Source organism: Ursus maritimus, unplaced genomic scaffold, assembly GCF_017311325.1.
Source record: "Ursus maritimus isolate PB19 unplaced genomic scaffold, ASM1731132v1 scaffold_6, whole genome shotgun sequence".
Lineage (NCBI taxonomy): Eukaryota > Metazoa > Chordata > Mammalia > Carnivora > Ursidae > Ursus > Ursus maritimus.
Window position 1 is genome coordinate 15378103 of NW_024426774.1, and position 71080 is coordinate 15449182.

A 71080-nucleotide genomic window follows, 5' to 3' on the forward strand; every position below is an offset into this window, starting at 1 on the left:
AGGGTGCCAGAGCTCTTACAGAGTGAGGAGGCAGGTTTGGGGTGAGCACAGGAGAATGGGTTCCGGGCTCTGAGACGAGGGCATTTGAGAGCTCTTCTTCAAGGAATGGCCAGGGTTTCCTCTTTTGGGGAGACCTCCTGCCTCTTCTTATACACGGTCCTTCTGCCTTTAAGAGCCAAAGCCCATCTTGATCCAGCTCTTCCTCCTAAGCCTGTGCTGCTCGGGGTGCAGACCTGCTGGGCGGAGGAAGACAGGAAGGCATACTCTCTTCACTGCTTCCCAGAGTGAGTCTCCCGTGCCTACCCCATCTCCCCCCGTCTCTCACCTTACCCTGGTTCACCAACCTTTCCTGGCAAAGCTGGCTGGAAAGCTTCACCACGCTTGGGAAATCACCGAAAGGCTGTCTGGTCTATTCCACACACGTGGCTTACACACCTACTGTGTGTCAGGCCTGCGTGAGCAGGTGCCAGGGGACAGGAGAGCACCCAGCTAGACTCCCTGTCCCTAGGAGCTCTCTGTCATCATGTTCCTTTCTACCTCTGGGTATTTCACTGAACAGGGGCAGGGCTGCTACAATTAGAATCCTCTAGTATTTGTTTCTGGAGAATAAACATGGAATTTGAAAGGCAATAGTCTTTCCCTTTCTTGTGAGGAGTGGCTGTTTCTCTGGGCCTTTGGGGCCTAGCCGGGTGTGGTATGGCCAGGCCTCGGAGTAAGTATCATTTCCTATGGGGAGCCTCCTCTTGACCTTTCAAGACTGGGTAAGAGAGCTCCAGCACCTTGCGTTATCCTTATCTCTGCACTTATCCACTGTATTCCAGAAACCACCCACCAGCCCGTGAGTTCCTGGGGGCTAAGACGTTGCCAGCACGCTGGCCGGGACAGAGAAGGTGTTCGGTGTGCTTCCGGGGAGCGAATCAGTTATTGGTCAGGTCTGTGTGGGGCCTCGAGGGCAGAACCAACAGAAGTTCAAGAGGCAGATTTGGGCTCAAAAGAAGAAAGGAGACTAGAGCAGTCAGAACAGTCTAAAAGGTCATCAGGCAAAGGTCATGAGCTCCCTGTCATTGAACATGCTCACGCCACAGCTGGATGCCTCTGGTCCAAAACGTTGTGGGGGATTTCACGTACCAGATGGGTGGAGCTCTCAAGAAGCAAGAGCTGCCGAAGGCGTTCCCAGGTGCTGGGGAAGACTAGGACGAGGGAAGGGGATCTGGACTTAGCTGGGGGTGCTCCTCACAGAGGTCCCCATGAAGGGACAGCCTGAGTTTTGTTCCCATACAGTCTTCCAAGCAGAGCTCAAATGTCATCTGGCTTTCTTGACTTCCTCAATCTCCCTCTTCTGCTCAAGACACATTGTTCCTGCCTTTCTTACCATCCCCATCCCTCTCTAGTGGAGTCTCTAATTACTTACATGGCTCCCATCTAAAAGGTGATCTCTTGGAGTCTAAGGACTCATCCTACAATTATTTGTACCCAGGGCATCTAGACCTGGGCCTGGCCCAAGCACTGAGTAAACTTTCATTGAATGACGGACTAAATGAGGACCTTCCATGTGACACCAAGAGCTGCTGGCCCTGCCGTGGAGACAACAATCAGAGTATGAAGAACCTTCAAGGAACGATTTCGTATTGAGTGGTGTGACTTTCAGGGACAGTTGTTTCATGAAGGAGCTACTGCGAAGTCTCCTGCTTGCGAGCCATCTCTGGCAGGTTTGGGGAGGACGGAAGCAACATGCTTCGTAAGTGCCACGAAGGCACAGGTCGGTGCTCAGTCGATGCCTGTAGAATGGAAGCATTGTAGCTGCGGGAGTTCGTTTTCTTCAAGCAGATAGAAATGGTGCTGGTGATTAACTTGTCCTCAAACTGTGAGGGTGAACTCCAACGGGAAGGACTTGCGCAGAATCAGAAGATCCCCACAGCCAGAGCCGGCTTCACGGGCACGCAATGCCACGGCCATCTTGAGATTTTCAATTTTTGTACAGGGAGCCCATGCTTTTTTTATGCTGAGTCCACAAGATACGTAGCTGATTCCGCCCACTGAAGTGGACACTGTCAATCCATGGCAGGGACCAGCAGAAGCAAGGAAGAATCTTTGGCTCTGGAAACTCACCTGGCAAACTGACTTGCCCTGTGGCCTCTGGGCTCTTTCTGGGGGGCTCCTGGGCAGCCATTTGCGTGCTGTCTCCCGTTTCCTGCCTGCTCTGAATTGCAGCTGTTTCTGCTGCTTAGCTCCATCTGACCTGAAGTGACTTCAGGCCATAGCCAGTGACCTCACACTTCTTGTCACTGCCAGCACGCTGTCACTGGCATGGGGAGGGCTCTCTCCCTACCGGCTGGACACCTGCGTGGTGGCATACTTTGTAAACAGTGGTCTCACCAACATGGTTCTCACATGACCCCCCCACCCCAACCCTTTCAAGGAATTTAGGGTATTTTGCTGGCTTGGCTGGAAGACATTAAGTGGTACCCCTAGAGTACCCTCTGCTGATGCCAATCACTTCCCAGTTCTTTAGGGCTGAATTCAAGGAATCTTCTAGCTAAGAATGATTTTACAAAGAACTTCTCAGGGTGGGGGTGATTTTTCTTTCCTTCTGGTTCAAGGAGTTTGATCTTGGCGGGCTGGAACCCAAAGCCATGTTTGTTTCTCTTAGCAAAGCCACCAAGTTTTCTGGCCTATAGGGTAGTGGGTGGCAGAGTCTCATAGGGAGAGCAACTTTCCATTCCATCCCAGGGATCTGAACCCACTGTGTGCCTGGCAGCATGGACCAGTCACTGGTAGAGTCACATCTGATCCTAAGAAAAGCCACCTTCCTGTCCCCTGGAACACAAGATAGGGAGGGTGGCCGGGCTTTGGAAAAGGGATTCCAGCCTTATCCACACTGCCCAGTTTCTGATGTTCACTGTTTCTTGCTACTCTGGGATGGAGGCCAGGATGGACCCAGCAGGGCTCATGATCTCCTTGAAAGGTGGTTTCTCTGAGTTTCCAGGTTTATTCAGGGTGTCCAGGGAGCAGTCATGATGAGTCCCTGGCATCGTTCTTCCTGGCTCAGGTAGGTCTCGTTGACAGGACAGGTGCCTATCAGGCTTTTAAAGGTGGCCCAGAGCAGTTCTTAACCTTTGCTACCACTTTTTGGAAAACGAAAAATGGGAATTCAAGTTAAGGAATAGAAAAAAGAAGGGGCGCCTGGGTGGCACAGCGGTTAAGCGTCTGCGTTCGGCTCAGGGCGTGATCCTGGCGTTATGGGATCGAGCCCCACATCAGGCTCCTCCGCTATGAGCCTGCTTCTTCCTCTCCCACTCCCCCTGCTTGTGTTCCCTCTCTCACTGGCTGTCTCTATCTCTATCGGATAAATTAAAAAAAATAAAAGAAAAAAAAGAAAAAAGAGGACTGCAAAGGTAGATTTTTACAACATCAAAGTTGATGTCATTAGAATTACTATTGTTTTCTGTAAAATAGTGTTATTTTTAATTCCATATACTACTGGATGTGGGAGGAAGACCAGAGGTCATTCAACCTGACCCCATCATTTTAAAGATGGAAAACTGAGGTCCATGGGGCTGGAGGGCTGCCCAAGGTCACACAGCTCATTTGGAGCAGAAATAAGAACCCAGACTGCTCCTGGCCCTGCTCTCTCTCCAACATCAAGTTCTTAAGCTACTTTAGCAATTAACTGAACATTCACAGTTAAAGATCTGAGGAGTAACTGGAAGGGCATACGTGTGCAACCGCCTTGTGCCAGGCCCTGTGCTCCGTACTGGGGATACCAAGTAGAATCAAATAGGGTTCGCATCCTCAAAGGCAACTTGTACTAGGAGTCCCTGTGTGTGTGTGTGTGTGTGTGTGTGTGTGTGTGTGGACGTGCGCGCGCGAGCAGGCGTGCCCCTGTGTGCACACGTGCCTCCAGCCAGAAGCTCCCTCTGTAGTATCCTTCACAAGAGAGCACTTTTCCTTAGGATCAACACCTCCAGGGAGGAACTCTGTGTTGAGGGATCTGGTTCAGAGACTTTGGAAGTCCGAGGACTTAGCAGTCCCAGAGACCCATCAGGTGGAGGTGTCTTTCTCAGCTTTATTTTAAGCCAAAGCAGGAGGCGGATCACTGCACCTGAGCACGCTGTCCAATTGGCTGATGGAGGCATCTATGCAAATGACTAGGCACGAACGTCTGTAAAATCACACCACACACACTCCCCATGCAGTGTCAGATGAGAAAATGGAGACCCAGCTCAGTTTAACCACTTGCCTAACTAGCTCAATTAGTTAATCCAGATAGCTAGTGGATTCCTCCAATGTTTAGTTTATCCGGGAACTGAAAAATGGGAAGGGGTTTCCCTTAGAAATGATGGCATCTGAAATGTCACGGCTTCTAAGATGACACCTCGCAGAGGCACCGAGATGGCATGGTCTCCTGCAGTCCCTCATAGAATCCCAGGAAGTCACGGCTCTTGTGGAGGATTTGAAGTGACTGGAGTCGAATCAGACTGTCCCAGATGCCAGCAGCTCCCCAGACAAAGGCTTGAGACGCCCCTGGTGCAGGTGTGGGGCAAGCCAGCCCGCCTCCCCCCACCTTCTAGCCCAAGCAGTCCCTGGGAGCTTGCAGGGTGGGGGGGCAGGAGCAAGGGTGTGTTCAAAGCCTGTGGCCACAGCACAAGATGTTTTGGTTTAAGCGCTGGATTATTGTTCTCCCTTCAAAGCCCAGCGATGAAAGCTGCTCAGGACGGCCCTGCAGGGGCCGGAGGCTTTGATGCTGCAGGAAGGCCAGGACCCTCCCTCCCTCTGTCAGCAGCTCAGCCCATCCGCAGACTCAGAACACAGGGCTTCTCGAGTGGGAGAGACCTCAAGTTCAGAGAGTCCCAACTTCCCATGGACGGGTTATTTTCCAAAATATTCTGTCCCCGTTTGCATTCCTCCGGAGACAGGACATGTGCTCCTTTACAAAAGCACCGTTTCTGGCTTTGGACGGGGCTCTTGTAGGGGAAAGGCCGACTTCCCGTAATGCCTGCTGCCCCGTGGAGGCTTGAGTCTGGTGTCCCTGTGCTGCAGGCCAGTCACCCGCAGGTCAGGGCTTGGCCCTTCTTCCCAGACACGGCTGCAAAGCTCTCACCCTTCTCTGCGCAGGGGGCTCCTGAAAGGGTGAGCTGCAGAACTCCTGGAAAACCAAAAGCCAAAAACTCCAGTTCGAGACTGACCACAGCAGAGCTGAGTGCGGCTGTTTTCTCTGGTGTCTCAGACACTTCTCAGCAACAAGGAGCATGGAAACCACAAAGTATTTGGGATTTCCTACCTACTGCCTTGAAAACTGCGCCTTGCGGACATCTGCCTTCTTCCCTCGGGGGTTCAGTTAGCCGCCCCAAAGCTGGGCCCTGTTCCTCTCTGAGTCCTAAATTCTAGCTGGAGGCAGAGAATTTTCTCAGTATTTTGGAAACAGTTGGATACAGACCACCTCAGCTGTGGGCCCCAGCGTGGGGACTCAGGCCCCCAGGCTCCCTCAGTGCTATGTGCTGGTCGCAGGACCCTGTGGGTGGCTGAGCAGTGGGAGTAGACATAGATCTGTGGGTGGGGTAGGGTCCCCGGGTCGTGACACGTCAGGCTTGACCGTTAACCGTGGGCCATCTGACTTGCTTCTGGAGAAGACGCCCAGGCCGAGGCTGCACTGGGTTGCAGGGCCGCTGGGGGAGCTCTGGGGACAGAGTGTGACCCCGATGCTCTAGAGGCGACCCTGCAGGGCTGTTCCTTAATGAGCTCTCGCAGGCACATGGCTCTGGCCTTTCAGCTCTTGGGCAGCATTCATACTCAGCACAGTAAGCCTGGCGAAAACGATTCTTCCACTGCCCGCATAACTGGACCAGCAGAGCCCCTGGGAGTTATTTGGACGAGAGTATAAATGATCTCAGGAATGTGACCTGACCTAGTAAGTGCAGGGGAAAATAAAGCAAAGCGTCGTCGAGGTCTCTGGGGGATTAAGTGGTGGGCATGACGGGTGGATGCACAGGGGAACCCTGGAATGGGTCCTGTTTCTTATGCACCAATAGGGGCACTGTCTTAAAGGAGGAAGAACAATAGGGCGCTCGCTGGCTCTGCTGGGGAATTGGGCGGGCCGGGCCCACTTCGGAAAACTCTGTTTACACTTCCCTTCAACACACGGTAATGACTGAGAATTAATGTTTGTGCTTGGGGGATGTGCTTGGGGTGTGTGTGGGCGAGAGAGAGAGAGAGAGAGAGAGCGAGAGAGAGCGAGAGAGAGCGAGCAGGCGCTGATCATGACCCATCTGGTGACCTGAGAGAATGAGGAGGCTGTCTGCCCCGTACACCTGCGGAGAGGCCTAGAAAAGCCCCAAATGTTGTGCCCCTGAGCCCAAGCGCCACCTGAGTGATCCTGCTGACGTGCCGCCCAGCTGGAATTGTCCTGTCAGGCCGACAATGGCGCGGGGCGGGAGCTACACGAAATAATTCAGGCTGGGAAACAGACTGCCAAGGATCGTGGCTTCTCCCAGATTCCATAACAGAGAAGAAACTGGAAGGGGCAGAGGGTCCTGGGGTCAGAGCCCTTTGTCTCTGCTCAGGGAGAGCGCTGGGGGTCTTCCTCAAGTAGGGAGGGAGATTCTCTCTGCAGACGTTGAACTGCAGAGTTGCTCTCAGGGAAAGTCGCAGATCTGAGCACAGCGCTGTGCAGCCCTGGGTCTGTGTGAAGAGGAAAAACCCCCCGAACTCTGCCTCTGCCCGAGATTAGAGTGGGGATCCTCCCGCAAACCGGGGACCTTGGTGGCAAGTGCTCTGTCTGGATCCCAGCCACTGTCAGCCCAAGGCCACAATCACCGGTCTGCCGAGACGCGGAGAGGTTGACTCCTGGCGGATGGGCCCCGCCGGAGCACTGGGTGTCTGCAGGCCTCCCACCGGCCACCGAGGGTCAGGGCCAGAGCAGAGCAAATTGAGTCACTGTGCAGCCAGAAGAAGAATTGGTTCCAGGGCTCGTTGATGGCTTTATTTCCCAACTTGTCTCCCCAGCTCCTCGAGCTGTGGCTGGTGCAGAGCTGACCCTCTGTGTATCTTTGCCCAATGGATTGATCCAACAGTACATAGTAAGTCAACTTCTTTACCTCCGTAAGCAGAGCTCAGACATCATAGACTCCCTTCCACGACTTCTAAAATTGCAGGGTCCGGGGATAACGCTCAGGAGGAAATAATGTGGAAAAGCGTTAGTTCTACCAGCGCGGAGCACTAGTTACAGCGTGACCTTTACATTTCTGCCTCTACTCTGTTTTATTTGCTGGTAAACAGAAATCATTATACAGGAACGATTTTTAAGATTTATTTATTTATTTTAGTGGCGGGAAGGGCAGAGGGAGAGAGAGAATCCTCCCTGGCGGAGAAGCAGGGGCTCCATCCTATGACCCCGAGATCACGACCTGAGCCAAAACCAAGAGTCTGGCGCCCAACTCCCTGAGCCACCCAGGTGCCCCAGAACCATTTTTATATTTTCCTGTATAATTCTTTTTTAGAGCTCTGTATGTGCTCACATGTGAATATGGCATTCGATCTTTGCAACAGTCTTGGGCGATAGGAAGGATGGTGCGGATTTGTTATTCCCATTTTCCTGCTCAGCATGTTGAGGCCGAATGTATCCCATTTCATATAGGTGAGAAGGAACTGCCCTGAGATTCCACACCTGATGCTTTTCTACTGCCCTCAACGGGAAAGCCGGGCCATCAGAGTGTGTAATTTTCCTTTTGTTCCACCAGATGAGAGGCGGCCTCCATCTGGTCCTCGTGGGAATGCCGTTAGAAGCCAGATGCAGGCCCCGAGCAACCCTGCAATTACCAGGGAGAGGGTATAATTTGGGGAACTCAGCCTGGGTGGGCTTTATTCTGGAAATCTCACTTGTGATTAACTCTACTATTATCAGACAGGATTATATGTGGGAAACAGAAGCGGTTGGTTCTGACTTTGTCCCTGGCTCAGAGTCAGGCTGCACTCCATGCCCCCTGGGGGGACACCCCGGGCTCGGTGTCTGAGGCCTCTCACCTTGAGCTCAGCAGGCAAGCTGTCCAGTGAAACGCAGGGATGATGGTCCCCATAGTGAGCCCTGCACCTGCTGGTCCCGGAGGGACCCCAGGTCCTGGTGGTGGCCACTCCCCCTCCTCCCCAGGTCCTTGGTGGTGCTCCAGGCCCGCGTAGAGCCTGGCCTGAACCCGCCAGTCTGTTTTGATCACCAGCAGTTAGTTGCTGTTGAAAGATATTCAGAAAGTGCCAGCCCTGATGGGCAGAGCTGCGACTCCGAGTGGGAATCTGAGTTTCAGCCTCGGTGGATGGCTGTTTCACCTCTGATTTTCACTAGAAAATGTCCTTCTCTGTCCCTGTTTCTAACCTGTAAAAGGGGTGTTTGAGCCTCTGCCATGTGATAATCTCGTGGGGGCCGCGTGGAGCCTGACCTGCAGGGAGCTCCTGCTCTGTGCTCCATATTTATCTTCTTTATTCTTCAAAAGCACCCTCTGGGTAGATATTCATGCCCCCATTTTACAGTTGGAGGCATTTGTGCACGGGGAGAAAACAGAGCAACCCCTGACATCTGGAAGCGGGCCTTCTATTCATAGCTAGCCTGTGTTCACGAGTACTTTCACAGGATAGCAGCCGCACAAAAGGACACCCTGTGCCAGGGTAAGATGGGACCAAGCAAGGCCACTTCATTTTGTCTAAGCACAGGGACAAAGTCGCTATGCCACCCACCAGATACGACAGCCCTCAAATGAGTGCCTGCAACTTCTTTACGGCCGGATCTTCGCCATGGCCCTCCTTATAGACCGATGTACTGAGACACCCACTTGTAGACTTGTCCCCACTTTCTAACAACATCCAATCCAAAGCAAACTCCCTCTTTCTTAGACCCCCCCAAACCCACCCAACCAAACTCAGATCCTGTGATGGGTCCTTTCTAACTCCCTCTCACTGAGACATCCCTAGTGTGCGTTCCTCTTCACAGCAGTGAATAATGAGCCCAACTTATTTTATTATTATTTTTTAAAGATTTATGTATTTGACAGAAAGAGAGAGAGAGGGAGCAGGGAGAGCAGGAGAGGGAGAAGCAGCCTCCCCACAGAGCAGGGAACCCGATTGGGACTCGATCCCAGCACCCTGGATTCATGACCTGAGCCGAAGGCAGACGCTTAACCCACTGAGCCACCCAGGCACCCCTAGCCCAACTTATTTAACTATAGGTGTGATCTTGGTGGTCTTCCTGGAGGATGTGGACACTTGGCCAGGGTTCACAGGTGATGAAAGATGACGACAGGATTCAAACTGAGGAAGCCGGCTTTTCCAGTTTCAGAGCCTGTGTTTTACCACGGGGGACCTCCTGTCTGGGAGGGCAGCGAAAACCAGTCATCTCAGCACAGGACAGTGCTCTAAGCTCCCAAGGGAGGCTCCCAGTCAGGCGAAGGCTCAGAGGCCTGGCAACCACTCATGGTGGCCTTGACCGTGGTATTACACTCTAAACTTCCCATATGCTCAGAAATCATGCCAGCTAGATGGCTTTCTACTTGCTGACTGTTTGAAAGAGGGAAGAGTGAACTCAGACACCCTAATCAGTCATGTGGTCACACCTGTCAGCCAGGCCAGCAGCATGAGGATGCCCATAGCCTGCAGAGTGACTGCCCCCTGCCCCCGGCCCAGCCTCTTGGTGCCTGGCACATGGAGCCTTCCATGTGTTCTGTTGGCAAGAACCGCTGAAACCCCTTTCCCAGTATTGTTCTTTGTTCTGCCGATGTCTCTATAGCGTAGTCCTTGGACCCAGCAGGGCACTGGCTTGAGATTTAAGGACCAGCCATTGTCACAGACCTTCTGGGGCCTGGTGGTCCATGAACCCGGTGGCTCATGACCCAGGCTTTGGCATAGCTCCCACCTGAGAGCATCTGGCACCAATACCAGGGTAGCACCCCTGTTGCCACAGCTGCTAAAATAATGACAACGACTGTGGCCATCCATTACCAGCACCGTTTGTAGTGATTGTGCTGTGCCAGGACATTGCTTATGCTTCTGTGTTCTTCCTAAAAACCCTCCAAGGTGGTTTCTTCCCATTTGACAGATGAAGAAACTGAGACTCAGAAAGCTTGATAATAATCTAAGCTGACAGATTATAAGTGGCAGAACCAAGATGTGGATCCAGATCTGTCTCCGAACCACTCTACTTCTTCCCTGTCTCTGGTCTCTGAGCACCTGGCTACACGCACCCAAGTGCCTGCACAGACCCGTCAAGACGATGGTGGATGCTGTCCTCTGGCGAGACACCCGCTCAGGACAGGAGGACTTATCTCCCAGTTGCTGGGGCTGCTGCGGCTGCTGAGCTCTCTGGGAACTGCCGTCCACTGAAGACAGCTGCCTTGCTCAAGATTACACCCCTTCTAGGGGATGGTCCACATCCAGCCACTGGTCAATGGGGGCAGGTATAAAAGTGTGACACTTGTCCCATGTGGGGACAACTCGGAAGGGTCATCCCAACTTCAAAGCTCCCTGTGGGGTCAGCTGAGACCCTGTGATTACAGCACTACCCACGTTCTCCTTCTGCCCAGTCCTGCTTCCTTCCTTCTCTCATAGGTGGTCATCCCAAAGGCGCTCCTTATGAAACTCCCTGCATACTGTCCTCTGTCACTGTCTGCTTTCTGGGGAGGGCAACAGGGATGTTTTGCAAGATTATCTGGGGCTTGCAGATTTAAACACTGGCTTCTGTCAGCAGGTGCAATATCTGGGGGAGGGTGGTGTCCCCAGCAGGAAGGACGAGCATTCCTGTGCCCTTGGCATCAGTCAGCATGGGCTGAAGGTGGAGTACCTATTCAGTGGGATCTAGGCTCTTACCTATTTCATACAAGTTCTCTGCCACAAAGCTCTGCTGAATAAATGTGTAGCAAGAAAAACTAGAGTTAACCCTTTTAAAAAAAATCCAGATCATAGGGCCCGACAGTCTTTTTTTTTAAGTAAATGAAAGATATCCATTTTTATAATTTAGCCTCTAAAACACAATAGGTCATTTACAGGGCATTGACTAGGGCAAGCAGTGTGGTAACAAAAATAGCACTACACGATTCTACAAACTCATCATCTATTTAGCTCCTTTTTTTTTTTTAAAGATTTTATTTATTTATTCGACAGAGATAGAGACAGCCAGCGAGAGAGGGAACACAAGCAGGGGGAGTGGGAGAGGAAGAAGCAGGCTTATAGCGGAGGAGCCTGATGTGGAGCTCGATCCCATAACGCCGGGATCACGCCCTGAGCCGAAGGCAGACGCTCAACCGCTGTGCCACCCAGGCGCCCCTCCTTTTTTTTTTTTTTTAAAGATTTATTTATGAGAGAGACGGTGAGCAGGGGGGAGGAGAAGAGGGAGAGGGAGAGAGAGAATCTCAAGCTGATTCTGTGCTGAGCGTGGAGCACGATGAGGGGCTGGATCCCAAGACCCCGAGATCATGACCCGAGCTGAAGGCAGATGCTCAAACATCTGAGCCCCCCAGGTGTCCCCAGCAGCCTCTGTGCTAGTTGGGTTAGGGAGACAGAGATAAAGAAAACCCAGTCTGCGTCTTGAGCTTACCATCTAGTAGACGAGGTTGACATCCAACCAGTCATAATAAAAAATATAACGATGTGGGTGGGGGACTGGGATAGACCGGTGATGGGTAGTAAGGAGGGCACGTGTTGCATGGTGCACTGGGTGTTATACGCAACTAATGAATCATGGAACATTGCATCAAAAACTGGGGATGTACTGTATGGTGACTAACATAACAAGATAAAAATTATTTTAAAAAAATATATAATGATGATAGTTTTGAGGGTCCAGACTCTGGTTTAAAATGTTAAATGAAAAAAAAAAGTAAACAATATATTTCTATACTTAATTCAATGAAAATTGTGAATGGGCAAATAAGAAACTTCGTCATCCAGAGCGATTCCAAAGAGGAGGACGACTTAGTGATTGGCTCGTCTTTCTCTCTAGCTTCGGGCAGACCTCACCCAGCTGAACCTCCAGGGGCTGGGCTGCCCAGGACCTTTATGGAATAGCTTCCTGAGCATAACTTGCATATAATTTGTGCCCCCACCCCCGCCAATGTCCTAAGAAGTATTGCACTAAAATATTGGTTGAGCGTCTCTCCTTCCTACTCAAAAATCATAGCACCTCCCCTTCCACCCTCTTGCCTCCTAGATAAAGTTCAACCTCTCTTTTTCCACTATGCCCTAGAAAACTTTCCTTTGTGGTTGTAGAGAGCAAATGGAGTCTCTCATGTCAAGCAGGGGTCTGTGGCAAGAGATGACGCAAGTGGTTAAGGCACCAGACCTAGGAGACGTCGCTAGGACCCACGTCAGCAGACACCCCAGAACCGATAACAAGCAGAACCAGAGGTCTGCAGAGAACCAAAACTGATTAAATCCCTTTAAAAAGGGGAGGATTTGGGCAGCAAACTGTCAGACTCTTCAGACCTGCCCCCTCTCTGTCTGACCATTTTAAAAAGGCAGCTGCCACCCAACGCTCTGCCGGATGGATGTCCGGTCAGAGCCGAGAGCCTTCCCCACTTGAACCTAAGGAGCAGTCAGTGCCGAGAGCCGAGGGCCAGACTGAGGCCTTATCTCATATCAGCCACACGCCCACAGACCATTCGCGTTTGGTGCGTCCACTTCCTGCACCCTTCTGTTATCTTGTTTGTTGTGGCTTGTCTTCTGTCCTGCTCTGTGTGCCGTGTAGGAAGCCAAGTTTCGTCACATAGTGACTTGTCATTGCGTTTGGAATCTCAAACCTGCTTTATAAACTGCGATTTAACTTTGCTTTATGATCGAATAAAGCTGACATTGTGGAAAGACACAACTCGTGTGTGCGCCTTCGTGGCGTGCTCGGGACAGTGGTCCGGTCACTGGACCCCAAACTCGGGGAAGCTTTCCGATCGGTCTGGTCCCCTTGCGTTTGCTCATGCTCACGCCCTTTCTTGGAATGCCTTCCACGCTTCTTGACCAGCCTACCTAGTGCACATCTCACAGGCCACCACCATTTTACTTCCTCTCTAAAGTCTTCCCTGGACGCTCCAACTGAAGTGACCTCTAACCTCTGAGAGGGCTTGTATTGTCCCTTTGTAGGACAATGAAGTCCTATGACCCTGCGGTGGCCCTTCACTGTGATCTTGACCTGTCATTTTAATGTGTTCTGGCACTCAGTGTTCCACGAGTCTATAAGGTCACCAGCAAGACCGTGACCTAACATGGCAGGGTCAGGCTTGGGGTCCCAAGAAGTGTCCTGGAGGACCCTTTGGGAGTGGCATTGCTTGTCCTCTGGGACGTGACTTATAGGACCAAGCTAGAAATGAGAAGCTGCTCCCTTTATCTCTTTATGAAGATCTGGTACATTTCGTGCTCCAAATATTGAACAGAACCAAGGCAGCTACTTTGGGGGAAAAAGTAGTATTTTTCACTGTTGAGAATGAGTTAGTCCAACTTTCTTTTCTTATTGAGAAAAACCATAAATCAAAAAGGAAAAAAAAAAAAGCCTCTGCGTGACCCTGTCTTGGTTCTCCGGGAACAGCGTAAAATGGCCTCAATCCCAAAAAGGGGAGAAATATGTTTTTCAAGATGCTGATGAACCTACAGATTTGAGTTCTATTCAGTTCAGTTTTTTAACAAAATGACTCGTGATCCATGTGTACACTTGTGTGTGTCTGCGTGCAGGTGTGTGAGCGTGTCAGAGTGCCTATGTAGCCCATGTCCTGATGCGTGTCCAAATTCGGATCACGCGGCTCCTGACCTTATTATACGTTGGAAACAGACCCGGATTGGTGCAGCTGGAGCTCCGAGCAGCCCTCCGGAAGCCAGGAGGAGGCTGTCCCCAGAATCCGACCCGCAGGCGCCCTGATCGTGGACGTTCAGCCTGAGAACTCTGAGAAGTACCTTCTGTTCGAGCCACCCGGTCTGTTATGGCGGCCGGAGCTGACAGGGCATGGCCTTCCGACCTGAGTTCTGGGAAGGGTGCCGGGGCTATGAGTCCCAGCCGTGGGGAGGCGGAAGCACGGGGGAAGGTGGCTACGCTGCAGACGGGGCTGCTGGTGGGATCAGAATGCATCTGCCAGCCTGCCCCCCTCCTCCTGCCCGGGCTGGCCGAGACAGGTAACTTCCTCAGACTACCTGCTTTGGAGGAAGCAGTGATTCTGGGTCCAGACGTGCACTTTAGCTCCCACTGTGTAATTAAAGGATGAACAGCGATGGGCAGCTGGGCCCGTGGCGGGCTGGCACTCAGCTCTCTGTCTGGGGTAATGCTCGGCCTGTGTCTGGCCACGTAGCAGCTCAGCGGATCTCGAGTTCCTTCCTTCCCCTTAGGAGGGGATGCGTGCTCTCAGTCTTACTCCTAGGGAGCCTGGGTTGTGGGGAGAAATGGACTGAGTCTCCTGGGTATGTGTCAGACCTGCCTCAGGGCCTTTGTCTGGGAGCCTTCCCTGTATTCTCCAGTCGCCCCAGCCCATGATTCTTGCACAGCCGAATTTCTGGCTGATGAGTCCATTGAGGCTGAAGGGCCCGGCACCAGGGCCTCCAGGCTGTGGCATGTTTGGTCCCTCGTGGCTTCTGAGGATCAAGTTGGTCTCCAACAAAGGGTCATGGAAAGAAGCCATTTGGGCAGGGCCACCAATAAGGAGCATGGGCAGCACTGAGCCTGGGGGAGCCCCACAGGCTGGAGGGGAGGCCGCAGCAGGATTTCTGACCTGAGCGAATATGGAGATCCATCCCCTCGGCACCGCTGGGAGCCCCTGTGCTCTGCAGAACTGACTGCCATCTCCCCTTTGTCTGTCTGCTCCCCGAAGACACTTTCTGTGGCTCTGCAGGTGTGAGCAGCCTGTTTCAAGCTGCCTTTGAACAGCTGAATGGGGGTGGAGTACTGAGAAGAGGGAGAGGAGAGTAACGCAGGGAGATTCTAGAAGCTTAGATGGTGACATTTGAGAAGGACCTGGCCCAAGACTGGGGCTGTGGACACCTGGGCAGCCCCAGTTTTATGTTTTTGAGGTGGCAGCTTGGATGCCCCATATTTTTGTACCTTTTGGGAAATGGAGGGCACTCAGTCATTGGGCAAGGGGCTGAGGCTGCAGACGGGGACCTCTGTGCTGTCCCTCTGCTCAGCCCTGCAGCCCACCCGGCCTTCCTCACAAATACCCATTTCCTGTTCCCTGTTTGGTTTCTGTCAAGGGGCCACACCCAGAGGGACTGGCAGCCCAGCAGAATGCTTCCACGGGCAGGCAGGAGCTGAATCAGGTCTGAGAATCTGCTTCTCCACGCTGCCCAGCAAGTGTTGACAGATTTGGCCACACCTCAAAATGCTTGCTGCAGGGGGCACCTGGCTGGCTGGGTTGGAAGAGCACGCGCTTCATCTCAGGGTCGTCAGTTTGAGTCCCACGTTAGGGGTACAGTTTGCTTAAAAAAAAAAAAAAAAAAGAATGCATGGTGCAACTTCTGATGTCAGGTGAGGGGGCCCCAACAGGCCTCTCCAGACTGCCTCCCACCCTGTGTTTTGTGCAGCTAAGGAGACCAAGGCTGAGAGAGGACAAGTATTCTGCCCAGGACCATGCGTCAGGGTAGCAGCTCCCCGGCCCTGGGATCCCTGGGCTGGATGCTGGGCTTGTTGCTGCTGAAGAGGGATGTTTTGCTAGGATGGGCCTATCTCCAGGCCTGCAGGCCACCTCTAGGGTGTGGGGCTGGCCCAGCTATCTGGCCTGTGGGGCGGCCCGAGAGCCATGGATTCAGCCTTCACAACAGCTCCAGGCATACGGGGTGGCAAGGATTCTGAGTGTGAGTTGTGGGACCCTGGGACCTGGGGGCACAGGCAGCCTGCAGAATACTTCTGAGATTCGAAAGGGGCAGTACAATTGGGGGTGCAGCCCAGGGCAGCACGGGGCAACAGGGCCCTGCTTTGTCTCCATGAGTCAGCCTGCCTCTTCTCCCCCACTGCAGCCCAAGTTTCCTGTTGGCTTGGCTTAGGGGTTGAGTGGATGCCCGAGGGCCTCACACTGGGCTGTAGGACTGTGCTCTCTGTCTCTTTCTTTGTCTCTCTCTCTCTTGTCATTTTAAAACTTCTAGGCAACAGTTTGAGCAAACCAAGGAGAGCCCTAGCCCTAGTCCTTTTTATTACTTCTCTGAGGACAAAATTTGTAGGCCAAGGGGAAACCCAATTACTGTGCCCTTTTGTCTTTCTTGAATTACTCCCTAATCTATCTATTAAAAAACAACCTCGAGCAGGATCCTAAATAAATGGGCTTTAAGCAAGGGAATTATCGATGTGATTCATTCTCCCTGGGGGCAGATATGCAATTTATCTTTCAGCAAAGCACACAGTGACTTAACATATCGAGCCTAAGAACAATGGCCATCAGTCCCATCTGTCCCCAGGAGAAAGAAGCCACATTCTGAGTCAGTGCTGGGGCCCTGACCCCATTAGGGTCTTCTCTGGGGGAGCTCCCATAATGCTGACATCTTAACTAAAATGGGCTGGTAAGGGGGCACACAGTGCAGCCAGGGGCTGAGCAGAGCTGGGCGAGGGGTGACCCCCTCCTTCTCATGAGATGGTGGGAGGAGAGGAGCTTACAGACTGGCTCAACCTTGCCCTTCTTCCTCACTTGCTCCCTGCCTCCCCAGCCTCCTTCCAGATTGCTGCAAGGAGGACCCCTGCCCCACCCCCACCCCGTGCCCCAGGGTGCTTCCCTCCCTGAGTTTGCTGTGCCCTTGGTGCAGTTGAGGGTGCTGCCCTGAAGGGATGGGGGGCAGGGGTGGGGGTGGGGTTGAGGGGTAGTATTCTAATGGTTGGCATGATGTTGGCACTATGCACTTGGCCCCGTGGCAGCTGCTGCCCCGCTCCACAACCCCTGAATCATGGGCTGGAACAGGGCCAGGGACGTGGGATTGACCCCATTCTTCTTTTCTGTTTCCAGAGATGGCTGTGATTTGTTCTTCCTCAGCCGGACCTGGGAGAAGGCTGATTCCTGCTCTGGACATGTCTGCATGCTCGTAGCCCTAGCCCCAGACCCCGGCCAGGCCTGGTCAGGTGTGCCGGACCCTGTGCGCTTTCCTTTCGGGCCCAGGGCCTCACTCACTGCACCCTGCCCTGCCTGGAGGCGCCCTGCGTTCCCTACGCCCAGCCTCCAGGGCCCTGTGATATGGTGTTGGTGTTACCAGCTGAATGATGAGTAAACTTTCCCGGAATCCTAGAACCTCTTGGAAATAGAACGCCTTGGCAATTTAAAGCATTCTCAGAATTGAAGAATTAGAGATAAATAGAACCTCAAGTTCGGAAAAGATTTTTAAAGAAATCTACCTTCTTTCCAGCACAGCGGCCCTGTCTGCCTGCTTTCCTCTCCTGCTATCTCCTCAGGAGGAAGCTTTTCCTTGTGGTAGATGTTCCCAGCGCTTCTCCTTTCCTCCCTGGATCCGTGGGTGGCCCCCCTTTGCAGTCCCTTTGCAGTGAGGACGGGCAGAGTGGCATTTCTCACCTGTGACATATGAGCAAAAGCCACACGTGTCGGATTCTGCTGGGAGGCATCTCTCCCTCTCTGTGTTTCCCTCTCAGCTTTGATGCAGGCAGGTTTGTGAGGAGATAACAGAGCCTCTGGGTCATCCAGACCATCACAGAGGTCAGGGCCTGAAGAGGCCCGAGCTACACAGCAGCCTTTGCGTAAGCGCGAAAGAAACTTGACTGAGACTGGGGGGCGTGTGTTACCGTCATATACTGTCGCCTGTCCTGGCTGTGATGTTGTGATTTCTAATAAGAAATGCATGTATTTGGTCTTCGTTCCATTTCTGACACAGAGCTCCTAAATTCCGTGGAATTTCCTAAGTGATGTGAACCCGAAAGATGTTCTGTCAATGAGGCGACTTTTGGGCCACACCTAGGGGTGGGGGCTGGTTGCCAGGGGAGCCAACCCGACTACAGGCCTGGGACTTTCAGTCCTGCTCCCCAGCCTCCTGGGTGGAGGGAAGGGCTTCAGATGGAGGTCAGTCGCCAATTTAATCCGTCATGCCCATGTAACAAGGCCTCCAAGAAACCCTGAAAGAATGGGGTGCAGACAGCTTCTGCGCTGGTGAACGTGGAGGTTCAGGGAGAGCGGTGCTCCGGGACAGCATGGAGCCTCTGTACCCTTTCCCCACCCCTTGCGCAATGCATCTTTTCCATGGCTGTTCCCCAGTTACATCCTTTTGTGATAAACCGGTTATCTAGGAAGTAAAATGTTTTTCTGAGTTCTGTGAGTCACTCTACCAAATTAATTGAACCCAAAGAGGGGGTCACTAAAGCCTCCGATCTATAGGTGGTCAGTCGGAAGCACAGGTGACAGGCTGGGGCTGCAGCTGGTGTCTGAAGGCGGGACTGTCCTGTAGGACTGAGCCCTACAAGTGGACCCGATGCTGTTTTCAGGTAGATAGAATCAGAACTGAGCGGACTTGTAGGACACCCAGCTAGTGTCTGGAGATTTGCTTGTTCGTGGTAGGGGAGACCCACCCACCTTGGAATTGGTACCAGAACCCCAAATATTGGCTAATAAACCCAGCCTGTGTTCCAAACTTCCAGAAAGAGGAATTCACCATGACCATGGCTTTTGGGTTCACTGCTGAGCAGCTGTCAGATGGAGAATTCCTTTTCCCCTCAAACGGAAATCTGTCTCCTCAAAACTCCCTGGTTGCCCACCCCAGGAAGGTGAAACTCATCTCTGCCGTTTCCTTGCAGGGCCCTGGGTCTCTCCTCTCTCTCTGTGCCAACAGTTCTCACACTTTAACATGCATCAGAATCCATTGGAGGGCTTGTTAAGATAAGTTTGCTGGGCTCCATCCTCAGTTTCTGATTCAGTAGGTTTGGGGCAGGACCCGGGAATTTGCATTTTTAATAAGTTCCCGGGGACTGCTGCTGCTGGTGGTCTGGGGACCACACCCTGAGAATAACTGCTCTGTGCTGTTAGCTCTCCCCAGGGGCCTGCCAGCCCATGTTGGTCACGTGCGGAGGTACCCTGCTCTGCCACACCCTGCAGAACAGAGCCCTGGGCTTTGATTCTCCTATACTGGGCTGGAATGGTCTGAGCCTGGCTCTGTCCTTTCCTTGGGCTGTGGGACACTCTGGGCAGGGCCCCCATGATCTATTCATCTCTATGACCCTCAGCCTGAGGGTCACAGCAGTAAGTAGGCGCTCAGTGAATGTTTTTTTGAGTGGATGGAACTCATTATCCTCACCTCTGAAATCTCTCACTAATCTCCAGGCTCTTTGTACAGAGACCCCTGTGGAACTCGAACTGTCCACCCTGTAGACATCGAGGCCCAGGCCAGCTTACGGGAGTGTTGGAGAGGGACTGGTGGGCCGGAGTGTGCGCCAAGACGTCTTCCAGTAGGAGAATGGGTACATAAACTGTGGTTCATCCAGACAACGGAACACTGTTCAACACTAAAAAGAAATGAGCTCTCAAGCCATGAAAACACATGGAGGAACCCTGAGTGAGTATTACCAAGTGAAGAAAAGCCCCCCTGAAAAGGCTATACACTATATGATTTCAACCCTATGACATTCTGGAAAGGCAAAACTATGAAGACAGTAAAAAGATCAGTGGTTGCCAGGGTTTGGGTTGGGGGTGCAATGAACAGGCAGAACAGAGAGGATTTTTAGGGCTGCAAACTTACCGTGTATGATACTGTAGTGACGGATACATGTCATTCTACATCTGTGAAAACCCACAGAACGTGCACCACCAAGAATGACCCCAAGTAAACCCCGGGATTTGCGTGATACTGACGTGTCATCAACTGTAACCGGCGGATCACGCTGATCATGTTGACGGGTGGGGGGGAGGCTGGGTCTGTGTGGGGACCAGGGATCCATGAGATCTCTGTACCTTCCTCTCATTTTTGCTGCTCTAAAAAAGTAGTCTATGAAAAAAAGGTGGGCGAAGTATGTCTCATCCTCTTTCCGGGAGGCTCTAAGCCTGGGGCCTGGTGGGTGGGGGGGGGACCCCAGCTTTTCCTGTAAAGACTCAGCTTGGCAAGCCTGCTTCTGTGGTGGGATCTGCAGATGACTTCCCCTGTGCTCACACGGGCCAATTCTGACCTCTGAGAAGTGTCGGGTTGTCTCAGCTTTTGCGAACACAGACAGGCTAGCTCATGCTTGGCTGCATTGCACATGGTGTAGGCTCTGCCTTCCTGGGGGGCCTGCTGGGCCAGGTCCTCCATTTCTCTGCCCCATATCGATGCCGGACAGGTGAAGGCGCCACCTCCTGTATCACGTGCCTGGCTGGGGCTGCTGGAAACAAGCAGTCGAATGGGACTGTGCTCCCATTCCTGCCGGCTGTCAGCTCTCAGACAGCCGTGGCAGGCCACTGCCAGGCGGGCCAAACGGGGAACAGCCTGTCAATACGATGACCTCGGATCCTCAGGATGGGTGACTCTGAGGCCGACTTTGGGGTGTCCCCCTGTCTCCCCGGGAGAGTTCTGACTCTGCTGTAAGTCAGTGAGACCCTATCCCAGCTCTGCAGTCCTGGAAACTAGGTCCGTCTTGGAAGGACACTTCCAAATTCCAAGTGCTTACTCACGACATGGAGAGGAATAGGCAACCCTATCCAGAGGCTTCTTTTGATCAGCGCTGCTGTCTGAGGTTCCTGGGTGGGTTCTCACTGTGCTCAGTGACAGATGCGACCCCAGGCTCTGTGTGTGCAGCTCCAGGCTCATTCTTTCCCCTCCCACTCCCCTTTCTCTTCTTTCGATTTTCAAATTTTTATTCTGAAAACAGTTACACATACGGCAAAATCGAGAGGATGCTGTAAAAGACCCCTTGTACCTGTTCCCTAGATCACCAGTGATTAAACAGTCTGGTCTATTTGTTCCTTCTACATTTCGCTTACGTATTTCTTTCTTTCTTTTTTTTTTTTAAAGATTTTATTTATTTATTCGACAGAGATAGAGACAGCCAGCGAGAGAGGGAACACAAGCAGGGGGAGTGGGAGAGGACGAAGCAGGCTCATAGCAGAAGAGCCTGATGTGGGGCTCGATCCCAGATCGCCGGGATCACGCCCTGAGCCGAAGGCAGGCGCCCAACCACTGTGCCACCCAGGCGCCCCCGCTTACGTATTTCAAAGCAAACTACTGACATATATTTCACCCTGAATACTTCACTCTGCATCTCTAAAAAATAAGAGTTTTGTACATAACCAAAATATCACTGTTGCACCCAAAGAAATGAACAACTCTGTGCGATTGCCTGACAGTCTGTATTCTAACTTCTGCAGTGGTCATAACAATGTCTGCTGTGGTTGGTTTACTTAAACGAGAACTCAAGCAGGTCCACAAGTCATTGTATCTCTTAGGTCTCTTCTAAACTAGGACTATACGGTCCTTCCTGCAGTACAGACAGGTTGAAGAAACCAGGTCAGTGGTGCTGATCACATCCAGGCTCCAAACCCGCGGCTCCCCCGGGGCAGGGGTGTCAGGAGACAGGCCCTGGGAGCCCCCGCAGGCATCCTATGGAAGAGGTGCAGGGTTACTCAATGCTCGAAATGTTTCTGTTTTGAAGCCCGGAAGCCTGGAGAAGCTGCCCCTCCTCTGGGAGCCGCTGTGACAAACAGAGGGGTCAAGGAGGATGGCCCGGAATGAGAATAAAGGCTTTGAGAGACTCGTGGTCACACCAGCCCCTCAGGGAGGGGAGAATCAGAGTCTCCGGTAAGGACCCTTTGAAGATGAAGGTCAATGACTCAGAGCTCGTTGGGGCTGGGCACTCTGGTCCCTCTGATTCCTCTGTGAGGGTGGGGCCTGACCGGGGCCAGGCTGCCTCCTGCCCACATGCGGTCCCCTTTGATGGGGGGCCGGTCCTGCCCTTCAGCTCCCTCGGGGTCCTCTCTGGAGGGCCCGGGGCAGCTTTTCCTCTGCCTCGAGTTGCGGACCAGCTGTGGTCATTCACCCACAGCTGCTGTGGCGGTGACCGTGACGTTGTCCAGAGCCCTCCCCACTGCCCTGTCCCCTGCTCCCGCGTACCCCAGCACTCTGCATGCCTCAGTCTGCGGCTCTCTGCACGTTTACTGCAAACAAACAGCTTCTCCAAGCAGTCTGGCTCCGTCACCATGAGAGGCCAGGCATGACTCAGGAGGCATCGATAGAACAGTGGTGTGAATGAGGAGATAACATTTTCCCCCTAGTAGATGGGAATAGTTACTTGAAAAGTTGATAATGTTCACTGTTGCTAAGGGTGTGGGGAACAGTCTCTTCCTCTCTTGGTAGAGTATGAATTATTTTGGAAAATAACTTGGCAACACCCATCAACATTGAAAATGTACATGTCTTTTCATCCATTCCTTCCTTCAACAAATATTTATCGAGTCCTCACTCCGAGCTGGGCACTATTCTAGGTGTTGGGGATACAGCAGTAAGTCAGAAAGATAAGGTCTCTGCTCCCGTGAAGTTTTTATTTTCGTGGGAAAAGCAGAGAATACACAAATAAGTCTATCCTGGAATTAGTAGTAAATGCTATGAATGAAAATAAAGGAGGGAAAGGAGATTGAGCGTGGGGTAAGTGTGGCTCTTTCAATCCTTTGGCCTAGGAATTCCATTCCTGGGAAGCACTCACCAAAATGCTTACGCCCGTGCACAGAGACACAAACGCAAATGTTCATAAAAGTAAGACTTTGGAAACATCTAGATGCTTAACAACAGAGGAGACGCAGCACAAATTGTCCATCCACACAAATGGATAATCTGCAGCCATTAAAAGCAGGAGAAGCTCCGTGTGGACTGAAGACAGCTTGTTAGGCACAAGTGGGATGTCCGAGAATCGTCTAGAGAGTAGGCCCCATTGCAGGAAAGTAATGCATATTTGCAAATGCATAGAAGAAAGGTCTGTAATAAAAGAGGTCTAAAATAAAATTCCTTGGGGTAAGGGAAAACAGCAGGGTATCAGAAATAGAGCCTCCCCATCACAGCATAAATGCCGTTCCTTGGGATTCTGAGATACCAGTCAAGGAAGTTAAATGGCTCTTCAGGTTTGTCTGATTGACTCTGGCTTGCGGCTTTTGATCCTGAGGGAGAAAGGGAAGTGAAATGAGTGTTCGCCCCCCAAATTCAAAACTCCTAGCGGCCTCCGCAGGCCCCAAATGACAGAGTTAAGAGGTCGGGAAAGTGGCAGGAAGAGAAGGCCCTGCTTCTGCCGAACAGGGGGTGGGGCCAGGAGTTTCCCTGGCTCCATAGGGAAGGAGTTCCTGCCTCCACTGGGAGATGGGGAAACAGGGTCAGGAAGTTCAGCAGCTCAGCCAGGGTCACAGGGCTGCTGCCAAGTGAGAGGTGCGGTTTGAAGCTACATCTACCGAGGTCCAGAGTCTGGTGTCGTTGGTGATGGTCTGGGCCACCCTTCTCGGTGACACCTACCCAGCGAGGAGGACAGACCAGTGGGCAGGTCCCTCATCTGCTCTCCTGGGAAACGAGGACCCTAGAGTCAAGCGGATGTGGCCCGTCCCTAAGACCAGGGCCAAAGCAGGCCATCGTCTTCTGGGCCCCGAAATCCTGGCTCTGGCGAAACTGGGGATCTCTACTTGTCACAACCTGCAGCCCCTGTCAGTAATCCCAGCTGAGAAATGATAATGATAGCAATAATAATGACAATAACGGGACTGTAAAAATAGCTCATAGAATACCAGGCATTGCTCTGAGCGCTTTGCAAGCATGAGCTCATCTAACCCTTTTTTAGTTAGGGTCATCCCCCTTTTACAGATGAGAAAACTGAGGCACAAAGCCTTTAATAACTGGCCCAAAGTCACGCAGCTCAAAGGGGACAGAGCCAAGATCAAAATTCTGGTAATCAGAGCCCGTGTCTTCTCTTACACTGACCCCCACCCCATGCTAGTTAACACATTGTATCTTAACTGTGTGCTGGGCATTCTAAGTACATTAAGTACTAACATGTTAATTGTTCTGAGACAACCTTAAGCGGTAGGTACTCTTAGCGTTCCCATTTTACAGATAAGGAAACTAAGCACAGAGAAGTTAAGTCACTTGCCCAACGTCACACAGCATGTGAATGTAAAATGAACCCCACATTCTGACTACTGAGTTTGTGCTCTTAAACATTACCCTGCGTTAATGGATAGGCCCTGAGACTCTAACACTCTCAACACCCACTTTCTATTTCTAGAGAGGAGTACTGAAAATCCCCACGGGGCCTTTTGGCATCTTCAGGAGCAAGAACAGCTGGTAATTCCTGATCCCTGGTCTCCTTCTGCGGTGGAGGAGCTAGTTGTCGCCCAGTGACCCGCGGTGCTGGGAATGACAGACTAATCCCTTTTGTGTCCGGCAAAGGCCGCAGTGACATGCCAGCAGGCTGCAGGCTCGGGGAGGGGCTGCTGCTCCAGGGTGAGAGGGCACATTCTAGATTTGGAGCAGCATGGCGGTAGGGGGCATTCGGGAGGCGGATACACAGAGCTCCTCTCTCCCTCACTTCCCATTCTCTTTCCACCTCATTAGGATGGCAAGACGAATGCAGTTCCAAGGGAAGATAGCAGAAGTGTCCCTCCAGCTCTGCTCATGTCCTGGCAAAAGGAGCTGATCAGGCCAGCATGTTCCAGGGCGGGACCCCCGCCAGGAGACCGAGCAGGGCCAGGGCGCCACGCACTGCTCTGGGGTCGGCAGGAAACTCGAGGGGGTCGCACGTGGGATCTGGTAGAGAAGCCAGCTGCTCCCAGGCAGCTTTGTGCATTTGGTGGCTTCCGTGGAAACTCGTCAAACAGTTGGCACAAATGCTTCCCTCCTCCAGCGACAGAGCTCACACTTCGGGAAGCACTGAACTGCTCTGAAATGTGATAACATCGTCTGTCAATTTCCGCACACAGAATGCTGTTTTCTACAGCGAGAATATTTGTCTTGGCCTTCTGGAAATTTATGGGCTTCTGGACCAATGCTCTCCACTCCCTGGCTCCCGGGAGCAAGGCTTGGTGGGTCGATAGGGTATGAGAGGGCAGGGCAATGTGGGCCGAGGCGGTGGAGAGCTCAGAGGAGCTGCTCCCTCTCCGGGCTCAACTTGTGGCCGGGCGGGGGGGTGGGGGTGGTGGTGGTTCTGGGCACATTCCTGAGCCCGGCAGTAGGCACAGCTGCTAGGCAGCAGCTGCAGAGCCCCAGAATGGGGAGAGCAGGGCCTCTCCCTCCTCGGGCCAGGCAGACTACCACCAGCCCCCCAGCTGCACTGTGGGCTATAGTTGGCGGGGGCAGGCACTCAGCCCTCCCCCTGCAGTGAGTTTTGAGCAGGTGCGGTGGGGGCGGGGGTCTGAAGAGGGGAAGGACAAGAGGAACAAAAGTGCCGAGGTGGCACTGGGCCTGGCATCTGTGGGCTCTGAGAGGAGGACCCGGTCACAGTTCTGGTGCATTTGTAATTCAAGCCCGACTTCTTCCCGCAGAAGGCATTGCTGGAATAGGGTGTGCGAGCAGGGGGCTGTGGAAGCTGAGTGCCGAGGAGACATTGAGAGGTTTTTTTTTTTTTTTTTAAAGATTTTATTTATTTATTCGACAGGATAGAGACAGCCAGCGAGAGAGGGAACACAAGCAGGGGGAGTGGGAGAGGAAGAAGCAGGCTCATAGCAGAGGAGCCTGATGTGGGGCTCGATCCCATAACGCCGGGATCACACCCTGAGCCGAAGGCAGACGCTTAACGACTGCGCCACCCAGGCGCCCCCATTGAGAGGTTCTGACCAGGGTGAGGGTAAGATCAGGAGGCAAGTCTACCTGGAGGGTCTCGGGAAGCTGGGTGGAGCACACACACTACAAGCTGTGTGGTGACCCAGGTGGGAGACCACACGGACAAGTCCAGGAAGGAGGTGGTAGAAAGGGCATGAGGGCAGCAATGGACGATTCAGTCTTCCATCGGCTCCCCTCTGTCCTCAGCCCTGGTGCAACAATATGCTCAAGGCTGTCCCCTCCCCTAGGAGTTGACTCCTAAGGGTCCTGGAGAACACCTGGGTTATGTGAAAAGAAGTCTAATGGAAATACCTCTCAGGATGGGAGTCTTCCTGCCCGATGCCCTGAGGCTCTGGGATGATGGAGTGCTTGAGCAAGTCATTCCTAGGCCAAAGTGCTGGGTGGGTCCCTGCCCTCAGTCTCTGTTCCTGCTGTCCCAAGACTTCCACAGCTGTCCTTTATCAGCGCTGCCAGCCATGGGTTTAGCACCTTTGGTGTGCTTTAATCTATTGTGGGTTTCCCCCCCCCATTTATGCTCAAATTATCTCATTTTCAGCTGGTGGGAGCTTGTTCAAGTTAGCTCTCGAGTCCTTCTGAAACAGTCCCAGTGATTTCGGCTTTGGTATGACAAGAAGCTTTAAGCTCTTGTGCATTTCCTTCCTCAGATCTGCAATCAGCCATTTCTCCAAGTGGCCCTCGTTCCTTTCAGTGGGAAACGGTATTCAGAGAATTCAGAAATCACAGTCGAGGTATGTTTGTAGCCTTCCTTCCTTAGATAAGCAATAGCATAATATAAACCCAGCAGTGCACCTTGCGTTTTCACTTAATCTTATGACTGACATATTACTCAATAGCAGTGGTTGGAGATACAGTCTTCATTCCTTGTTCCAGCTGCCTAATACTGCACTGGGGGGACGTACATTCAGCTAGCCCCTTGCCAAAGAATACCTGAGTCGGTTCCAGTCTCTCACTATTATGTATTGTTTTGCAAAGGAGAGCTTCATGCCCGTGTCTTTTTGTATCTTTGGAATAGGTCCCTAAGTGGGATTGCTGGAACAACGGATAAATGCACATGGAATTTTCCTAGATCTTGCCTCCATGGGGTTGTAACATTTTTCATTCCTCTAAGTCTGAAAATGCCGCAGCTTCTCCCAAATGGTGTGATGTCAAACTTACAGATTTGTGCTAATAGGTAAGAAATGGTATGTCGGGTAGTTTAAATGTGCATCTCTGATGGGTACGTTTGAGTAGTGTTTAAAAATATATATATTTAACAGCCATTCTGCCCATTTTAAAATAGGATTGTTCGTTGCTTTCTCCTTTAGTTTTAGAAGCTCCTTACTTATTAGGAGAGTAACCCCCTCTTTTAAAGAAGTTGCAAGTATTTTTTGTACTTTTGCATTTGCCTTTGTACTTTGTTTATGGTGGGTGTTGTCACTCAAAAGTTTCCGTTTTGTTTTGTAAAGATCATGACTTTGTAGCTAAGATCACAAAGATGGACTTCAAGGAGTCTGACTCCCTTGTCATTTATGCAAATTTTGGAGTGTATGAGCACATACACATTTTTCCGAGGAAGGAGTCTGTTCTCTTAGAGCCCCTTATTTAAGTGCTTGCCTCTACATTCTCAAAATCTGTCTCCTTGCCTTTAAGCTTTGGCAAATGCCTTGCCTCTGTCATCTCGGACCTCAGGTTCTCCACTGAACAGTGAGGGGACTGGGCAAATGGCCCTTTACAGCCCTCCCCACCCTGGCTTGGGCCCCAGAGTCTGGACCTGCCCAGGCTCCCCCTGCAGCACCCTCCAATCCTGACTCTTCCTGGCCCTTTGGTGGGAGGTGCCACCCCCACTTGCTACACACAGAGCCGATCCTCACCAGTTCCCTCGCCCCCCCCCCCCAGGAGATGCAGGGCTGGGATGAGTCGCCTTCCGACGGGGAAAGATCGCCCCGGTTAGCCACATCGCTGCCAGAAGCTCCAGGTGAACCAAGGGTCTATAAGCGAGGTCATACCCACACTCCTGGCCCAGAATGGAGAGGATTTGGCGCCCAGGAATAAAATAGCCAGCAGGGGTTAATGAATAATTAGACACTAATTCTTTGTGAATGGGAATGAATAATGCTTCACTTGGGTGGAGAAGGAGGTGAGCTGTCAGTGGAATGAGCTGTTCTTGCCTCCCGGGGCTTAACCATCCGCTGGTGCTGGGGGGTGGGGAGCAGGATGACTGAAGTCTTTTAATAGTCTCTACAATGTAGCAAAAGCTCCCAAACCTGAGGTCCCTTCGGAAAGAACAATCCATAGATCTTTGAATTGTTCTCCTGTTTACTCTTCGCTGAGGGCCTGCTGGAGGCTGTCCGGGGAGAAGACGTCGGCTATCCCAGGAGTCACGGTGATCCCCCGCGGACAAGGGAGCAGGCCCGTTCAGACGTTGGCCATCACCGAGAGTCCCCAAACCCAAGAGGCCACTTGTCCTTCCTTGCAGACACACAAAGCTGGGAGCTCGGGTGACAGCAGCTCTTCTCTGGGCGCTGGGCCTCAGGCACAGAGCTGCTAGTGGGTTTGAGGTCTGGCTTGGGGCTGTGCTGGGCAGAACTGGCCACCCAGCCTGGCTTCCTGGCATTCACTGGGCACAGGCCGGGAGTTAGAGAGGAAACAGCAGGGGCCAGGGCGCGGGCTGACCACTCAGCAGAGGTGTGTGGATGAATGAGAGCGTAGGGGTGTGCGGGATGCCCCGTGAGCGCCCCAGAACTTCCGGTTACACAGGGCGGTGGACAGCGTGGTCCAGTGTTCCCTCTGCTACACAGAAAGCACTCAACTTCTAGAGCCACTGCATTTTCCAGAGTGATTGCGGTACTCCTCACCCCCCAAATCTATGAAAGCTCGTTTCCCTCCCTGATTAATTCCTTTACCCACTCACTCCCCTGTCTCACCAGCCCCTGGCCATTTTCAAAAGGGGCATCAACCTGGCCATGAGAGTTCATGGCCCTGAGAGACACTGGTCAGGCCTCCTGGTTTCTAGCCCTGACCTCTGCCTGGCAGACACCTCTCTGCTTCCCTTGTTCTACACCTCGTGGCACCTTAACATTCAGTCACCCAGCACCTCCACCAGCAGGAGCTATGTGTTGGGCCATGGGGGCTAGTCCGGGGCCTGGGCGCTGCTGCTCTCACCAGGCCTCTCTGGAAACGCTTTCTGCTGCCACAGCCATCATCCACACAGTGAGAGGCTCCGGGGCTCCCTGAGCATGCTGCCTGCTCTCTCCGCCCTCTGTGGCCTCCCAGGCCTGCTCAGGAGCAGAAAGGGCTCCCAGGCAGGTTTCTGCAGGGCCCACTTTCTAGCTGCCCTCAGGGCTCCTCATACTCTTGGCTGTCCCTGGTTTTGGGCCGCCTCCTCCTGCAGGGGTCACGGAAGCAAAGGCCTAAGAGCAGACTTGTGCCCGCAGGGACAGGGCAGGGTGGACGCTGGGTCTCTGCACCTAGAAGACCTGCCTGTATGCCAAAGCTGCCTTTGCCCAGTGCCGCGAACTTGGCTGGTCAAGAGAGAGGGCAAGGCACAGTCTGGCAGCCCTCTGTCGATTTCCCTGTGACGTGCGGCCTCAGCTGTAGAACGGGGATATCAATGCCTTCCTCACTGAGTTTTAGTAGAGTAGATAGAAAAATTAATTATAGGAAACCCACTTCAGGGCAAGTGGCTGATGAAAATCCGGATGATTCCAGTTGTCTGGACTCTGGTCTCAGCCATCATTTAACTTCTGAGCTTTTACTATGATTTTTGGCATCTGCCTTCCCTCATTTGGGTTCTTTCTCCCTGCGGAAAACAGGGACCCTCTTTTGTGACACTGACTCCCACTGAGGTTCCCGCACCTAGGCCACCGGCTGGAGGGTGAGCTGGTGGTCAGTTTGCTCTCATACCTCCTAGAGGGTATCCCCTGTTCTGGTTCATCCTACTTCCCCCTTCCCACTCAGATAGGGAAGGGAGAGTCTACCCAGGGCGAAACAGGTGGAATCTGCAGTATTAGGCCCAGTCCTCTTACTCGGCAGGCTCTGGCCAAATCCAAACCCTGAGGACTGGCCACTCTGGGTCAGGGCTAGTATCTCAGGACCTAGGCTTACTCTGGCAGGGAATGTCTTGCTGGCAACCAACTCAAACACCAGTGGCCCAAACACGTGGCCCTGGAGGAGAGAGGGGCACCTAGATCCAGCCCGGCCTGGCGGGGAGGCTCACCGGAGGACAAGGCTCTGATGAAGCTAAATCAAGTTTCTGTTTCATCTTTCACACCAGGCCTTCTAAACATCAGCCAGGGGTGTTCGTGTCTCTGTCCCGCCCATTCTCTCAGGGGATGGCAAGAGATCAGTAAAGATGAAAAAGGTCAGCAAGGCCCCGTGTTGAGAAGTCTTGGGAAAGCGACTCACTGAAAATAGAAATCAGCTCAAGCCAAGAGGAAGGCAGTTTAGCAATAGACAGCAAAATTTAAAATGTGCACACCCTTTTACACGGTGGCTCCGATTCCAGGAATAGACTCACAATGACGTGAATATAAAGAAATCCTCTCAACGTTATCCTTGTGCACAGTTTCAAACAACCTAAATGGCAGTAGGGAAATAGCCAAGAATGTCAGTAATAGCGGGCTGATGACGTAACGGCTAAAAAGGACACTGTAGAGCTATATTCCACAACGCAGAAAAAGTCTAAGAAAGGTGGAAAAAAGGTACAAAATAATATGTATAGAATGTACAAAATAAAATGTGTAGTATATTCTATTTTTAAAAATTTTTTATTTATTTATTTAAGATTTTATTTATTTATTTGACAGGGAGAGAGACAGCCAGCGAGAGAGGGAACACAAGCAGGGGGAGTGGGAGAGGAAGAAGCAGGCTTCCAGCGGAGCAGGGAGCCCGATGCGGGGCTCGACCCCAGGACCCTGGGATCACGCCCTGAGCCGAAGGCAGATGCTTAACGACTGAGCCACCCAGGTACCCCTTATTTATTAGAGAGAGAAAAAGAGAACATGAGAGGGGGAGGGGCAGAGTGAGAAGCAGACTCCCCGCTGAGCAGGGAGCCTGACACGGGGTTCCATCCCAGGACCCCGGATCATGACCCGAGCCAAAGGCAGATGCTTCACCGACTGAGCCACCCAGGTGCCCTATTCTAATATATACGTATAGATGTTAAAAAGTACACAAATAACGGGGACACACATACTGTGCTTACAAAGACATCTAGTCGCATGTAAACCACAATGTTACCGTATACAGCACATAACAATAAGAGCACAGAACCCTGTATAATAGTACAGAGCGGACAACAGTATCCAGTCCACGGATATACAGTGTATAACATCGTACGGTACGTAATACAGTGCGCACGTCATACGGTACACCGCACCTAATAGTGTATTCAGAGTGTATAGTGTGTCCCAGTGTGTCATGCATCACAGTGCACGCTACGTAACGGCAGACGGCCTACAGCAGCACGGGTGTGTAACAGCGTCCGGGGTACAGCCGGCCGCAGTAGACGGCCTGTGACGGTACGCAGTCTATAATACACCACAGTGTATACACATTGTTAATAGTCCTTACCCCTTAGTGAGTTTTTCAGTGATTTAAACAACTTTCTTTCGTGTCAATTTAGTTATTTGAAAGGCAGTGGAGTGCCCTGGTTTAGTCCGAGGCTGTGGGACCGGCTTGCCAGACTTCACATCCCAGCTCTCTGGACTACACGCTGTTCCCTCACTGAGCCTCGCCTCCCTCACCTATAAAATAGCGGAAATAATTGTGCCTACCTCATAGGCCTGTGGTGAGGACACACGAGTAGGTTCTGACACATGTGAAGGGTCCAATAAATGTTAGTTACTAGACTTCATCCAGCAACACTTAGCGTGCACCTACGGTATACAAGGTGCTGTTTGATTATTTTTTCACCTACGCGATTGGGAGAAGAACCCAATACAGCTATTTTCTTTTTTTTTTTTAAAGATTTTATTTGTTTATTTGAGAGAGGGGGTGGGGGGAGGAGCAGAGGGAGAGGGACAAGCAGACTCTCTGCCAAACACAGAGCCCAATGTGGGGCTTGATCCCAAGACCCTGAGATCGTGACCTGAGCAGAAATCAAGAGTCAGATGCTAAATGGACTGAGCCCCCCAGGAGCCCCCTTTTTTCTTTTTCTTTCTGTTCTTTTCTTTTTTTTTAAGGCAGCAGAACCTAAAGAAATGGAGAAACATACTGTGCCCATGGATTGAACAACTTAAGCATAATAAGGGTGTCATTTTCCCTTGCACCTACTGACCTAGCGGTTAAATGCAATGTCTATGAAATTTCCAGAAAGGTTTCTTGCAGACATAGACAAATTTATTCTAAATTTTATATGGAAATGCACAAGATCCAGAATTGCTAAAATAATCTTGAAAAAGAAGAATAAAGTAGGAGGGATGACTCTACTCAATATGGAGGCTTATTACACGGCGACAGTGATCCAGAGGGTGCGGTATTGGCCAGGGATGTATCCCCAAATCAATCGAGGACCCAGATATGGACACGTCCGTCTGGCCAGCTGCTGTTTGGCAAAGGTAGAAAGGCAATCGAAGGGATGCAGGAGAGCCTCTCCGACAAATGGGGCTGGAGCAGTCTGCCCAGGTGGAATTCAACCTCAAACTCACACTTTATCTACAGTATTAACTCAAAATGGATTGTGGACTTCGAAGTAACATGTAAATCTAGACGACTTTCAGGAAAAATAAAATGGAGAAGATGTTTGCGATCTCGGGCAAGGCAAAGAGTTCTTAGACTTGGCAACAAAAGAGTGACCCATAAAAGGAAAGATAGGTAGAGTGGACCTCACCAAAATTAAAACTCTTGCTCTACCAAAAAAAAAAAAAAAAAAACTCTATTGAGAGGGTGAGAAAAAAAACCCTGCAAACTGGGATAAAATATTGGCAAACTACGTGTACAACCAAAGAGTAATATTTAGGCTTAAGGAACTCTTAAATGTCAATAGTTTAAAAAAAAAAAGCAAGCCCCATACCCAACCCCATTAGAAATGGATGAAAGATGCGAAGAGACGAAGAGATGATTCAGAGAAGAGGATGCAGAGGTGGGAAGTGAGCAGGGAAAGAGGCGCATCACCATTAGCCTTCTGGGAAATGCAAATTAAAATGCAATGAGCCATCATGGCGCATCTAGCAGAATGGCTGGAATGACCAAGGGTGACAGCTGGTCACGTGGCCAGCAAGGGGCCTCCTGGTGTCCAGCCGGCGCTGTTCGGAAGCCAACACCGGGAAGATTCAGTCCAGAGAGTGGGCACCTCTCTGTCTGCAAGAGCCCGCCCTGTGGCCTCCGTCGGCGCCACCACACGGGCGAGGAGCCAGCCAGGGTCACGCCGCCCTCCATCCAGCTTGAAGCCAGGCTCCCTGCTCTGCCTCTCTGGACCACTCAGAACAAACTGTTTTGTTTTTTTTTTAAAGATTTTATTTATTTATTCAACAGAGACAGAGACAGCCAGCGAGAGAGGGAACACAAGCAGGGGGAGTGGGAGAGGAAGAAGCAGGCCCACAGCAGAAGAGCCTGATGTGGGGCTTGATCCCATAACACTGGGATCACGCCCTGAGCCGAAGGCAGACGCTTAACCACTGTGCCACCCAGGCGCCCCCAGAGCAAACTGTTTCTAAAATCAATTTAGTATGAATTCCCAGCCTGCTAATGTCGTCCAGGATTTCCTGGGGGGCCAAGTGATTGCTTTGCTTTCTTTTGTCTCAATTTCCACTCATGCTTTTTATGAAATAAATCATAGTCATATGGACCACCTAACCGAATTCTTCTGACCTCTTTGTGAACAGGGAGATTATTCTTTTTACAAATGGGGAAACAGGTTCAGAGAAATTAAGTAACTTTCCTGAGGTCACACAGCTTCTAAGTGGCCCCATCAACACAGGAACCCAGCCACACCTCACTCTAAATCCTCCGCACCCACACTGCCTCGCCACAGAGCAGCTAAAATGTCAGCGTCACTGGTGTTGACTCAGGACAGGCTTATTGCTGGCACAGGCACACTCACGTTTCAGTGGCAGCCATGTTATTCCGCTGGTTAGCGCTTCGTTTCACGGGCCTCACCTAACTGCAAAAGCGGGTGGGACATGTGGCCCCACGGAGTGCTGAGGACACAGGATTTGGTTAACACACAGCAGTGTCTCAGGCAAATCCACCTCCAAATATTTTTCTTCTCACTGGAGCTCATGTCCAAAGTCAGGGTCCAATCGGGGTGCACAAAGGCCCCAGTTCATATTCGTGGTAGAGCCAGTGTAAGACACCGTTCTCCATGGAGGACTTTAGAGAATAGATTTTCAGGCCCCTTTGTCCTCTGTCCGTTCTTGCCCTAACTGCTGAGAAGTTGTGCTGGCCAGGCTGGGCTGGAGGCTGGGCTGGAGGCTGGGCTGGAGGCTGCACAGGGGTGAAAGGAGCCTCCATCATGCCTTCCACCCTGGGTCCTGGGCTGAATGGGAGCCGCTCCCCTCACCACCCCCCGCCTCTGAGCTCCTTGCTCGACTTTGCCAGGCGACATGTGTGAGCAGCCAGGACCAGCTGGGCATTGGCACGGGTCTCACGGAGCCCGGCCTCTGCGCCTGCCCTGCCAACCCAGAGCACATACAGGTCCAAGCCGAGCGAAGGCCTCCGGCAGCCCAGGCAGCAGTGCCACGAGTTCTCTGCCGCTGCCTCCCTTAGCCTTTGTCTTTCTGACCTGCCAAGTCAGCCTATTTCGTGGACAACTCAACTCTAAGAGACATCAGCAATTCGCACTAATGCAATTAAGCAATTAGCCTATCAAGTGGTAGGAAATGCCTGGACTATACCCTCTGTTGAATGGAGCAGGACTGTGCCCCAGCTTCTGTTTCTGGTCTTCAAAAGGCAGGCGCTTGCCCAGGGGACCGTGCCTGCCTCCCGTCAAGGTCGTATACCAGAAACAATGGCCTGTCTTTGAGGATTATCTGGTTCATATATTTTATTGGGCATGCCGTATGCACAGCTGGGAGCTAGGAAACCGAGCTCGACGGCTGGCTCAGTCATGGACTTTTTGTGACTTTGGACAAATCCTTTCTGGCTCTGGGCCTCCGTTTCCTCACCTATAAATGGAAGTGAGTAATGCCTGGTCTTCCCACCTTGCAAGGGGATCCGGAGATAACTGGGGGGGGGGGGATTCTAATAAGTAGCCAACATACACAGACGGAAGCCTCGGGGTCATGATTGTCCGTGTGGTGGACTGCTGGCTGGATGACCCGTTTCCCGTCCCCCTGCCCTGGCCATATTCGGGTCTCAAGGCTGAGAAGACAGCATCCTCATTTTCTCAGCCTCCGGAGGAGCGTGGCAAGGCGTGGCCGCATGGTGCAACCTCAGCCCCTGAACAAAGCGGAAGTGGGCTAGAGGTTCCTGGGAGGCCTTTACTCTCCTGATTAAAAAACAGAGCAGAACGGGGCGCACCTGGCTCTTCTTCCTTTCTGCTTCTTTCCACCTTGAATTCTGAAGGGATGCTGAGAGCTGCCGTGGCATCTCGGGACCATGAAGAAGACATTTAGGGGCTATCCTAATCACGTATGCGCCATCTTAATTCCATCTGCAAGGACCCTTTTCCAAATGAGGTCACAACCTGAGCTTCTGGGTGGGCATGAACTTGGGGAGAATGTTATTTAACTCACTACCACTCCCCACCTCCATTCCCTGAATCTCATCAACTGGCAAGTTCTACTAACCTGACCTCCTAAGTATACTCTGGACCTGGCGCCCTCTTACTATAGCAACCCAGCCACCCTACCCCAAGGCCTATCATCACTTACCTGCCCTGACACCTGTCTCCTGATGGGCCTTGCTGCCCACGGCAACCCTCTTAGGCAGGGAAGGCAGGTGGTGGTGGGGCAGGGGAGGTGGGGTTTCAACCCTGAGTCAGCGTGAGGTAAAATCTTCTTTATGGCTCACGGTTCTAAAGGCTTTGATGCTCTCTGCTCTCAGCCCACCCTCAGGCCATGTGACTCCCGAGGCCCTGTTGTGAGAGCCACAGCAGCACTGAGAACATGGAACCCTCAGTGATGACAAGGTCAAGGAGGGAGAGGCCAAACCTGTCCCCACGGACCTGTCAGAGAGGATGGAGCTGGGCAGATGTCCCATGTGCGTGCGGAACTGGCTGCCTCTTGGGTGTGGACTTGGATCTGGGTGGGTGGGGAGGCAGTGTGGGAAAGCGTCCCAGGTCTGTCCTGCTGGGAGCCCTGACACTGAGAAGCCGCGTGTCCTCCAGGAGGGTCCCCAGATGGAGGCCTCCCCTTCAACAAATTGACTAAGTTTCTGGGCTCCCTGGAGCTTCTTCTGTGCCCTGCCGGTGGCAAAGGTCCTGAAACTTGATGGAGGGACAAGGCTTTGAAGCTGCGGAGTGCTAATCAGTCACAGGTGACTCCAAGGAGACGGGCCAGTCCGCCGCGAAGCGCGAAGAGAGGCTTTGCGATCGGACAGGCTGGTTGGTGCGCGGGCTGATTCAGGCCACAGGGCACTGAGTAGGCGCCTGCTGTCTGCTTGGCACTGTGGGTTGGTGGGTTGGGGGGGGCAGGGCAGGGGACATGCCAGCATATCCCTGCAGAGGTTTGAGGAGACAGCCGTGGGGAGGTGGCAGGTGGGAGGATCCGAACCAGACGGGCAAAGTCTCCGAGCGCCGAGGGTGTGTCTGTTGTTAACCCGAGGTAGTCCTCGTGGGTCGTTTCTGCAGATAGAGGCTGCCACAGACCCCGGCCGCAGGATCCTAACTGAATGTGTTAGACAGAGGACAGGCCCTTCTTAGTTTTTAAGGATGGTTCCCCAGGAAGCAGAGGTCTGTCAGAAATGACTGGGGAGCCTGTGATTCTAAAAGTAGACAACCTCGAGCTCTCTGGGTTTCTGCCTTCCCAGCCTTCCCTCCACCTTCCTTGGACAAAGGGGTCATGGTGGGATCTGAGGCTCATTCTTAGCTGAAAATAATATTAAGCAGAGTTTCTATTTTAAAGGGAAACACTTTCATAAGGTATCTTTCAAAACTTTCAGTTTGTTACCTATTGAGGGAAATATAAAACAAACCTTACAAACACAGCTTGGGAGAAGAGGCTTCTCTCCCCTCCCCGTACCCCTACCCCAGGTGGGTGGAATGTTTTCTGCAGCTGCACTGGCTTCTCAGAGGGACATCCTGGCAAATGCCATGAGCCTCCTCGGCCAGGGCTCGCATCCTTCTGCTCACTGCCTGTCCTCTGGCTGGGTCAGCAGCGGCCGCAGGGCACCTGCTAGAGACTCCAGAGAGGGCTGGGCACCCCCGCGGGGGCCGTCAGGAGGACCACAGCTTCTAGGTTGTGTTGATCTGGGACCTTGATTCACACCTTCTGGCTTAGATCCCATACAATTGTCTTTGCACCACAAGCTTCTTGGGGATGAGTGAATGAAAGAGAGGGAGAAATAAGAAGGAACATTCTACGAGGTTACTTTATTAAATCTTTCCCATCTCCATCACAGACACAACTTCGAAATTCCAGAAGGAAATGAAATGAAAAGAAAAATGTCACGTCTCAGACCGTCCCCTCAGTGACTCATTTCAGAAGTTGGGTTTCGTCTTTTTTAAAAACAGAATCAATACCATCTTTCATGAAAACAACCTTTCATTCATCTTCAGCTTCAACCCAGATCCACCCCTGCTGGCTCTGTGCAGAACCAGAGAAGGAAGCCAACGAGCAGCTCTGCTCATGGACCTGGCGGAAGTGTCAGGGCGGAGCCAGAGAAGGGGCTTTTAGGAGGGGGAGAAGTTGGAGGGACCTTCTGTTTTCTTCAGGAGGGGCCTCCACCATTAATAACTCCCTCCCAACCAGCTTTAGGCCCTCAACCCACACAGTAAGGCCAAACACCAAACACTGGAGGTCCCCATCTTCTTGGAGCACGCTGACCGGTGGGTTCCAGAATGGACCCTGGTACCCTGGAGAGACATTTGGGTCTCTTCTTCAGGACCCACTACTGAATGGGGTGGGTCAGTGGACAACATTGGCAATGGCTTAGGACATTGTTTATTCCAATGTCTCGATGATTTGGGGGGAGGAGAAACGCAAACGTCGGCGGCCTATGCACCGTCTCTTCCGCAATCTGATACACAGTGCAGCGCAGATAGAACGTGTGCGTGTTTGGAGCACGTTCCTCAGATCTGGGAAATTAAACACGCTTAGGTTCATTTATTTCCTCTGTTACCTTTAATAGTTTCACAGAAGGAGAGAAATGTAGCTCTAAGAGGGCTACTCCATTCTACTCACCCATGTGTTGAGGGTCCTCTCCTACATTACTGAAGAGCTATGGTTTGAGCTGTGTTTGAAGATGAAAAGACGTTTTCCAGAAAGACAAGGAGGTTAGTGCTCTGTGCAAAGCAGCATTGCAGCCAACAGGTTTGGTCTGCGTGGGATCCAGCAGTGAACCCAGCGCTGCTGGGGCCCAGGGAGCCTGTGGAATGGCAGGGTCTTGTAAGCTACGCTGAGAAGTCCAGCTGTTATTCTGGTGTGCATGGGAGCCCCTGAAATGATTTAGGGGGAAGTAAGCTTCTGAGAGCGACATTTTACAAGGAATCTTAAGTCCTCCAACCGGGAGCACATCTACAATGGTCCCCTTTCTCCAACTTACCCTGCTTCTCAGATCATAATCTGGACTAGGACTGTCCAGATGGCGAATAATGACTTACCAGTCCCCTGGGGGAAGAGCCCCTGTCCGGCCTTTGTCCCTCACAGGGCCTGGCACGAGCGGCCATCTAAGCAGATGCCACAGAGATGGGGTCCTGCCTGAACCCCCTTGTTGACTGTGGTAGCTAAGCACACTGTCTTGGCCAAGAGGGTCCCTGGGGTGATCTCAGATGTGTACAGGCCCCAGGGGAGGAGCTATCCCCATTCTCGGGCCATCAAATCTGTTGAGTTTGGACTTGGCAGGATAGAAAGCAAAGAGGAAGAGAATGAAGAAGAAAAATGACTCTGGACACTGGGGTGTGCCCAGAGTTAGTGATGCCCTTCTTGCCCCAGCTTCCTCTTCCTGTGCTCCTGAGCCTGGAGCCTTCCCTGGAGGGGCTGCAGAGCCCCAGAAGAAAACCCTTTCACTTCCAGAGCTATGGACCTACATTCGCATTTGGCCCACATAACCGACCTCCATCTGCCCAGAGGCTGGGGCTGGTGCCGTTTCCGGTATCCGGGACCCAGCACAGTGCTGACTGCAGACAGGACATATGGTGAGAGTCTGTCAAGTGCCGGATGGAAACAGGCTCCCTCTTCCTCAGCCTGAGCCCCGTGTCTCTGAGACCCCCTTACGCTACAGAGCACAGCTCTGAACACTCTCTGTGGTTGGAGGGGTCTGTCCCTGTGAGTCACCACTTGGCCAAGAGCCACTGCTGACTCCTCTTCCAAGTCCCACGTTCCTGCCATAATGTCCAATCAATCCCCTTTGTTTTCTTCCCTTCTGTCTGCTGCCAGAAACTTTCTGTGTTTTACCAGGAAGGAGATGCTCCTGTCCTTTCTGCTCCCTGCCTCCCTGATAACTTTGTTCCTTGATGAGATTCCTGGGACCCGGCCAGGAGCAAGTCCCGTCCATGCCTCCACCCCTCAGGTGCAGTCCTGGGGCAGCCAGCACCTCAGGGCCTCCCCAGGGATTAGCAGCACCAGGCTCCGCCAGGACCTGGAACCTATTTGGTTTTACGCCACCCAAGACAGAAGCCCAGGCCCATGTCTTTCTCCCCCAGATTCTGGAACCAAGCTCAGTGTGGCTGTAAGTAGCAACTGTGCTGATAAGAACACCCTCCTGTGAAAGCTGGCGGGGACCTTATGAGGCAGCTGCAGGGGAAATCTGAGTGGCAGTGGCTTGAAAGATCAAAGTCAGACACGTCTTTTGGGGGGGAGGGGAGATCAGGTTTCAAAGGGTTTCAGGAAGGAGGGATCAATCCTGCCTTTATTTTGCTGGCACCAGTTCTTTCATGGGGGTTAGTGGGGTCCTCTCCTTACAGAGGCTCCATCCCCAGATGCAGAGGAAGCCTGTTTTCTTACCGTGAGGGTGAGGAATGGGGTACTCTTCCTAGCCCCCGGGATAGGCAAGCCTCAAGGACACAGCATGTGCCTAGAGCCCCCCCCCCCCATTACTGCTGCCCCATGGTGAATGGTCAGCAACTCCTCGCAGGGCTACTGTAACCTGCTGCTTCTTATCCAAGGTGAGGCCAAGGCTGAGTTCCTCTGTTGCCAGTGGCATAACTCAAGGCCAAGTTCTGATCCTGACCTCACTCCCTGGGGCCAACAGTTGACTATTCACTCCACTTTGGGATACTGTTCACCGTCCCACCAAGGGGCCCACGGTCTCTGGGATAGATGTCAATGAGACATCAATGAGGAGCAAGCCAACAGAGTAAGGTTGAAACTACAGTGAAGGGAGTAAGAGGACAGGGTGCGGCAGGAGGGTGGCCTTTGGTGTAAGATGGACCTGAGCTTTAGTCCCGGCTCTGCCTCCTAGTAGCTGTGTGACCTTGGGCAGATCCCTTCACTTCCTGAATCACCATTGTCATCGATGTCATTTACTACGTACTGTGTGCCAAGCAACTACCGCCTCATGTAATTCTCATAACGACATTATTCCAATAGACATTATTCCTATTTTAGAGATAAAGAAACGAGTTTCTGGGCGATTACCAACCTTGCCCAAGACCAGTTTAGCCAGTGAATAGTTAAGACAGGATTTCTGCCTGGCTCTCTCTGATTCCAAAGACTGTGTATAATAGGTTGAATGGTGGCTGCCAAGAGGACATGCCCTATCCTAAGCCGCAGAACCATGACTGTGACCTTACATAGGAAAAGGGTCCTTGGAGATGTCATTAAGTCATGGCTTGAGATGAGACTGTCATGGGTTATTCAGGTAGGCCCTTAATTCAAAGACAAGTGTCCTTAGAAGAGACAGCAGAGGAGAAGATGTAGAGAAGAGAAGGCCACGTGAGGACAGAGGCGAGTTGGGAGTGATGTGGCCACAAGCCGAGGAACCCCTGGGGTTACCAGAAGCCGGAGGAGGTAAGGGCGAAGCCTCCCCCAGAGACTTTTTAGGGAGTGCAGCCCTCCCAACATCCTGATTTTGAATTCCGGCCTCTAGAACTTTGAGAGAGTACGTTTCTGCTGTTTTGAGGCATTCGGTCTGTGGTTTGTTACAGCGGCCCTAGGACTTTCACATACCGTGCAATGTATGGAATTACATTTTATTGCTATAAAATGGTCATAGAAAATCTTCTTGCTGGAGCAAACGGTGGTGGAAATGTTCATAAGGACTCTTTGATCCTCCCAGACAAGCTGCACCTGTTTGACCCCAGTCCTATGCAGCATATCCCAGCGGCCTTGAGCCATTTTACTTGGGAAGCGGCTCTCTGCAGGGACAGAGTGATTCCCAGATACGGAGTGGGCCCAGCCCCGGCCAAGGGTTCTCTTCTCCTGGCAGCTACCCTGCTTTTGTGCTGCTGTTTCAGGTGTAAGCCCCACTCTCACTGACTGAGGTGCAGGGGAAGGGTCACTGGCTGGCCATCTGGGGGGTGGGGACAGACCATGTAGGCGGGGACTGGTGTCCTCAGGTTATTAAGGAATCTGACTGAGTAACTTCCTTTGCTCAGGAACAGCCTGGGCCTTCAGAATCAAGTCCAAACTCCTGAGCCTGGAATGCCGGGCACTTCAGCATCTGGCCCTGGGCCACTGCCAGATTCCTGGCCCCTGGGGATCCCAGGTGCTGACCCCGCCCTGAGAGGCCTGGCTCTGTACCTAAGATGCCAGGCTGTGTGTCTGCACCTCCGAGCACTTGGCTGGCCCCAGCATACTCTCTGTCCATGAAGCCGGAACGAGCTGCCTGGACACGCCTTCCCCAGGGCTCCTCCTCTACTCTCATCTCACCTTGCAAATTCTTGAGCCCACTCTGCCCTGCATGACGCCCTCGGTCATTGCCTGGGTCAGCACCCAGCAAGGAACCCGGGGATGCAGGCCCCCACGGCCCCCACAATTTAGGCAGATGGCTCCTGAGTCGCACAGCCCTTAGTTACTGTCGAAGAAACCTGTAAAACTCAGGAAGTAACAAAGTTGCCACCTGCAAAGTCTGTGGGATGCTGTTCTGCCTGAGAGGACACATGCGATGCGCCATGTTTGCAAGAAAAAAATCACACCAATAGTTTGCAGCTTGATGAAAGACCTAAATGCGAGACAGGAATCCATCAAAGTCCTAGAGGAGAACACAGACAGCAAACTCTGTGACCTCGGCCGCAGCAACTTCTTGCTAGACACGTCTCCAAAGGCAAGGGAAACAAGGCAAAAATGGACTATTGGGACTTCATCAAGATAAAAAGCTTTTGCACAGCAAGGAAAAGTCTACAAAACCGAAAGATAACTGACAGAATGGGAGAAGATATTTGCAAATGACATATCAGATAAAAGGCTAGTATCCAAAATCTATGAAGAACTTACCAAACTCAACACCCAAAGAACAAATAATCCAATCAAGAAATGGGCAGAAGACATGAACAGACATTTCTCCAAAGAAGACATACAGATGGCCAACAGACACCTGAAGAGATGTTAAACATCACTCGGCATCAGGGAAATACAAATCAAAACTCCAATGAGATACCACCTCACACCAGTCAGAATGGCTAAAATTAATAGTCAGGAAAAGACAGATGTTGGCAAGGATGTGGAGAAAGGGGAACCTTCCTACACTGCTGGTGGGAATGCAAGCTGGGGCAGCTACTCTGGAAAACAGTATGGAGGTTCCTCAGAAAGTTGAAAATAGAGCTACCCTATGACCCAGCAATTGCACCACTAGGGTATTTACCCAAACATACAGATGTAGTGATCCGAAGGGGCACATGCACCCCAATGTTTATAGCAGCAGTGTCCACAATAGCCAAACTATGGAAAGAGCCCAGATGTCCATCGACAGATGAATGGGTAAAGAAGATGTGGTATATATACAATGGAATACTATTCAGCCATCAAAAAAGAAAACTTGCCATTTGCAATGACATGAATAGAACTAGAGGGTATAATGTTAAGTGAAATAAGTCAATCAGAGAAAGGCAAACATCATATGATCTCACTCATGTGGAATTTAAGAAACAAAACAGAGGATCATAGGGGAAGAGAGGAAAAAATAAAACAAGATGAAATTAGAGAGGGAGACAAACCATAAGGATTCCTTAATCATAGGAAACAAACAGAGGGTTGCTGGAGGGGAGGGGGTGGAGGGATGGGGTAACTGGGCATTAAGGAGCACACGTGCTGTAATGAGCACTGGGTATTATATAAGAATGATGGGGGGTGCCTGGGTGGCTCAGTTGATCAAGCATCTGCCTTTGGCTCAGGCCACGATCTCAGGGTCCTGGGTTCGAACCCCATATCATATCGGGTTCCCTGCTCAGCAGGGAGTCTGCTTCTCCCTCTCCCTCTGCCGCTGCCCCGCTTGTGCTCTCTAATAAATAAATAAATAAATAAATAAATAAATAAATAAATAAATAAATAAATAAAATGTTGGGGAAAAAAGACTGATGAATCACCCACCTCTACCTCTGAAACTAATAATATATTAAATGTTAATTAATTGAATTTAAATTAAAAAAATAACAACCCCCGCTTGTAAGCCATCGGGGAGCTGGGAACCTAGGCGCGTTAGCTCCCTGTTCTCCTGGGTGGCCCCACACCAGGAAACAGCCTCGCTTTCTTCACCGCAAAAGCTTGGTGTAGGTTGTTGCCTTCCTGTACATCGGGGGGAAGGACTCTCGTCCGGTTCCGTTACAGTAATTGCTCAATGCTTGCTGACATGACCTGAGTAAATGGATTTCAGGCACCTTCCCCGGATTGAGAGCCATTCCTCTCCTTCTTGAAGGTGTATTCTGCTCCTGAGTGTGTAGCTTCTCTGCTCCGCACTTATTCTTGCCCTTGAACCCCATCTAGCCTCAGCTCTCCAAATCCTGCTCGTCGGTGCGCGCTTTAGGCGGACTGCTCTGTACAGCCGGGCAGGCTGGGTGTCGGACAGTTCCAGGGGCACCATCTGCTGAGACCGTGATGCGAACGGGACCCTCTGGAGGTTTGCGAGGTGGTGGCCCTGCTCCCGGGTGTCTTCTGTCTCCAGAGGCTGGTCCTGGCTCAGCAGGTCCAGTTTGCTTTTCCTTCCCACTGTGTTTATCTTGCCCAGCACCTCTGGACACAGCCGGGGCTTCCTCCGGGGGCTGCAGAATCTCCACGCAGATGCGGCCAGGCCCTTGCAGGAGGGCTTTCAAGGGGACCCTTTCTTCTCTGTCCTCTCTAATCACAGAATTAGATGGGTCTCGAACCACGTTGCCCACCAGCTGCCCGGATGCTGTTCCTTCGGCCTTAGTAGGGTGACACGCAGTGTATGGTCCTACCCGGGGCATTCTCCGAGGAAAAAGGAGCTCTGCGGTATTTTTATACCAGGACAAGAGGTGTAAACTGTGACCATCCCTGACAAGCCTGGGTTCCAACCCAGTCCTGCCTGACGCCACAGAGTGAAATCTCCCCACTTCTCAGCTGAGGGGGAATACATACCAGGAGGGGTCACTGCGGGACAGAAGGGAAAGGCAGGCCCCAAGCAGGGAGAACTCTCCAGGGAAGGGTGTGGGGGGGGGGTGTTGTTTTGCTTTCTGTGTGCTTCACTCTGCTCCCATCCTAGGCCGACCTCTGTGAGCCGGGCCAGCCAAGGCCAAGGGCCCTCAGCTGGAGGTCAGGGGCCTGGGAGTTAGTTCTGGATCCATGTAAGTGGAGCCGGCCACCTCCCTAGCTGGGCCCCAGGTCACCCCTTTTATAAATTGGCCATAATTCCTGCTCTGCCTGCCTCCTGGGAGCCTTGGGAAGCATCTGAGGGATGGTGTGGCTGAGGCTTTTTGCGCCTTGCAAGATGTGGTCCCTGGTCCTGCCCGGTATCGGTGCTAGGTGTTCTGGACCACCTGCTGCAGGACACACAGACACAGGGGCACTTCTAGGCTCCCAACCCACACACTCACTAGGCTCTCAACCCACACTGTTGCGGACCTAACCCCAAGCACATCTCCTGGAGGGGCAAAGGGTCTATGACATTCCTTCCTCAAGAGCATTCTGGATGCAGTGGAATAATACAGCAACCGGGGTCTATTCAACAGCAAGAATGCAAGAAATTGAGAAACTTCTATGAGTGAGGAGGAAGCGGGTATGGAGTTACGGGCCAGCAGTCAGGATGGGCGGGAGGCATGGAGACTGGCTCTGTGTCGCCCGGGTGGAGGCTCATGGTGGCAGGGGCCCTGGCAAAGGCAGTGGTGGCCACAGTGGAGGAGTCCAAGCTTCCATGCCTCCCCAGAGACACACTAGTTACTGGGGATCCCACGCCCTGTGTGCACATGGTGCGGAGCCAGAAGCCGCAGGTAGCTCTTCTAGAAGGAAACAGCCTCATTCTGGGCAGGCACGTGGGCCTGAATGAGGGGCTGTCATAGGCTCTCAGAGGGATGTTCTAGATGGGCCAGGGCAGGAGAAGGGCTGGGGGCAGGTTGAGGTCAGCAACACCCTGTTCAGTTTCTGGTAATTTTAGCCTCAGAGGGAGGAGGCCAGTAGTTCTTTATCTGAGACCATTGTCTTCAGATTAAATGAGCCCCAGGGAGGCTCTGGTGGGACAGGAAAGCCCGCAGAAGCCCAGAAGCCGGGAGGGCTCAGGAGGCTGACAATGCAGTCGGGGACTCCTCCCCAGGAAGGAGCGGCCCCGGATCAGGGGTGGGGACGCAATCACATCCCGAGGAGGCCCCCGAGGTCACTCTCTGATCTGGAAGAGGCAAGGGATGGATCACAGGAACGGAAATATGGGAAACACGGCCAGAGTGAGCAGAGAAGTGCAGCTGGAGTCAATTGTCAGCTCATCCACTTGGGGACTGTCCACAGGACAAAACCCACGTTCTCCCTATAGAAGACGGGCTCAGGGGACCCTCGGGCAGGGGGGCTTTGTTTCCCCGCTGCCCTGCAGCCTCTCTGTGTGACCTCGGACGAGGCCGGGGTGCCAGGGGGACCCCTCCTTCCCCAGGGTGGGGGCCGGGGCTGAGGATGCGGCAGGAGAGAGGGCTCGGCAGACGTGCCCACCGGGCCCCTGTTCACGTGCGCGCTGTCCTTCAGGACGGTAGTCTCATAATGAAGGTGTCGACCTGTCGGACTCGGCTGTCCTCAGTAACCCTACTCCCTGGTTAGTATCTCAGTTCCGGTCCACCCGGCCCTGGTAACCACAGGTGATGGGCATCCTCCTCGTCTCAGAGGAAGTGTGGTGGGGGCCAGAGTCAGGAGTCTCTGCAGGGCCCACCTGGGCACTGCGTCACCCAGCAGATCCGAACACAAGGTCCAGATAACTGTCCAAATACTCGGCCAGGGAAGCGGGCCGGGGAGAGGCCCCCGGGAGCCCCTCGAGAGGATGTAGTCAGTAAGGGGCAGAAGGGGAGTGTGGATCCCTATCGGCCTGGTCTCAGCCTGCATTCTCTCTCCCCGGGGAATATTGTGGGAGACTGTTAGGGGCTGACCCTTGTTACGGAGGACTTGGCGCTCTCTCAAGCCCACAGCCGGGACGGTCATGTTATTTTTTCAAATGAAGCATAGGGGTTCTATACGGATTCCATTTCATGATAAAGCAGGACCATGCAATGGATAAGGCCTGGTCTTCAGAGCCAGAAAAGCCCAACTCTGTCACCTGCTTGCTATGTGACCTCGGGGCAGTCATTTAACCTTTCTGAGGCTTGTTTTTCTCATTTGGTTAAAAATCAGTAATCCTATATACCTTCGACAGTTCCCTTGAGAATCACATGAGCTATGTTTATAAAGTGATCGAACAGGCTCTCAACCCACAAAGTTCTGGCACAAAGTTTTCAAAAAAGCACTTGTTTTAATAACACCTTCCCGCCCTCCCCCCACCATGACGGGGGAGAAGTACAGCTTGACTGATATGTACACGCCTGTATTCACAGATCTCTCTGTGCATTGAAACCATGTCAGAATCCCGTGGGTTTCTCCAGCCTTCCTTCTACTAAAAGAGAAGAAGCAAGCCCCTGGCCCATTTCGTGGGGTTGCTTTGAAAAATTACTAATGAATGTGCTCAGAAAAACTTCTGCTGAATGTCAAATCCTTAAAGACACCATTCAAGGAGAGGAGGCTCTCTGCCAGGCTGCACACCCACCGGGGCACAGAGAAAATCAGAGTTCTTGAAGTCGAGTGTGTGCGTGGTCATTACTTCAAAACTTTACAGAAAAAGAACGGAGACACATGAGCCTCTGGCGACACGGCCCTAAACCCGACTTCTGATTCTTATGGAATCTTGTAGAAGAACGGGATCTGCGTAGACACGTTGGAAGGTTGAGAACTGATTGATCTGGGGCTTATCAGGATCCTCTCTGGGAACTCTGAGATGTTGCAAAACCAAGAATCCTGCTCGTACCCCTGAGCACCCCTGGGGAACATGGCGAAGGGGCTTTGGGGTCCATGTTGAGGCCCCTGGGATTCTGGTGTGGCGTCTTTTAAAGGGGGAGACCTCCCCACTCCCCGAGGAGCTGGCAGATGGCCAGTGAACTCACCCTCAGTAAGAAGAGCATCCTGGGATCTGCGCCTTGTGAGGACAAAGGCTCCAGGCCTGTGGGGGTGCTCTGCACGGCCCCCCCTCAACCAGGGGAGGCTGCTGGAAGTGCTTCACGTAGCCCCGCAAACCAAGCCCAGGCCAGTGTGCATCCTGACTTAATTTCCTATAACTTTCAGTCCCTATTATCCGTGATAAAATAGTTCACATGCTTAGGCACTGACTGCATAGCAAGCAGAGTTCCAAGTACTTCACAGGAACTAGCTCGCTTCAGCCCCACAATTACTCCACAGGCGCTTCATCAGCCCCCTTTTCTAGCTAAGAACACTGACCAAGGGCTGGACAAGCGTGCGGGTCACACAGGCCGGGGACCTGGCCCAGCCCTCAGGCTGTCCCGTGATAACGGGAAGTCCTACCTGCTGGGCACTTATGGCATCTCAGAGGCTGTTGTAAGGGATTAATCCACTTAATCCTCTTAACAGTCCTGTGAAGTAGGTCTTACCATCCTCAGCCCCACTGCACACATGTGGAAGCAGAAGCATGAAAGGCTTTAGAATTTGCCCTAGCCACGCCGTCCAGAAGTGTCGGCTAGAACCCGGGTGCTTAACCACCACACCCTGGCCCTTGGTGGGGGACTGCCTCTTCCCTGCTGCCCCCAACCCCACCTCTTGTTACCCAAGACTCCATGGCATTGACCTCAGGTTGGCTCGAACACCCTCTGCTCTTGGGCGTCTGGGTGGCCCACCAGGCCCATGCCTCCTGCCTTGTGGGGCTTCCTGGCATGGGCTCTGGAGACTTTCCTGGTGGGGGCTGGCAGGAAGCTGAGAGGTGTCAGGATGCTGTGGAAAGACCTGTTATTAAAGAACAGTGCACCCCTGTGAGCCTCTGAAGGTCCCCAGAGAGGAAGAGAGCTCCAGGACGGCCGAGGCCCCTCCTAGCTCTCCCAGGATGGCCAAGGCAAAGGCCTAACCAGCATTTAGTTTCCTGCCCCATCCTATAAAACCAGACCGGTAGGCTCCTGAAGGCTGCGTGCACACCAGCCCCTGCAGCCCCCTAAGTGGGCACCTAACTGGGTCCAATTCAGGTTGCGGCTCTGGCTTTGCCTAGGGGCCACCAGGGGCCGGGCAGGAGGAGCTGAGCCCCAGACTTTTTCAAGGCCACGTTGTTGCCTCTATCCCCTTGGCCTGAAACTGAGGACTCATAACCCCCCAGGGGTAATGCTTTGGAGGTCAAGATGAGATGGGAAGGACGCTGGGTTCTGTCCTGACTCTGCTAGTGTGTCTCTGGGGCTTACTTCCTCCTCTATACAATTTGAGGGCTGTGAAAATACATCTAGATCTGACAGTATTCATTACTATTTCCCAAAGTGTGTTCCATGGAAGAAGGCATCGCTTGAACCAGGGGTTCCGTGTAGTCAACTACATTTGAGAAAGGCTGCCTATCTTGGCCCACCCTTAGAGATCCGCATGCATGTCAGCACATGCCCTGAGAAGTCCCCCTTTAAAGCACCCGTTGAGCCCGACTTAAACCAGCATCTCCCGTATTTACTTGCTGACTGTCAAGCCTTCTAGAGAGGGTGTGTTCCTCTGTGTCAGGACCGTGCTATGTTCCTCTGCAGGCCTAAAGGTGAAGGAGACAGCCCTGCCCTCCAGCAGCGTGAGACCCAGCAGAGGCATGGGGCACCCACAACCTGGCCTGAGAGCCAGAAGGGAGTTCTGGGAAGGAGACTCAAACATTTCCATCCAGGCATCAGGGAAGGCTTCCTGGAGGAGGTGGCCCTAGAGTCAGGCCTGGTGGGGTTGGCTGGGGACAGGGCTGGATGAAGACATGCGTGTCTTGGCCTGACTGAAGGTGGTATGGGGGAAGGGAGGACAGGGTTCGGCGTCTCCTCTGGGATCTTGCGCACCCTGACTCTGAACCTCCGAATGCCCCTGAACAAATCAAACCCTGTCCAGTTAAATGGCTCCGCCTCCTTCGAAGACAAATGAACAGCCGTCTTCTGTGACTCGATTCACCCCACATAGCTCGCTGGCATTCCTTCTAACCACATGCAGTTTTATTCTTCAGAAGAGTGCTACTGAGTATACATTCTCTCTGTCCCCTTCACATACTACAGATACTTCAGCGCTCCTTAAGAAACAGAACCCGTCTGGCTCATGAATCTAGCTCTGACACGGGAAGGACGTAAGGAACTGGTGTTTCAGGCAGGCAGGACTTCTGTTCATTCATTCTTTTAGTTTTTCAGTAGACAGGCATTTCCTGAGCACCTGCTCTCTTGTTCATTCATTCTCTTATTTTTTTTTTCCCCATCAACAAAGAGTTGCTGAGTGCCTACTCTGTTCCAGGTGTTGTGTTAGGTGCTAGGAACCCAGAGTGGCATCAAACATATCCTTTCCCTTAAAGAAGCCCAGAGTTGTAGGCCTCAGAAAGACATTGCTCTTGTAATAGAACCCTAAAACTTCCATGTATCACAAATAGAACATTTGTGAGAAGCTGCTGTGTCCCAGGATAAAAACGGGCCATCTACTGTGTTAGGTGCAGGGACTGAGAAGGGTACAAGCATCCTGGGTGCAGGGACAGCTCTTGGGAGAGGAGTGAAAAGGCAGTCCAGGCAGAGGGAACAGTTCATGCAAAGGCACTGTGGTCTAAAGAGCTGAATGTGGAGAGCTAGAGTTGACATAAGAAGCTAAACAGGGCCCAGATCATGAAGTGCCTCTTAAGCGGTGTTTGGGAGTCTGCACTTTGTCTTGAAAGCTGTTAGTAGGGAGGGGACTTGATAAAAATGTGTGTTTTTAGGAAGATCTCTCTGGTCGTGAATGGAGTGTAGGGGCTGGCAGGACAGTAGTTGCCAGGAGGAAGGGACGCTCCTACCTAGTGAGGACCCAACACAGGAGGAGACCATTATGTTCCCAAGGGGCAGCCCAGACCCTGGGTTCAGAGGACACCTCGAAGGCAGATGGGGGCAGCTGTGCTGTGGAAATCCTGGGAGCCCCTGCCCCTGACAGGCACTGGCCTCTGCCCAGCTAGAGCCTGCCAGGCAGTGAGGACAACGAGGACGTAATTCCTGGGACACGGCATCAACAACAGACGCAGGAGCTCTCAGGACCTCTCCAGGGCCCATGTTTCTTTGAGAAAGCAGACAGGTTCTGCTCCAGGACAAAACCTTCACAGGACCCAGGCAATTAATTATTTCTTATCTCGCCAAGGAAGGGGACCACGTGGAAATCACTCCCATTCTTCTGTTCAAATTTTATGTTGCTGTTTATTCTGAACAGGAAAAGAGCAGAAAATAGAACTGTTTTCAGATGAATGCCAATGAGAGGGTTTTTTCGTTTTATTTCTGAGTGGTGGGAAGAGGGAGAAAGTGGGGGGAGGGGCCTTTTCTTTGGGGCTGTTGCGGTGAGAGCAGGCACGCCTTGGGGGTATGCTTGGGGACTGGCCCCCCAGCACCACCCTGAGGGGGGCCCAAGAGTGCATACAAGCCGGAGCCCGGAATCTGCCTTAGACCCCACCTGGGAGTCCTTCTCAGGGTTATTCCATTGTGGAGAATGCTGAGAAGGAGCCTTTGTTGACAGAACACAAAGCCATTCAGGCCAGCAGAGTTACCGAGGGACTGGAAGGAGAGAAGGGAGCAGGGCACAGACCCTCCTGGCTGGTTGCCTGGTGTCCCGCAGTGAGCACTGGACTGGGAGCAGGGGCCCCCAGCTCTGGCCTCTGCCAGGCCTCCTGTGTGATGCTGATGAATTATGTTCTCCTTCTGGCCTCAGTTTCTCCCTCTGTCGAATAGGTCTTCCGCCCTCAACAAATACCCTGGAGAAAGTGTGATACGGCTCCCTAACTCCCACACACCCACAGAAAACGCATTAGAACACCCCCAAGAGCAACCGGGCTGGGAGTCCAGGTTGGATACTGTGAGGGTGGCGTGCTGGTCGGCAGGGCTGGGGGTTGTCTCTGCGCCGTAGTTTTGCTGCAATTCACATCTCCCCAGAAACTGCAGGGAAATGGCCCAGCATGGGCCTTGACATCATTGGAGTTCTGAGGAGGGTCCCCAGAACCTTGGAAGCTGGGTCGGGGGTTGACAGGCCCTGGAGGGTGGGAGGTGGAGCCCAGTCAGGACTGCCTGGCATCGGGGCAGGAAGGAGTCTCTCTGCCACGTCCTCGCTGAGGGTCCCCGGGCCCAGGCCTCTCTCTGAGCTCCCGTTCCTTCCTCTGTACGCTGGGGAGTGTCACGGGCCCGTGTGACCGAGAGACACAAGTGAGAGGACAGAGTGGTCATGTCGACAGCGGTCACCGCCACATCCCTGGTGCCTAGCTGGCCTCCGGGAAATGTCTGTTTGTTGAATGAATCATGCCAGTGACGTGCATAGTACAGTGACTGGCCAAGAATCAAAGCCAGGGTAGCTGCTGCCCTCGATAGGCTGCGCCTGCTCGCTGCCTCCATTGTCTCAGTGGCGCTTACTGCCTCTGATGTTTTGCACGCTCAGGGATCTGTGCTCACCCCAGCCCTGCGGCCCTTTCCATTCAAACTTCATCAAAGAAGGATGTCAGTGTCCAGGTTACCATGCCCTGTTCTCTGCAGGCTGCTGGAAGCCTCCATTGTTTAGGTGTGTTGTTAAGGCTATCTCCCCAAAGGAAGCAGGGGTCCCTGGGCTCCATCAGGGTCAGCCACTTCTGCCCTGCCCTACTTTCTCTTCTCCTCCTGCCCGGCTCCCCTCAGTGCCGGCCTGGCCTCGTCTACCACTCCCTGACCTGCTGGATGCCAGGCTGTGGGCTGCCCCTCTGGCTTGGATCAAGAGTTCCCTTCGCACACCTGCTCCTTTCACGCCCACACCCTCCCGCCCAAAAGCCCAACTGTTGTTTTCGGGTCATCCCAGACCTGTCCCTAGCCTCTGGCTGGCCGCTCTGGGATTTGAGTAGAGCGCTCAAGTTTCTGCCACCCACTCCAAACCGACTGCTTCTGGAAGAGTGCTTAGCCAGTGTTGTTCGCAGCACTCCGGGAGGAAGAGGCGAGCACCCTCCCGGGACCCTGTGGGCCTGCTGATGGAGCCAGGCCCAGACACTCACCTGGAACTTCTTGTGCTGCCATTCCCCCAGGGGGTCTGCACCCTGCCTGGTGTCCGGGAGCCTAGAGGGCCCTGTTTCTCCCCAGAGCCCTCACCCAGCCCCCTCCTGCTCTCCATTCATTCTCCTGCTTGCCTAGGAAAGCATCGATGGCCCTGGGCCCCGAAGAGACAGCCACACCTCCCCTCATAGCATGTATCCAACAGAAGCTTGCTAACCCTTTGAATAAGGCCGGGATGGCCTGCATGTTGTTGAGAGGAGGTTGGTCCTGGTCCAGGGTTCTTAGCCTTGAGGGGTAGGGTCAGGACAGGGTGGAGTCCACCTGGGAGGTCAGTCCCCTTGCCCAGAGCCCAGGTGGCTCACTGGAGCCACCCTGACGCTGGTTCTCCTACTGAGTGCACCTGCCAGGCCAAGGCGTGAGGCTGGTGAAGCCGTGAATCGAGCTGAAGGTTGTGACCGGAGTACTGCATTTCCGGAGCACCTGTGTGTGTGGGGGGGGATGTAGCGCCAGCCGCACCTGCCCTGTGAGGAGATGGAGGTAGCCAGAGCTGCGGTGGGGCCACAGACGGAGCCCTGGGGAATGAATGGGGGGGTTGCGACTCCAATGTGCGCATTGGGAAGCCCTCATGGAGGAGCTGGCCTTGAACTCTACATTGATTTTCAACTGGCAAAGATGAGGAAGGGCTTTCCAGGTGAAGGGAATAGCATTTGTCAAGGCCAGAGGTCAGAAGGGATGGCCATCTTGGGGGGTATGAATAATCTGGGCTTTCTGGGTGGGTGAGGGCTCTGGGAAATCCGGTGACCAACTGTCCTGCTTTCTGGGATTGAGATGCCTCCCAAGACTTGGACTTTAAGTGCTAAAACCAGTTCTAGGCAAACTGGGATGAGTTGGTCATTGTACTGGGAAAGTGAACTTGAGTTCTGATAGAAACAGGCTGTGAATATACTGGTAAGAAGTTTGCGTTTCTGTTCTCTAAGCTATGAGGAGTTACAAAGCTTTTTTTTTTTTTTTTTTTTTTTTTTTAAGGGGGAGGAGGGGAAGTAGGGGGGGTTAAAAATTTTTTTTTTTTTTTTTTTTTTTTTTTTAAGAGGAAGGAGAGGAAGTATCTTCTACAAGCAAGCCCACTGATCCCCACATCGATAGGAATATTTATCTCCCTCTTGCAGAGGAGGGAACGGAGTATCAGAGAAGTTAGGTCACTGGCCCCAGATCATGTAGCAAATAAGCAGTTGCTGATTCCAGAACTTGCACTCTGAACCACTGAATCGTCATCTCAGCGCGAGGGTCGACAGGCCAGGCACTGGGCATGGTGGCCTGAAAGCCGAGGCTGCCTGGGATCTCTCTGAAGATGGGAACTTGCAGGCTCCTGGGAGACAGGCTTGCACTGGCCCTTGATGTCCCTGTCTGAGGCATAGGCCCCACCAGCAGGCAGCCCCAGGGCCACTCAGCCTTCCGAACTCTGTGTCCCTGTTGGCCACCCTGGGGTCTGGCCAGGGCAGGCTTCAGTGAATAATATTGAAAGAACCCCCTGTGACTGAGAGGGACCATGAGGGGCTGACCAGCTGGCAGCCCCACTCAGCAGCGAGGAACAGCATTGCAAGGAGGCCACGGGTCCAGATGGGGACCCCGGGGGAGGAAGGCTCTCCCCTTGCTGAGCAGATGGCATACCCTCCGCTCTGGGGATCAGCAAGAGGAGGCCCAGGTCAGCTCTCCCCTGACCATGTCCAAGCTGCTTGAGACGTGGCAGCTACTCCTCCCTGACAGCCAGGCATAGACGCGTTAACGGGCTAACCCAAGGAGCCCTCACCTAGAACCAGGCGCTGGTGGACTGGGGAGAAGCAGGCAACAGGAGGAAGTCCAGCCAGACAGGTGGAGCCAGGGCTGGACGGCCCAGCAGCAGGTGTGGTGGGCAGTAAGCATGTCTGGTGGGAGAGCACGAGTGTCTGGACAGGTGGCTTGAGCCCGATGACAGGAGTCTGGCAACGACAAGCTAGGTCCCGAGCATGGCGTCTAGGGCAGGAAGCCAGGCACGCTGATGATCTAGGTGTGTTATAAGGTGGCAGAAGGTGGTCTGGGTGGCACTGGGCCCTGGCACACGTCTGGATTTTAGGCTATCCCCTGTTCAACACACCCCTGTCCGTGGAGTTACACCAGGGGGCCCGCCTGCTGAGGAGGGCAACCCAAAGTCAGGGCCGTAGTCGTGATGCTTCCCCTTGCATAGCCGCTGAGGCTGCTGGGGCAGTGGAAACTTTGCGTGGGGTACCTTGCTGGGACAGCCCCACAATGGCCCCCAAAGAGAAACACGAGTGGAGGCAGCTCGGACCTCAGCCAGAGGGTTCTTGGTGGATCTGTGGAAGGAGGCAGCTCGGCCTTTGTTAGCGAGCCAGAGAAGAAGAGGGGCAGACGGGGGTATTTGACTACTCCTCTCCATCCTTTGCAAGCACACAATTTACTACGGATCCAGGACGCACGTCCACCATGGGCACCACGAAAGGGCCACCTCCACAGGACTTTTTGTGCAGTTCTGGGGTCTAGAAGGACTAGTTCTGGTCAGGAACAACAAGGCCTCTTTCCTGGGCATGAGGCTGGGTTGGGGGGGCCCTCAGAGCCTCTCAAGGGGGACTTGGGAGAGGGGAGTGGGGGGTTATCGCTTCATGGTTGCCAAGTTTCTGTTTGGGAGATGAACGTTTTCATCTCATCAGTGTTCGGACATTGATAGTGGTGATGGTTGCACAGCACTGTGAATGTAATTAATGCCACTGAACATTTACAGCCAAAACGGCACATCTTACGTTGGATTACATGTAGTTTACCACAGCTTTAAGGAAGCAAAAAAGAAAAATTGTCAGGGTCATAGAAAACAAGGAATGACTGAGACCGTCGGAGGCGGAAGGAGACTGGGGAAGCAAAGGCAATCAGATCCTGAACGGAAGAAAAGGACCGTTCGTGTTTATTAAGGAAAAATTGGTGAAATTCGAAGAGTTCATAGTTTTGTTAATATTGTCCCAATGTTAATTTCTTACTTGTGACAAATGTTCCACGGTTATGTAAGATGTTAACATTAGAGGAGGCTGGGTGATGGTGTGCGGGAACTCTCTGTACTCTCTTTGCAACTTGTCTGTAAATCTAAAATTATTCCAAATAAAAAGTAAAAAAAAAGAAAAGAAAAACAAAACAAAACAAAAGCCGGACCTGGACTAGCCAGGAGAGCTGGGGCCCGGTGTGGTCCTGGGCCGCTGGCTGTGCCCAGGAGAGGCCAGGGTGGCCAGAGCTGGCTCTCAGCTCCCGGAAGGATCGGGCGCCAAGTCTGTGGAGGTGGGCCAGAGAAAGACAGACGCAGGCAAGAGGTGGGCGCACTCCCAGTGCCCGAGCCCCCACAGCCGCTGGTCTGTGAGTTTTGCTGCTTTTCTGGTGTTCCCTGTTCTCCAACAGGGGCCTTTGTGTCTTCCCTGGGCGAGAGCAGGGCCTTCGCCAGCCAGCATTGGAGGGGGGCTTGGGAACCCGCGGAGTTGGGTGGGTCCAGCAGGCAGTTGAGGCCTTTGTCTGGCTACCCCCTCCTCCAGCTACAAGCTGAAGACAAAGGGCTGGGGCCCCATTCTGGTGCTGCCCTGGCTCCATCCAGACCCCACACCAGGGGCGTCTTCCTGAAGGCAGCTCTGCTCACACCATTTTGGCGGCTTAAAGAATGAATTGCAGCTCTGTAATCCAGCACCTGGGTCTTTCTCAGCTGCCTCCAGCCTCCTTTACTGGCCGGCTTCTCCTCCACAGTCACTGCTGACCAGATACGCCAGCCCTGCCCCCCAGAGTGCCAGGCTCAGGGCCTATTGCTTATTCTTTGCTATTGTCTTCACGATATTCAAATTCAGTTTTTCTTTCTTTCTTTCTTTCTTTCTTTCTTTCTTTCTTTCTTTCTTTCTTTCTTGTTTTTAAAGATTTTTAATTTATATATTTTTGTGAAAGAAAGAATGAGTGAGCATGAGAGGGGGAAGGGGCAAATTGAGAAGCCGACTCTCCACTGAGCAGGGAGCCTGAATGTGGGACTCAATCCCAGGATCGTGACCTGAGCCCAAGGCAGCTGCTTAACTGACTGAGCCACCCAGACGCCCCAATTCAGTTTTTAAGGTCCACATCAAACTCCATCCTGATTTCTCACGGCGTTTGCCACTGGCCTATCAGGAGTCACTGATTTGTTCTCACACTCAGGTCCCACAGGGCTGTCAGACTGCCTTTCTGTCTCCCCAAGAGCCCAGCCCAGGGCCTGGCACCAGGAGATCTGGGGAAGGAATTACATAGGCCGAGACATTTGTGGGGCTCTGTCAGGCCTGGGCTCAGCTAAGTCATGAAGGCATCTAGAGTGCTCTGTCCCCGGGGCACCTGGGTGGCTGAGTCCGTGGAAACTCCGACTCCGGATTTCGGGGTTGTCAGTCTGAGCCCCAGACTGGGTATAGAGATTACTTAAAAATAAAATCTTAAAAAACATTAAAAAAAAAAGAAAAGAGCGCTCTGCCCTCCTGCCCAGGTATCTGGCTATGCCCCTGCCTCAGTGGGTCCCTGAAGGCCTGAAATGCCTCCTGGAACAGGGCCCCAAGCCCCAGGGTGGGCAGAGAGGAGCCACTGCCCTGGGCTGGTAGCTCTCACTTTTCCAATGGCCCCGCTCAATGTGTCCTCTAGTTCTCGAACTGGGAGGGTGGAAGGCTGCCTTTCAGTCGGGAGCTTCCCAGGTGATGGCTGCAGGGAGCCTCAGGGCACAGGACACAGGGACCAGCCTGCTGTGTTGTCCTGCCTCTACCTGAGCCAGGCCCGGGATGGGGGTCCGGCAGCCCTCACACTGCATAATGTGACTTCCTTGGTCACTATTTTGCCGTTGGAGGGACCACAGACATCCTGGAAGATGTCTGCCCTGGATTCTGTCCCCCTCCCATCCTGCCATCTTCCCAGGCCCTGCTTTGGTCTTCCCACACCTCTGCCCCGCTGGCAGACACTCCCTGTAGCAAGTAGCCCCCAGAGAACCTGGGTGGTCTTCACGTCGTCCGGCCCCCACCATGACAGGCACTGGGCTCAGGCCTCTGCACGTAAGGGAGCGCAGGGCCAGGCCGAGCTTCTTTGAGGATCCTGGGCATAGACAAGTGGACCGCATGTGGGAGGTCCCCGCTGGAGTCCAGGCCAGCCCAGGACACTGCTGCTCTTCACTGAGCCTCTTCTCGGAAAGGCAGGCCCTACAGCACAAGGCCCCAGTCCAGGCGCAGACCTGCCTTGCTGCTCTGGGTACAGCCTCTACTCTGAGCTCTGCTCCCCCAGCCCAGAAAAGGGGGTGAGCCCAGAACGTTCTGTGATTAAGGCTGTGGGTGTTGGCTGTGACTGTACAAAAAAACCGGAGTGTTTCCAGTAAAACATTGAGTGATCTAGAAAGCAGTGACCACGCCCACCAGTTATTCTTAGAAATCCCAGAAAGCTCTTGATTAGCTCACTCTTGGAAACTGGACTCTGGCAGAAGACAAGGGGGTCTGCTGGAGACAACCTCCCTGGTTCCTGCCCTGAGCCGAGAGCGGTCTGGGAGCCGTCGGGGAGGGGCGGCTCGCAGGGTCCACGGCTGTCATGAGTGTTGCAGTGACCTGGGGCCATCCTCCCCGCCTCTCAGCTGCCTTTCTGGCTCCAGAGTCCTTTGTTGATAAAGACACCTGTGTTGTGCGTTCTACTCCCTTCTCAAGGAATTCCATCCAGCATTACCTCTGCTGGAGTCTCTCTGGAGGCTAGGGGGATCACGGTTTAAAATCCCTAACCTTGAATGCCTGGTCTTTGGCTTTGGGGAAGTGTGAATCAGACTATTGCTTATTCCTTGCTTATTTCTTTGGAAAGTGTTTGCGGGGGAGGGGCCTGGGGCAGTGAGACTCAGACGCTGTCTGCTGTCCGTGGCCCCCTTAGGAACTCAAGGTGGCAAAGTCAAGAGTGTGAGTAACTCTGAAACAACAAGTGTGAAAGGGCCAGAAAAGGCACCTAAGGTTACATGGTGAGGAAAGAGGTTTGGCCCAGCTGTGTGGACTGGGCAGGCTTCCTGGAGGAAGGGGCATTTGACTGAGACTTGAAAGAATGACTTTTTTTTTATCTCGAGTTTTGGAAGGAGAGTGAGGCCAGGGGAAGTCCTTGACAACAGGAGTAGGAGAGGCGAAGTGGGATGTGGCCAGGACTGTGTCAAGCGGACCCAGTCTGAATCCCGTTCCTGAGTGCGGGTCCTTTTCTCCCTGAGGGCATTCCTCACCTGAAGAGGAAGCTGGTAAGGATCCCATGCAGGAGCACAGGAGAACACGCCCGGCCCCAGGGTGGGGAACGTATGGGCCACGCTCCAGCCATGCTCTCTTAGCCCGAGTGTGGTGCTGACCTGGCCGATGCTCCAGCTTGCCTCCAGGCCGGTCTGGATGGTCTGGGGGCCTGGTTTGCAGGGAATCATTAACCATCAAACAGCCTCTGCACAGAGTAAGCTCGAGAACACTACCGGAAGAAGAGCTAAAGATCGTGACTGCCCCAGAGCCATGGGTGGGTGGCCAGCACTGTCTGTGTGTCAGTGAACACAGCCGGCAGCCTGGACTCCAGAGAGCCCCGCCCCGAAGCCCCTCTCCACAGGGAAGGGAGGCCGAGGCCTGCACCCAGTCACGCGGGGCACCAGAGGGGCTCGCCATGGGGCTCCGTCCTAACATCGCTCCCATCCTCTTCCTGACAAGAGATCCCTCCCTGTGTCATGGCTGGAGGCGACCTCGAGCCAAGATGTCCATCAGGAGGAACGATTTACATTCAGTTAAGGGACATCTGTTTATACTTCTCTCCTCAGACCTAGTTAGTCATTCAAGGCCCTCTGCCCGTCAAAGTGGCTCAGGGCCTGGCCTCCTCGGGTGAGGAGCAGCATTGGAGAGCACAGAAGCCTTTTGCTGTCCCTGATAACCGCCAAAACTTTTGCTTGAATCCTCAAGTAGCTTCCAAAGAGCAAATAGGGGGCTGGGTCCTGACCCCCAGCTGCAGGTGGTGAGAGAGTGGGGAGAACCGAGGGAGGAGGGCTCTGACAGGGTAAGTCTTGCTCCCACCGGATGACAGCGTGCTGCCCCAGAGTGGGGACTACTGGGAGCCTAGAGCATAGAGAATTTGAAATGACCATTCCTTCCGTGGGCAGTGATGAGGCTCTAGAGAACCCTGACTCTTGCTCCCCTGCATGAATGAGGAAACTGAGGCCCAGGGAAAGGTGCAGGGACCAGGAGTGGGGTGTAGGAGCCTGGGGCCTGAACTGAGAGTTTAGAAAACCTCCAAGCTGGGCTCGTGGTGGGGGAGGAGAAAGAGGGGGTGGGGGTGGCTGTAAAAGGGCACCAGGAGGGATCCTTGTGGGGACAGAACCTTCCGTATCTTGGCTGTGTTGTCAGTATTCCAATGTCCCGGTGTGGCATGGCACTAGGGTTCTGCAAGGTGTCACCATTAGGAGAGATGGTAAAGAGGATACAGGAGCTCTCTGTATTATTTCTTATAACTGCATGTGAATCTACAATTATCTCAAAATAAAAAGTGTAATTAGAAAAAAAGAAAGGAAGGAGAAAAGTTCAGAGCTGGATACGCACAGAGGTCTGAGGGGCAGGGGAGCCAGCCGGGAGTGGACGGCGGAGCCGCGTGAACACTGGGCCACGGCGCTCGGCTGGGCTGGCTCTGTGAGCACAGAGACTTCTGGGCCCAACACGGTGAGTGTCAAAGGACAGGAAGCAGAGCTGAGAGGGTGCCGGAGGGAGGGTGCTGCAGGGGGAAGGGTGAGGAAGCCACCGCAGACTGCTGATGACTGGTGAGGAGGGGCGTGGGGCAGTCGGTGGGGCAGGTGTCTGCTCTGTGGCCCGGTGTCACTGCAGTCCCAAAGGGAGTTGCCAGCCAACTGAGGACAGGAGGGCAGGGGGGCTCTGGGATCTCTCTAACCAACAGCTGTTTACATTTCCACGGGGAGAGTTCGGATGGGATGCCAGGAAGGCAGGGCCTAGCGGCAGGAAGTGCTATCAGAGGGGGTCTGATGAGCTGCTGGGCTGTGTGGCCTGCAGCCGGGTCAGATGCACGCGGACTGTCCTGATGTGTCTGCACTTGAACCCCGCTGAGCACCTGCAGGGTAGCGGGCACGGGAGGAGATGCACGAACACCGACATCCCTTCCTCAGCACGGGGCTGGTGACTGGAAAGCGGAAAGATGACTTTAGTAGATGAGCTGGAGTCTGGCAAAGGGACTGGCAGGGGCTGGGAGCTCTGTGCCATGGCGCAAGGTCTGTGGTTTGCAAATGCTTCTTCATAAATGCCTAGACAGAGCCCAATCACGGGGCTTCCCTTCTGCTCACTCAGTTGGCATCTCTGAGGCTCCTCACGCGCCCGGGGAAACCCTCAAACATTTTCAGACCTCAATCCTCTTCCCTTTTAGTCTCCCACTATACCTAACACTCCGTGCCTGGCCCAGGCAGGGAGGCCAACACGATCTGAGGGTCCCTGCCTCTGACCCCGATGCTGCGGGAGGAGCCCCTGTCCACTGGGCGGGGAGACTGACAGAGCCGATTGCCCGTGGGCCCAGAGCCCGCCCAACATTCTGAAAGCAGGCCCGCAGAATTGCCGTCAGCCCTGCTGGGGCTTGCTTTGTGCCTGATGGTCCGGCAGGCCTGGGGGACAAGGCAGACAGGAGGTGGAGGGGGAAAGACCCACGTGCTGCCCCACAGAGCTCCTGGCCATGCTAGTGCCATGTGAACTCATCTCACCGAGCCAGAGGTAATTAGCGGGTGGGGGCCCAGCCCATCTGGGCTGCGGGCTCGTGGGAATGTTGACATGGGCGGGTTCTTCTTCAAGGAGGAGATTTGGCCCAAGCGTTCCACAGGTTGGGGAGGTAGATGGATCAGGGAAATCTCCTGCAGAGGAAGGAAAGGAAGGGCAAGTGGGCCGGGGTGGGTACATGGTGTGTTGTACAGGATAAGCCTGGAAGATTCCATTTAAATTCCTGATCGTCTTCTGTGCTGCCTCACCACTCAGGAGGCGGTGTTCCCTCCAATTCAGTTGATGGAAGCAAGGCCGGCGAAGATAAAGGACCACCCACGGGCTTCTCAGCTGTAGCGTACCCAGGCCAGTTCGAATGCGCTGGAAAGGAGAGAGCTCCTTGGCTTAGGCACAGAAAGGCAGCTGGGATGAAGGCTGCAGTCTGACTGCAGAAAGCCTCAGGAGTCAGACCAGGGGACCCCCACCGCGGTTGTGGCGGCGAAACACTCCGCAGTTCCCATGGGACTGAAAGGCCCGCCCCTCCAGCAACTCTCCCTTTGCCACCGGCTCTGGCCAGGCTTCTAGAGGGAACCTGCAGGGGCAGCTGGTACAGGGCAGGAGCACAGGCTGGGGCGCCACTCTGGGCTCCAGCACCTCTTAACTGGGTGGCCTTGAGCAATCCCGTAAGCTCTCCGATCCTCAGTTTTTCAGTGTAGCGGGATCTAATAATACCCGGCCAGCTGCTGCAGGGATTGGAGGAACCGCAGGCAAAGTGCTGGATATATGATCGCGCACAGCAATGAGGAGCTATTAATATTATGTCAGCTGCTGGCTGCGGGCCCTTCCTCCTCAGGGTCCCTCCTCAAGCACCTGCTCGCCTCCACGGGGGTTGTTCCGACCCTCGTCAATGCTGCACGATGGAGGTGCATCTCCCGAGGATTTGCGACAGAGCCCCGTGCGCTGGGAGAGGGCCCGAGCATAAGGAAATCGAGTGGCATCCGTAATCCTGCATCGCACACATTTTACCCAGCATCTGAGAGGAGCTGCCGATGGAGCAGCTGGTCCCGCAGCGTTCCCTCTCCGAGGAGCTATTAGCTGTGTCATGCATCCATTTGTAATGAAATGGAAGTGTTTTGATTTCTCTAGGAAGCTGGATTTTCTCTCAGATCCTTGCTGCTTTCATCCTTGGACATGAAACAGCCCATCCTAATCTCATATGAAGGGGCAGCAGTCGTAAGGCCCCGTGAAATGGGACCGGCAGCTCAGGTCCCGGGCGGCAGCTTTGATCGCCAGGAGGGAGCAGGGCGTCCCCAGCTTGGCGCTAATAGCCGCATGCATTATTGAAGAGCCACGGTCAGTGGCAGACACGTTCGGGGAGATACCCAGATTGCAGGCCGGAGCGTCAGCTGCTTCCCTCGCTCCGCCACCATGGAGCTTTGTCATCGGGCAGAGCCACTAAAAATAGGCACCTGACAGAGCTGTCTACACCGCTCGCCCCACCCTTGCCACATGCGAGTTGGGGGCAGCTGACATGGAACATGCGAAGAAGGTGAAACCACCACTTTCCAATTCTCTTAATTGCTGTTCCTCTGATCCAAAGGTCTGAGGAATGAGCAGCCGCCCAGGGAGTGTCCTTAGGAAATGCACTTCTGATGCCTCAGCTGACTTCGGGCCGGGCTGTGGCCTGTGTTCTCTTGCCCTCTGTGCAGGACACAGATGCCCAGGCTTTGAGGTCTGGGGCAAGGCAAAGGTCGGGACTTCATCATCCCTGAGAATTTGCTGGAAATGCTAAGGGAGGCAGGCAGGTTCCCTCTACCCACCCTTACTTACTGTGTGGAGTGGGTAACTTCGTCAACCCCTCTTTCATTCATTCAAAACCTGTTATTTCAGTATCTGCAGCGTGAGCAAGGACAGATGGGATTCTCAGCTGTGGTAGATAGCCCTTCAAAATGGCCCCCAATGACTCCTGTATTCACATACTTCCATTTCCCCTCCCACGCTGATTGGGGCTGACCTGTGTCATCAATAGAATATTGTGGAAATGGTGGGGTTGCAAGTCTACAGCAATGTTGTAAGAGACATGGCAGCTTCTTCCTGACTCTCTTGGATCATATGTTCTCTGAAAGAAGCCAGATGCCATGTTGTGAGGGCGCTCAGCCCTATGGAGAGGCCCAACAGCCATGTTGGAAGTGAACCTTCTAGCCCCACGCAAGCCTTCAGAGGACGGCAACCCTGACACCTTGACTGCGACCTCGTGAGAGAGCGTGACTCAGAATCACCCAGCTAAGGTGCCCTCAGATTTACGACGCATAGAAACTGTGAGGTAATAAGCGTTTGCTATTGCAAGCTGCTATGTTTTGGGGAAACCTGTGGCATAACGATAGCAGATACACCGGTCTTCAGAGAATATCACGGTCTGGGTGAGAACTAGATATTGATTAATGACACCAATAGCTATAAAATGGCAACCGTGAAAGTTGCTATAAATGCCTTCACTGAGGGGCACTGACCTAGTCGGAGAAGTCAGAGAAGGCTTCTGGAAGGGAGTGATGGCTGATCTGAGGCTAGGAGGTAAGTACAGATCAAGTAGGTGAAGATGGGGCAGAGCCCTCCTGGTGGAGAAGCAGCTTGAGCCGAGGCCCTGGGTTGGGAGGGAGCCAGAGGCACAGGAATATCAGGGAGGCCGAGGGTTTGGAGGGCAGTGAGGGAGAGAGGCACCAAGTGGGCCTAGAAAGGCAGGAAGGGCCTTCTACAGCTGAAGGATTCACCACTGAGCCTAAAGGCCACGGACGCCCCTGAGGGGTTTTTAGAAAAATGAGTAAAATGTTCAGGTTTGTGTTTTCAAAGGTTCTTTTAGTTCCCCTGGAACCTGGTGGGCAGATTGTAGTAGAGGGGGCTCTGGCAGGAGCCCAGGAAGGGGATGGGGTGTCTCGAACCATTAGCGGTTGGTGTTAATGAACGCGGAGTGAGGTGGACAGATTGAGAGATATCCATGGTTGAATCGGGGGTACTTGTGATGGAATGGCCATGGGGGTAAAGGGCAGCGGGGTGCCTGGGAGGAGTTCTAGGTCATACAACCGTGGATGATCTGGGGATTGAACTGGTCTGAGAGACCCAGACAAGTACACTTCATGGGGGTGGGGGCACTGTGTGACCCTGACATTCTGTCCGAGAAGTGCCCAGCAGTCTCAAGGACATAGTTCCGCCCACCCCCGGCCTCTGGGCGTGGCCCCTATCAGAGCTCACAGTCTAGGGGAGCAGATGGCACCCTTGCAGGAGACAGTGAGGAGCTAGAAGATTGGTTTGGTTCCTTCCAAAGGGCAGGTCTGTCAGGACAAGGTCTAGAGCCATGGCCCCCTTGAGGCGCTGACATTTTTTCAGGGTATTCAGGGCTAAAAATCTATTTTCATACCTGTACTAAGACATTCTTTGTCTTTTTTCACTGTCATTCTTTCTAATAAAGTGGAATATTCCAGAATCCATGTGGTACATCATTTTGCAGGAGATTGAATGTAGAAGCAGATAGAATCATCTCCCTATCACACCAGACACTAAAGACTATTCCACCTTTGTCACTAGTTATTTTTATTTTGGAAAATAGAGTTATTTTCCCAAAAATAAACATGCCAGCATATAATACATTATTGTTTTTAAATACACAACTTAAAAATTTCTTAGCTTTAATTTCTAATATGGTAAATATTGATAGCTGTCACCCATCTACATAGAGGCTCTTATGGGTCCTTCAATAATTTTTAAGAATATAAAATAGGGGTCCAGAGACCAAAAAGTTTGAGAACGCCTGATGTGGAGCAAAGAGGCCCCTCTTTCATTGGTAGCTGAGTCATTAACAAGCTGTCCAGGACAGTACACGTATGTTGGAAATATGTCCTTTGGACATGAATGGCTGTAGTAATCAGGGAAAGCCCACCTACACCCCCATCCATGGCGTTCATGACTGTTGACCTGGGCTGTAACATAAACCAAAGCATCACTTCTTGTTCGTAGGCTGAAAATGCCCTGCAAAGGCAGACGTTAGGAGGACCTATACCCCTATAAACAGAGGGTGTACATAAGAGCAACTCTTTTCTAAACCCTAGCTCATCTTCTCTCACTTGGAGAGTTTCTGGTCACCTCTCTGTCCCCTTATTTTCACCTGTTAATATAGGCATTGATCTTCCTAAAAACACTTTTGTCCTATTTCTCCCCGATCAGAAATCCTTCAACTGTTCCAAATCGACTTGCAAAATTAAATCCTAAAGTATTATTAAATCATGCAAGGTCCTCCGAGGTCTGGTCCCTCCCAGCATCACCACTTCCCACCAGCCTCCATCAGCTACTGGAAGGTTCCTGAAATCCCAGGATCTCTCTTGCTTTGACTTTTTGTCTGTGATGTCCGCCCTGCACCCCACTTGTGCCCGAAATGCCTGCCTCCTTCCTTGCTTCCTCTTGTCCTGCAAGATTCAGCTTAGAAGCATCTCATCTGGGGAGCCCCCCTGACCCCTCCTATCAGCTCCAGGGCTGAGTTCTAGCCTGTGGGAATCAGAAAATGTTGGCTGTTTATAGACAGTGTCCATTCTCATTGGTCAGTTCTTCATTCTGAGTGCTTCTCCAGTACCATCCTAGTGGTTAAATATTTTTAAGACTACCCCTTCCAAAGGCCTCGAAAGAAAGCACTCAGTAAATATTTGTTGAACGAATAAACGAAATGAACAAAGTGATCTGGGCTTCAAAGTCACAAAGTGAGTTGGTTTAAGGACCCCACACTCAGACTCCCAGTCTCAGAGCTGGTGATTAAGGTGGTTCTTCTTTACCACTGGCCTAGCATTTGAAACATCCTGCACTGGCTGGAAGCCTGAGCCCCTCAGCCAATGATAGTTTTCTCTGAACCACACAACAACAAATAATCCCTTAACAGACAATCACTTTCCAGCTTGCTAGATCTTCACACACTTGCACCGTGAGAAGCAGAGAAAACCCCCTATCCTACAAAGAAATGCACTGTATGTTTTTTGGGGGTAAGTCAGCAGACATCCTTGGTCCAAAGGCATCATTACTGAGGCCTCACCCTTTGTGATTATAATTTAACAGCTCACACTACAGGTTAAGCACCTAACCCAATGAGCTGCAAAGTGCTCCAATTACTTGAAACAATTATGCACTGGAGTATCTTCATAAATTGCTAAGAATTGTATTCTGAATCCAATCCAGTCACTGCCTCTATGTTGGAACACCCCGTACAACCCCAGTGGCTCTGGATCTGGACACTCTCACTCATTGTTCATTAAACCTACACTCTAGGGTCAGAGTATGAAATTGTTATTTGCATGTGGATGGGCTGCCTGTGGTATAAACAGGAGGCCCCCCCCACAGAGGAAGCCCAGACTCCCTTCCCAGATAATTAAGATCATTTACGCTCTCCCCTCCAGCCTTGCCTAACCAAGGCCACTCATGCCGACAGATGAAGGTCAAGGCCACCTGCTCCAGGGAGCCTGCCATCCTGGCATGACACTGTGCTGGGGCCACGTGTGCCTATATGAACACTTTCTCAATGTGTTACAGCACCTAGTGAAGACTTGGTCACCAGTTAAGGAACTAAATGCACAAAGCTCAGCTGATAAGATCGGATATTCCAAAACTGGCCCCAAATGCTGTTGGATTGATTGCTTATGGCTGGCGGGTGGCAGAGGCATTGTGGCCTCATTGTTTCCATTCATCTGACGAATGTTTACTCAGTGCCCGCTGGTGTACTAGGCTCTGTGGCTCAGGCCCCAGCACGTCGCATGTGAACACGCGCGCACACACACACAGACACGCACACACCCTTTTGCTTGGAAAATCAGGGAATGCAACTTCACAGGAATTATCACAGTGGTAAAAATTCTCCAAGAAGAAACAAGAAAGAAGCCTCCTCCTGCCCAGTTCCCTACAGACAGCTGAGCCAGCCTGGAATCCATGGTCTTCCTGAAGTCTACCTTCTGGGCCTGGGAGTGAAAGGGGCGTCTGTGCCTGATCTCTGGGGCTCAAAGGCCAGGCTCTGCACTCTCCCCTGGGTACCTCTGCTCCCTCCAAATGTGGTCAGACTGCCAGGCTGGCCAGGTGGGCAATGCCACAGGATAGCAGGCACGTTGTGCGGGCAGCCGAGATCCGGCCTGGGAGCTGCCCCCCTGCTCAGCCAGCTCCTCGGCAGCTGATAAAAAAAAAAAGAAAGAAAAGCAAGCAAGCCAGCAAGTCAAGGAAGGCAGAGTCTTGGATGATCGATGGGCTGTGTGTGTCTTTCTCTTGCTCCCGTGGATTTTTTCCAATCGGAAAGAAGGGGCTTATCTCTCATTTTTAATTGATTTTAATGTGGCTCAGCCAGGCTAGATCAGATCTCAACTCCTCTGTGGCCTTCGATGAATGTGTGAGGAGCTGCCTGAATGTTAATAAGACGGGTTGAGAGAAGCCAGAGAAGGTAATGAGGCCATCGTGGGCCTGCGAGGCCCCCTCCGTGGCTGTTGAGGCTGAGCTGCCAGCAGAGACCCATCCATGGATTTCAGGGGTGGTTGCGGATATGGGATTGGGGGTAGTTTGATCTCTAGATGATGCAGACGAATATAAATGTGGTTGTGATACAGCCTGGAGGGCTTCTGGCGCATTCCATTACAAGGTTTGGGGCTCCGGCTAGCCTACCTCTCAAAACACTTACCCACCCTCCTCCTGCCAATTCCCCTCCGAAAAGCCTTCTTGGCGCTTTTGCAGATTTTAACCATAGCATACTCCGTACCTCCCGACATCAACGATTCTCTTCCCACTTCGCGTGTTGTCCCTCCTCCCCGCCAAGCCAGGCTGGGCGCTGCCTTCTCTGCATTAACTTGGACCCATTGCCGAGCTCCTCTGGTCCTCGGCTCTCTCAAGTGGGGATGACAACACCCACCACCGGGCAGTATTTGAGGGGGCAGAGAAGTTAATGCTGGGAAAGCACCCAGCGCTGTGCTCGAAACAGTACATCCTCAGGTGTTCTTTTTCCACCCAACCTCCCTCTTCACCAGGCCAAATGTGTGGAGAGATGCAAACAAAATAATTGGAAACAGGAGGGGGGGCTGAAGTGGTATCCTGTGGGGATGGACTCAGGCTCCTGTTGGAACCACATGATATGAGAGTTAATTGGTAAATGCCCTATCCTGTTTTCTTTGCTGGAAAGAGATAATAGGCACCTTAAAGGAGAGGTTCTTAAGCTTTGCTGCTAGAGAAGAGATACCCAGGGAGATTTTTAAAAACCAGTGCTGGGGCTTATGGCCCAGAGTCTGACTTAATTGACCGGGGTGGGCCAGGTGTGGATAGAGCTTGCAGAGGTCGGGGAGGTTAAGATGGGGTGGGGAGAAAGAACCCATCCCACAAAGCAGGGGCCCCTTCTCGACGACTTATTCCTGTATTTCTGCAGCCGTCCCAGGGGAAACGCAGTATTCCCTCGGGGGCCCCCAGAAGCCTAGGTGGCAGGTGGGTAGGTGGAGGGGGGACATCTGTCTCCCCATGTTCCTAATTCTCCATCTCCTTCCTATGGCTCAACGAGGAGAGCTGGGGTAGCCCATATTAAATATATGCTCCTCATTTTCCCGTATAGACTCCAACACCCAAAAGCTGGTTTCCCAGTATATATAAGCTCTGGAACCCCTTTCCTCAGACACCACAGCCCTCTAATTCTCACACGTCCATACCGATGTGGTCAAAGCCAGACTTGCTGAAACACACGCATTTACAAACATCTCGTCAATTATGGAAGGGCTGGGGTTTTCTCTACTAGCTGGTTAGTGGGTTGGCCCGCCCGGGGTTTGTGCATGCTGGTCGAAAACACAAGCTTCCGGAGTCAGGGAGGCAGGATGGGTTATTTCTCACAGTGATCACAGTCGCCAGAGTCACAGAACTTCGGTGCCAGTTCTCTGAGCCCTAGTGCCCACAGGGTGATGCGAAGAGGATCAAATGACACCCCACGTGCTGTGGGTTGCACTAGAGGGAGGAACTCTGAGCCCAGGGTGCCTGCGTCTTACGGTAAGCGCGAAGTGCGCCTGGCCTTTGCTCAGGAGGGAGATGTGAATTCCATCTACCAAGACTGTTTGCTCTACAATATCCTTGAAAAGATAAAACGGGGGGCTCCTGGGTGACACAGTGGGTTGAATGTATGACTCTTGGTTGCTGCTCGGGTCATGCTCTCGGGGTTGTGGGATCGAGCCCCACGTGGGGCTCTGTGCTCAGCAGGGAGTCGGCTTGAGATTCTCTCTCTTCCTGTCCCTTATGCCCCTCCCCACCTCTAAATCTTAAAAAAAAAAAAAATCCAGAGCAAAGGGTATTGGCGCTCACTTTGCAAGATGGCAGAAACCTGAGATCCGTAGAGAATTGTCTCCTGCCACTTCTATCCTCAGATATGCATCCCTACAGTTTGATACACTCCCAGCACACATTCACATGAGCATGAACTCACTTCAGTGTGCCTAGAAGTCTGCCCAGTGTCCTCCCACACCCGCAAAGCTTAGGAAGTGCCTGGGCAGGTGGGTTCACAGTGCCTTTCTTCCTTGCAAACCTGAGAACGCCTAGTTGGAGTCTCCCCTGGAACCCGTTCTCCACATTTACCCTAAAGTGGCCCAGAAATCTTTAAAAACTATTTTTAAATTTATTTGAGACAGAGCACAAGCAGGGAGGAGGGTCAGAGAGAAACAAGAAGCAGGCTCCCCACGGAGTCGGGAGCCTGATTCAGGGCTCAATCCTGGGACCCTGAGATCATGACCTGAGCCGAAGGCAGACACTTAACCCACTGAGCCACCCAGGTGCCCAAAGTGGCCAAGAAATCTGATGGCTTATCTCCTGTACTTAAAACCCCCTGCCTACGGGACATGGTTCCAGCTTTCTAAGGTGGCCTGTGGCCCCCCGTGGCCTCCTCTCCTTCTCCGCAGCCCAGCACCCCGGGCCTCAGCCAGTGTTCCTGCCTGTTCCTCGCTCTCCGGGGTACCCCCGCCCACTCCCAACATGCGCCCCCTCACAGATTGAGATCCACCCGGAGCCACTCATGGGCCTGCAGCGCGAACTCTTCCTCCATTCCCCCCACATCCGCGTTTGCGCCCAATGTCCCACTAAGCTCACTGTTGTATGCCTGCCTTTTCCTTCCCTTCCTTTTCTTTTCAAGATTTTATTCATTTGACAGAGAAAGAGGGAGGACAAGCGGAGGGGAGGGGGGAAGCAGAGGGAGAGGGAAAAGCAGGCTCCCCACTGAGCAGGGAGCCTGGGGCTGGATCCCAGAACCCTGGGATCATGACCTGAGCCGAAGGCAGACACTTAACCCATGAGCCACCCAGGTGCCCCCCCCTTTTTAAGATTTCATGTATTTGAGAGAGAGAGAGAAAGAGAGCAAGCGCGCACTGAGTGGAGTGGAAGGGCAGAGGGAGAAGGAGACTCTGCACTAAACAGGGAAGCTGATGGAGGCTCAATCCCAGGACCCTGGGATCATGACCTGAGCTGAAGGCAGATGCTTAACAGCCACCCAGGTGCCCCCTGTCGTTTGTTTTCTTGGCTTTCTCCCCATTCTAGGCTGGGAGCTGCCCTAAACCAAGGCCCTTCTTTGACTCCCCTGTGCCTTCTACCCTCCCTGTTCCCTGACACACAGCTCCAGGTAGAAACACCAGGACCGTGACCCCTCCTCTCTTCAACACACACGCAGCAGCACTGGGGAACCTTCTCAGCTTTCTACTGTGATTTCAAAAGATGCTGAGCTCTGTCAGCTGCATTAATGAATCACAGCCCAAGAGGCGCCAACCTTCCTAAAAATATCTGAGAAGCCTCAATGCAGAGAGAGCCTGCAAAGGCGTGTGCGTCCCTAACGGAGCCAGCCTGCCCTGCCCCGACGGCCCAGGCCACTTCCTCTAGCCCCCTCTCCAGCAAGGCCCCATCCCCATCTGCTCTGAGCCCCACAAGCCTGAATTGGTAGGTGCAGAGCCTCCAAGAGAGCCTTCATTCACCTCCCCCCCCATTATAGACGGGGAAA